Here is a 72,089-nt window from a genome sequence, read left to right on the forward strand (position 1 = left end):
AGAGTGCACTTTAGAGTGGTCAATTAACCAGGATAGCATACCCCTGTAAAAACCCAGGTGGAGGCAGGGAGGACCTGCAGAGTCCACACAGGAAACACCCCAGTCCAGAACTGAATTGACAGGAGCTGTAAGACTGCAGTGCTAACCACTAAACCACTTTTCTGCCCTATTGAAGTACCTCTCACAGGGAATAATGCAACTTGCAGTAGATACGCCTAGTATGAAGAAGTGCATTTATTCACCATTCACATTTACCACATGCCTTGCTCAAAGGGAAGATGAATAACACCATATAAATCTATATAAAATACAGGATATAAAGATACCATATTATGGTATATCAGATTATGGCCATTTAAAAGGGAGCATAAAATGCTTGAGAATGTAAATTGACTGTGATGGGGGAGCTCAATTATGCATATGGGTAGTCAGTGGCAATACTCTTGCTTTATACAGTCTTTTGCTGAATACAGCCAGCATAAGAATCAACTATATTTTGCTTCATCTATAAAATGCAAAAAGAACTGTCAGTCTCTTATTACATACAATGATGTGTGTGAATGCTAGCAATTGCTCTGGGTCAGTGCAGTGGTGAATAAATTATTTTGCTTAAATAGCAGTGGGCCCTCTGCAAAATTGCATTAAAGGGGGAAATAAATGGCAGTTTTAATATCTGGTAAAAAGTAGGGCAGAAAAATGGACAGAAAAGGTTGCATTTTAGACATTGCTCAATTAAAAAGCGATGTTTTGTAGGATTACTGTCTGCTCTTTTTACTACTAAGATCTTTTGGGGGCTTAATGTGTATTTCATACTGTATATATATATATTTTATAAACAGACCCATTCTGGAATACCAGTTGTGTATTTTTTTAGATTATAGTTTACTTCAACAAACCCACTGAAACCACAGGCGTTGCTGTGTAGCTAGGAGTCGAGAGATCCTTAATCCCACTTCAGGTGGCGCCTTAGCTCAGGTTCGAACCCATAAAGCCTTAAGTTAAACCTTAACCTGTACCACTCAATAACCCATCAATTTCTTTTTGCAATAATGTGAATGTTATTTATTTATACTTTTGAAATAAGGCTACAGACAGATATACAGTAAAAAAACTAAAAACATAAAATGTACTATAATAGAAAGAGTTCTAATACAGGTTCTTTTGGAATTCCAACAAGTTACAGTTGCAGAACACATTAAAACTCCTGTCCAGATAGGTGAGAAAGCTGTTCTAAACAGAAGAAAATATAGGAAATGAATTCCAGTGGACCTGTGGAAGTCAGAAATCTGCACATTTATGCAGAGTTTTACTAAAAATACAATAAATGAGATTACTGGACAAATAGGATACCCACTTGGGTGATCTGATAAACGGCCAAAGAGGCCATGTGTATACATGCTGTTGGTTTTGTATTTGCAGATGCTCCAGAGGCTACTGTTGCAACAAATTGCCTGGCATGGATCATGGATCTGTGGGGAATGAAGGCTATTTAGCAGTGTGATGTGATTGGTGGATTTGGAAAAAGTTCCAGTTGTAAAGGTCAACTTGAAAAATGGAGCAGTTTTCTTTGATGACCTTGGAATAGAAATGCTGTAAGGGAAAGGACAGGTGAAATGCAGCTCAAGGTGTGGGAATTAACAGGAATCTCTCCTGGTCATGACTACACTGATCTTTCTTTTTGTATTCCTTCACAGAGATTCAAAAACCCCTCCTCCAGAAATCCAAAATTAATGAGCTTAAAATGAGTTTCACTCATGAATTTATTTTAACATGTCTCTGGTCTATCTGTTTTTCCCTGGAATTTGTCTCCATGTCTCTGGAAATCCATGTATAACCTCCCTCTTTTGCATTCTTTTGCTTCTTTTGTTTTACATACCCTCATGTTCCTGCTCTCTTCTTCATCATTCCATGTATTTGAAGAAGGCTCCACAGCTGAAACAGTGTGCATTTAACCTCTGCTTGTTCCTTCACAGCTTGCACTCTGACACAGCTCCCCACTCTAACATTTTCTAATTTAGCTCTTAATATTTTTTTCCATAACCCTACATGGAATGGATGTAACATTGGTTGACCTTCAATTCCCTGGTTCACATTTGTCCCTTTTCTTACAGATGAGCGTAACATTTGCAATTTTCCAATCAGAAGAAACATGCCCTGTCTTAATAGCATGTTGAAATATCCTAGTCTAGGGTACTCGAGAATGGAGCTGCTGTGCAAAAGCCTTTGACATCTTGAGCACAATTAAGAGTTACAATAAAGGAGTATCAACAATTTATTCAAGGCTTTCGCTAATCTTTCCTGCTGTTGCAATAACTGACAGTTATTAATAGAGCTTACATTTAATGAGAAGATTCTAAGCCTGCTTTTAACAATCTACAATTCACATGCAGTAGATCAGAAACCTCCAAAGAGTGAAGGCAGCAGCCACATCTCAAGCTGAACCATACATAAGCAGCCAATACAAGGTGTTGCAGTAGCCAATCCATTATTTGGACCCCAGACAGGACTTCAGTCCATTGCAGGGCACACATAGACACAGACACATAGATGCATGCAAGAGGCAATTTCTCCTAGGCCAATTAACTTACCAGTATGTCTTGGACTGTGGGAGAAAACCAGAGCACCTGCTCTAAGACCACACAATCATGCTATCTCTCATCAGAGATAGCACCCCAGGTCCAGAATTGAACCCAAGGCCCCACTACAACAAGCCAGTAATGCTAACCATTGTGCCACTGTGCCAACTCCAATTCACTACATTTATTTATCAAATCAAATAGGTGCATTGTCTATTGATTCTTGTAATTAACATCCCTGTGTTCCGCTCTAACATCCATGAAGTTAAAAGGCTATTTTGTACTACAAAATCACCAAAATTGAAATAGATCATCAATACGGAACTAAAGGATTGTGCATAAAGAAAAACATTAAATGAAATAACCAAAACAAAGCAAAAAACCCACTAGTTTTAAATAACCGAGTCCTGTGCCCTGTAATTTTTATTTTACAGACAAGCACATTTTTTTGTGATCACGAGATCAATATATATACAATATGGATTTAAGCTTTGGGTAATTCCATGAATACATTTGATCATATTAGAGAAAAGACATATTTTGTTTTCAACCCAGTCATTTCAGGTGGACAGAAGTACTGGAACACATTTCAGAATGTACAGGTCACTATTTGGTTGCATACTGTATCTTTTTGAGACGATAGCTACATGAAATCTGGATATCATCGAGCTCAACAAACTTTTGGTTTAAACATTTGAGGATGCTGTGCTGCAGCCACTTTGAGTTCTTGCGTATTCTTGGGGTGATCTATGGGAGTTGACCGGTTCGGATCAATTGATTTTTGTAAATCAATTTGATTTCCAAGGCTCATTAATATGACATTCTTGTCGGGTCTGTTCAGTATCCCTGTTCCGCAAGGCAGGTTGATGTTCATCATCTCTGCTATTCTTAATAGAGGCTGGCGCCTGCAAGGCGAGAACTGCCAGCCTTGGTGAGAGAGATGCCCTCCCTGCAGCGTAGGTGTCAAGTTCAAGTTCAAGTTTACTGTCATTATACTCATACACAGGTATATGGTATAACTAAATGCTATTTAGCTAGCTCTCAGATGATAAGTAGTACAAAAAAACAATAATACAATTGTATAATAAAAGAAAGACAGAGACAACAGGCAGTGTGCAAAAACAACAACAGGCAATGTGAAAAACAACAAAAGGTAACAGGTAATGTACAAAACAACATCAGATGTGCAAAAACATGCATCAACAGAATGAAATAAAAGGATAGAAAATTATGGGGAGTGAGCTTTTTGACATGTAAGGTAGAGGTAGATTTCAATGTGTGTTTGAGTTTTTGGTAAGAAAGAAGGCACTGTGAGGTTCAGATCATAGGTGAGAGAGGCTGGGAGTTTAATAGTTTGATAGTGCAGGGGTAAAAACTGTCTCTGAGTCTGGTAGTCCAGGCCCGAATGCTCCGGTATCGTTTTCCAGAGGGTCATAAAGTCTGTAGCTGGGGTGTGTGGGGTCTTTGATGATGCTTAGAGCTTTCCTCAAGCACCGTCTGTCATAAATGTCCTGTATAGATGGGAGGGCAACCCCAGTGATAGACTGGGCAGTTTTCATTACCCGCTGTAGGGCTTTGCGGTCAGTAATACTGCTGTTGCCAGTGCCTCTTTTGTGGCTTGCTAGTGTGTAGATAGTCTGTGGAGAGACAGAATTGCTTCCCCCCTTTACAGTTTTAAAACATAAAACATCTGCAAAAAATTCTGCTCTGAAGATTTTTTTTCAGTCATTTGTTTCCAGCGTACTGCAGTGCACTGTCACATGCAACATGAAGGAGCAGATCTGACAATGCTGTTTAAGGCTCTGTGATAACACACTGAAATATTCAGCAGAACGTCAGAGCAGCGTTCAGCTCTTGTATAATTGTTTTAAAATGCACACCAAGCCTGGAAAAGTGTATGAATAAGTCTAAGTATCTTTATTTTTGGAGTGCCCCCACAGTAGGTTGATTTAGGAAGATACTGACATAAATTGACATAATGGAAAATAATTTGCGACCTTCATTATAAGGATGAATTACCTGCATAAAATACTGTTTTTACATTACAGACCTGCGTAGGGTTTTGTAGTTTAGACATGGTTTATAAAAGCAATATAGGATAATAATATCTTCTTGGCCCGCGAGACCAGTTTATATCTAGTACTGTAGATATGCAATCAATCTGAACTGCAAGTGTAAATCAGTGATCTTGCAGTGCAATATGTGATCCTTGCATGCACGTTTAAAAAACAAAACCTGCCTCAGTTAACTAAAAGGTTCTTTGCATTTATGTACAGTATATTAACATACATGTACATGATAAGAATAGTATTTGGCAAAAAAAACAAACAAAATGTAATATTTTTAAGTGTAACTAAAAAAAAAAATGTAATCAAGTATTTAAAAGAAAAATGCCACACAACATACAGTATATTGGAGGAAATACAGTAGTTACACATCAAGAAGGTGCCCCAGTATGAAATGTGACCATGATGTTAAGGCACTATTATATACCAAATCAGTTCAAATTCAAATCAGCTGAGGATAAGGATACTTTTCAGACTGTTAATTTACTGTGTCCATCCATAAAGCAGATGACAGAATTGAATCAAATAATTGTAGACCAATATGTTTTATCTCTACTATGTGTAACACTGTATAAATAAACTAGACGATAATCTGTATGGAAATTTGATCATAGGGGCAATCATCATGGTTTTACAAAATGTCATTTAATTTTTTTTAAATGCAAACATTAAAGGTAGTACATGTGTTTTAACTGGGAGCTGTTTAAGGAATAAAAAAACATAGAGTGCAGATAAGGGTGAATGCTCCAGTTGAACTGATGTAATTAGTGGAGTACCACAGGTATCTGTATTAGGACCACTACTCAGTGATCTAGATCTTGGTATAATTGGTAAGCTATTGAGGCTTGTAGATGATACCTAAAATATAATTGACAAAAACTATAGAAAAAAGGCAATACAAAATTAAAGTGGACAAAGACCTAGAACATAAATGTAGACAACTAACTTAGCACTTTAATTGTTCAACCAGTAAAGACTTTCATACCAGAACCAGAGGATGAAACTGGAAGCACACTTAAGATAGGAGCTGTTTTTACACAAAGCATTGTGGGAATGTGGGACAATCGATTCAGACATGTTAATGATGCAGTCGCCCTGGCCTCTTTCAAGAAATTACTAGATAAGATTGTCAATTAGTTACTGACAATCAAATAGGCTAGATGCCCTGAATGCCCTTCTCCTGTCTGTAACCATTCTTATGCTCTTATAGTTTTATTCTGAGCAGGTACTGATGCTCCAGGAGAAACAAGACTGAAACCTATGTATATGGACAGGTCAAAATAATCTCAGCTTTTATGCTTAATGAATTTCTGATGGAGATTTGACTGAAGTTCTGAAAGTCCTGAAAGGGATTACAAATGTGGTACAGACACCAGCACATTTGAGATAATAGTGGTTTAATGGTCTAGTGAAAAAATAACTTGATTTCCTTATAAAATATCCAGTCAATATTGCTTTATAAATGTTAGGTGCTTCTAGGAGATATTCACAAAAAGGTGGAGCATACTCAAATGTTTATATCAATTAACAAATGATAATGTGCAATTTAAAAGGCAAATTCTCACTCTGATGACAGCAATAGCCATTATTTTTATAAACATTTACAAATGTTTGAAACAAAACACAAAGTATTATCAATGTGGTCATCAAAATATTTCAAAAGCTGAATTGATAAGGTTTCTGATTGAGATACCTTTAAGAACCTTATGTCTGTAAGCTTTACATTTGTATACTTATCAGACAACAGAATGGGAGAAGCAACATTCAAATAAAGCACTAGTTAGAGAAACAGGTATGTACAGTAAATAAAATATTTGGAGAGTGTCAGAAAAGGACAACTAAAGAAGGCAGTCAAGTCTTTCATTTGGTGTTAATTGTTTAATATCTTTCGGTGTGCTCTCAGAGCATTTTTAGTTTAGCTTGATTATTGATTATTGATGAAAATTCTTGATTGTTGATTTTTAAAAGCAGTTCCTCGATAACAGGTAAGACATACTGTAGAGCACATTAAAGAAGCTTTGCAAAACATGGATCTTTGTCACCCTTCAGTGAAACACAAGAAAAAATCAATGAAGATATAAATTCTCAAAAAGGTAGAAATGATTTTTTTTAATTATTAGAAGACAGGATACGATATGTTAATAGCATATTCAAATTCTATTCCAGACTTCCAGATGATCTGGGATAACTGGGGAATGAAATTTTGCTGGAAAATATTATCCTTTAAGAAGTGAATGATTTAGAAAAATATACTGTATATCTGAAATATATATATTAGAATTATTGCTGACACAATAAAAGTGTTAAATTTAAGGCAATGCAATAGAAATCAAGAAGTATAAATCTACATAGTCAGAATCCATCAAGCCCAATCGAGCCCAGGATTCATGACAATTGCTGTGAGGCTGTAGCATTTACTGTACATCAGTATGCAGCAATGCAATCAATGTCCAAATGCGCTCTGACCCTGCGCTCTGACCCCAAGCTTCTCTCCCTGTCTGTGTGTCTCATGGAGAGCAGGTTGGGGTATGTGAAAAGACAAATTACAAGAAATTGTAAATGGCCAATAAAGTGATCTTAAATATCTCTTAATCTCTTAAATCGTAAATGTACAGAATTAAAAAGAGGTTATAAAATACATTGATTGTATTTTGTATGCAAGCTTCTAAGTGATCATGGGAAAACAGATATGAATAAAGTCCCATGCATTTCATGGTTGGTGTTTGGTACAACTTTAAAATTGCTGTGTCCTTCAATATTTTTAGTTCAGTATATTGCCATAGAGGCTATTATAAATTATGACTATTAAGCCCTTACAGGGGACTACAATACATATTCCTCCCAGGAGTGTTCTCACCAGTAACACACACATCTGTGGCTCTATGCTGATTGTGCTTTCAGCAGGTTCCTCTGGAGCACCAGTGACTGTGATAAATTGCTGAGATATATGTGATCTATGTTCCCTATGGCTGAGATGAAAGCAGATCCAGTGAACTGTGCTCTGAGGTGACAAGCCAAGTCTTCAGACTGGTTGCACATCATAACATGTGCTCGGTGATTGTCTTTCAGTCTTGCAGCTTAGCTTAAGAGGTTGAAAGCTGTCCAATGGACCTGATGACAGGTGCCTGTCTCCTGGAATTTCTGCAGTGAAATCGCTTTAAAACAGCATGAGAAGGTTCACCTTTTAACAATGCTTTCTTGCCTCTAACTACAGGAGGGAGGACAAAACTATGGAAATTCCTAGGTTATATTTTGAAGTAAATACAGTAAATCAGAAAACTGATTTTTTTATACGTTTTTCATAATCATTTCAATACTAATTACCAATATGTTTTGGCTTAGAAAGACATAACACTTTAATGTGTGAGTGTTTAAAGCAACACGACAGATCCAAGAGATCCCGAACTGCATGTGCATCGGTTGTGGAAATGGCCAAATTCTGTAATGTGTCAAGAAGAATAGTGTCAAAAAATCATGACGGCATACACCAAACAAGGGAAAACAGTACCAGGAAAGAGTGGTCGCAACTCAGAACTCACAGACAGGGATAGACGAACAGTTAATAAGAAAAATCACAAAAGACTGAATTTAATATGATACCCCCCAATAAAACAATACACTATCTATTAAATATAAGTGTATAAATCTGATACAGATATATACAGTATATATCATACATTTCTATGCATATCTGTTTGTTCCTTATGTGCTGTACCATAAAGAGCTTCCAAGCACTATTGTTTGTGCTTAACGTTTTAGTTATACAGTATAACTGAAGATCCTGAGTAACCTAAAGTGAAATTTCACACAAGATAAACAACACCACCTTAAGCTGTTAACAAAAGAGTTGCCTTATTTTTCAGGAAACCTAAAATATACAATCATGTAACATTGATATTTGTTCATGCAAACTAATTTACATACAATAAGTATAAATATTCTCATAGTAGGTAGCTACGTCAGCATGTGTAGGCAGCAAAAGAAACAAGTAAAGGTTTGTTTCACGCTGAAAGGAAAAGAAAAGAGACAGAACGTTTCGGCGTGAAGAAGGTTCCGCAAAATAAAAAAAACAGTTTGAAACAGTGGTGCAGTGGATTGCATGACTGCCTCACAGTTCTGGGGCCCTGGGTTCAATTTCTGGGTGCTAACTGCTTGGAGTTTGTATGTTCCCCCTGTGTTCATTCGGATTTCCTCTGGGTGCTCTGGTTTCCTCCCAAAGTCCAAAGACCTACTGGTAGGTTAATTGGCTTCTGGGAAAATTAGCCCTGGTGTGAATGTGCGTGTTTCTGTGTTTGTTTTGTGTTTGTGCCTGCCCTGCCATGAACTGGCATCCCATCCAGTGTATATCCCGCCTTATGCTTGATGCTTACCAAGATAGATCATTAGAAAATGGATGGGATTTGAAGAATATTTTGTTTATCCTTTTCAAAGACAAAAATTATGTACACTGCTTTCAGGTTAAATATTGGCTAATTTCAGTCTGTTATTTGTAAATGTGCTATCGATGAAACAGCCATAATCAATTTGTCACAATTAAGCCTAATTGCTTCACCTGAAAACGATCTGAGATTAGTTACAAAGGCTGACTGCCACTACAAAGAAGGTAAAACCAATCCAGAGGAAAGTTTTAATATAACCTGTATTTCAGTTAAACCCTGATTTAAAAGGTTCATAAGATACAATGAAAATAAAACCTCAGTTAATCTTTTGTTTTCACATTTATTGATCTAATCTGAGTTAGTGGTTAATCCACATTGGTGCAGTCAGCCCACACAGATCCTTAATATCTTAGAAACTGTAAAGTGGGAAGGTGTTTTTTTTGTTTCACTTTAATATATTTAATCAGAGCTTCCAGTCTACTATATCTATATTCCTTATCGTTATGTCTGAAACCGGGATCAGAGGTTAAGATGCTCCTGGTAATGTGGAATTTAGAATTCTGATTACATTTAATGCCACACTTGAAAAATCTCTTCATAAGTGCAGTGGCCGGTTGGGTTATGCATAACGCAGAGGCAGGCTAGTCCAAACAGCAAAGAGCTAAATGATTTGAGGGGAGCCTATCGACAGAGGAGTCCTCAGGGGAAACACACTGATAGATGTTCCAATAAGAGAGAAAGCCTTCCAAGCGTGAAGGAGGCCATTAATAACGCAATAGTTTCTGTGCTGTCGTCTCTGAAACCCACTAGTGAACAAGGCTCGATATGTTTTTTTTTTGAAAACTTAAGAATATTCTCTCTGTAAAACATTCATGATGAGGTAGTAGAAGTTAACACTGGAAAGCCACATAAATCTGAGGAGATCATGAGGTTGAAGGTAAAGATAAGAGGTATTATGATCCACAAGCTAAGGTGTTCTCAGGAGAGGAGATGTACAGTATTATTGCATAAAATATATATAATCCAGCAGTAGAAGAACAAAAGAAAGAAGCAAAATACATACCTTATGGAATAGGACCTCAAAATATAAAGTAATATTTGAATTAGTTTCTTTTCTGATGAGATGTTGTTCTTGGAAGCTTGCTATAACTAGAGAGAAATACCTACAGTATACAGTATATTACAATGCTGTACACGTACAATAACTACTGATATCATATTATTCCATTTGATGAAATAAAAGTGTAATTTTAAGTTGATAGAATTTTTAATTTTACACTTAGGTTTGGCTCTGACTTATGCAGCCAGCAAATACCTTGCATTCTTTATGTGACCTTTATTCATTTCTATTCTCTATATATTAACTTTCTTCTTTTGCTTGACTCAGTTTTCATGTGCCGGTGTAGTGCTGTGACCTTCCTTATCCTCTTTAAGATGTGTTGTGAACCAAGACATATGTTTGTCTATATGTCTGTCCAATCAAATCAGCTTTTGATCACAATGATTAAGATACTGATCAGTGGCAGTGAACTGAGCAGTTCTGTTCTACTGTACTACAGTAAGTTATCAGTATACTGGCTCCCACTCAGGTTTCGGTGTTACTTGTAAAGTCTAAATGCTGATATGTAGTAGAAGGTAATTTAGAAGCAATCTATTTATTTAGTCTGTTTCTTTTAATCTGATGCTATTTAAGGTTATTTAACAGTGATATTTTAGCTACATCATGAGCACTTTTCTCTGACTCATGTATTACATTTGCCAATGTAATATATGCCTTTCCTACAGATGACAAAGCACTGAATTGTATCATGTCCTTTACTTCACAAAGTATACACCCTCTACATTTCCTTATTTAACTTCCCACTTGTTGCCCTATTACACATGTTTTGCATGATTTTCTGTTTAGTCTTTTCTTCCAATCTTGGTATGTGTCAAATCCAACTAGCTAGTCCATAGAAATACTCTCAGAAAAGACTTCAGAATGCTCACCGAGAGAGGAAATGAGATCTGGAAGAATATCAGCATTGCATTTTTCAGAACACGAGTCTTGCAAAGTGCAAAGCTAATTTGCTTTCCCTGCCCACATCCTAGCAATTATCTTTGAACAGCCTTTTCAGAAGATAATTTCGCTGGCAACATTAGCTAGTTTAGCAAATACCAATCTGAAGAGAAAGAGCAGAAGAGAATATGTAAGCAGTAAAAATGCAACAAATATGACAAAAATGTACAGTAGATGATATTCTAGCAAGTATAATTTTCCCAGAGGGCCACAGCAGACTACAGAAATATTTTGTTTGGAGCCACAAACTGTATTTATGACTAAGCTGCACACTGTGCTCCATTGTCCCCCAGTATGTTTTGTTTGCAGTATGTCCAAAAGTTCCTTTTTAAGTGTGTTAAGCTATGCATATATGATTCTGATGGTCTCACCATAAGCAACAGAAATAATATTTCAAAGACAACAATGTTTTTTTTTCACCTGGTGTAGGAATTTAGATACTGTATAATGGTGAAAGTGTATAACAATGATTTCAGTTGAGGTGAAGACTACATCTCCATTCATTGGCTAATAGATGAGTTTTCACACTGTGTGACACAGTGTTGTGCCCTTTCACTCCCTACCCATTATCTGAAATACCCCAATTGTTTTAAAGGGGCTAATACAACCCTCATATAAATCAAAATCAACCCTGATTCTTAGCTGTGGGTAGCCATTGTTTTAGATTTTGTGTTCTTTGATGTCAAGGCTGAAATCCTGAGGTCTGACACATCTATTATTTTCTGGTTGAATCCTAACAATAAAATGTTTTATAAGTATTAAGGTTTGAATTAGATTGAATAGCATGACGTTTCTAAAGTGAAAACGAATGGTAAAGCTCTGATGAAAGTGAAATTTTCATTAAAATCTTAAATAAAACCAGGAATTCAGCGGTGAAGTGTTTTCATGTGCCAAGGTCTCCAAACAACGAGTCTGAGGATTGGATCATCCATTCTATATACTGTATATTATATTGCGTTACATATGTGTATACTGTATACATTATATAACTAGAGAACTGTAAACTAAAGATGCTGTGATTGTTAGGACCAGGACATACATTATACAGGTAATAACCTCAGACAAAAGTGCATTTTGAATATCTGGCAGAACTTACGAGTGTATTTTGTTTTTCAAATAAAGTTTTTAAATTACCTCTACATCCTGGAGCATGGTAACAAATTAAAAATTCATAGTTCAATTGAAAGTCGAAGTGCTCTGATTGACTATTACAAAGAGCACAACTCAAAATCAAAGTCCTGGGTTGGAAAATATACCAGTAACACTGTGAGTGCAAACTAAAAATGATTTTATTTTAATTTTATTTTATATTTACAATAACAGCTTATTATATTACACCCATGAAGCTATAATACTATCATACTATCTACTATATAATACTTCCAGACAGAATAAGCATACTCTATGGCCAATGGCCCTGGATTTTTCATTACTGAAAATAACAATCAAGTTTCACTTTCAGGTGCAATTGAAAAGAGGCCATCTGGCCTATCTTCCTTGTGTAACAGAACTAAATGTGTGTGTGGCTATTTCAAAAGGTGATGTGTCCCTTGAAATCTAGACAGTGTAGAAATCTCCTGCGGCAGGAAAACCTGTTGCTCAGCTGGAGACTAGGAGCGGCTCTGTGTATCCAAGTGGACTTACAGTAGAGCTGCATCCTTCACATTAGCTTGCTAGTTCAGAAACTCATCAATATTTCATCTGGCTGTTTCCTGAAAGAGCCTCCTGACCAGATCCAAACACCCTCAACTCTTTGTGCAAAAACGTGCTTTGGACGTAATTTAAAATTTGAAAAACTGGACCTTAGGATGGTGTCAAACAAATCACCAGATTTGTCTGTATTACATACTGTAAATTGTGAATTGTATGAGATCATTGTCTCTGTCTCTGGTTTCCTCTTACATTCCAAAGAGATGTTTTAGTAAGCTAACTTGGTAGTCTCCTTATCTGTGTACATGTCTAGCAATGGAAGGGCATCCTATACAGACTGCTGCTGCTTGCACCCTGTATCTGCCAGGTTTGGATTCTGCTCATTGTGAGCCTGCTAAGGATGATGTAGCTGAAGTAGTAAGGATGGACAGGTGGATTTTAAGAGATTTTGATTGAAAGTAGGAGGAAACCAGAAACAGAGACAATGATCTCATACTATATGTTAGCAAATGTACACACTATACTATTTACGTCTTCACCATCCATTTGTTTTTCTTATTACAAGAGAAAACTTTCTGGGCCTGCACATGTAGGGAGTTCTAATACAATGGGCCATAAGATAATTTTCCTAAATAAACAGCATCAAAGATAAAAAAAAGCCCCAGAGGCAGAACACACAAGCTTGTTGCATGAATTACAACACTACAGTGCTGCACTTAGGTCACAGAGGTGAAATAACAAGATTCCTTTGGGTATGGTAGAAGAGACATACAGTATGGCTGTCTACTCTGAAAGAAAAGGTATATCATCAGATCAAGGAATACTAAAAGATACTGTTGGTCTAAAATAGTGATTTCACATTCTATTTAACATTTATGTCCACTGTGATTTGTAATTTAAAACAAATGGTGTAGTACATTTTAAAATGTTAATTATGAAGTGCAAATGTTTTAAAAAGTCAGATTAATATACAGTACGTACACATCAGAAATGATACTTATTTCTGTGCTTATTGATTTAAACAAAACATATTTGTGTATTGTACACACTATTTAGTACGGTATGTTCAGTAGTTCTGACAAACCTTAACTGAGAAAGAGAAGAGATGTGATTCAAATAGTGAGCTTTATTGGGGTAACTCATGAAACACAGAAGTGATCATCAAGAACAGAGGATGATAATGACATCCCTACTGTACACAGGTAGGCGGAAGAGTGTGACCTCCTCTCAAACTTTTGTGTTAAACTCCACGAGATGAAATATAAACAGCTGCCCTTTTTGTTTTGTTTTTTTTCTCTTCCAGCCCCTTTTATGCATTTTATACATTGGTATATAAAAGTATAATGGCAACTAATCATAGATGGATAACCTCATCATTTCATTCTACAGCTATTCTGTAAGAATAAGCGTTCTTGATTATTCCTGAACAAATGTACTGAAACAAATGTACACTGATTTTTGAGCTACCCAGCTGTGAAATAATCGACCGTTAGAATGCAGATGTGCAGTGTAATGTCCTTAAATAAACTGAGACCTTTCATACATACAGTATTAAATATACAGTAATGTTCCTATTTTCTGCCTCCGGGTTTCTTTTGCCTTTACACAGGAATTGATCATTTTGGAAATATTCTAAGGTTAACATATTAATAATGATTAATTGTAGGACACCAGAAACTGTGTACTGAAGTATAACTTTACCTACGTGGATTTCTCTTACAGTTTGACAATATTCTTTTTATTGTCCAATCCATTACACTAAACAGAAAGTGTTAAACCCATTTTGCAACCTGCAGTCTAGATGTAGTAAGTGCAAAATAACAAATTACCCTTATGATTGAATACCTGATCTTATGCGTTACCTAGCAACTGGACACACCATTTTTATGAAGAGAACATACTCACATAAAGAAGCCATGACAGCTTAATCATAGATAAGTTCCTTAAGTTTTTATTGTGGGTGCAGATCATGAATAAATTATGTTTGTCTTCATAAACAATTCCATGCTTAAGGGATTATTTTTAGAAAATGTTTCAGCTCTTGACAGTAAATTTAAATATCACCAAAAATTGATAGTATTGCTTTAATGGCGGCAAATAACCAATATAGTAAATTGCTGTTGAACAGTTCGATTTTGCTCTTCATACTGTATTCTTGGTATGTTAAGTACAGAATACATTGGAGTCAATATAGTAATGAAGGAAAACTAACTGTGAAACTTTTAATATTATATGAGGGGAGGTCTTAATCCCCTCTTGATAAACATTTTGTTTGTGTCCACAACCTCTATCAAGACTAATAATCATATTAACAATACACCTGCAAAAAGAAAATTATTTATTGTGCCAACTGTAGAATTTCCAAAATGTTAACTTCTTTTTGTGGCATTAAATGACCAAAGATTTAATACCATCGACTGAGTATATAAGGGAAGAATAAACAAAGCCACGGTTTGTTAAAATCAATTGTAAATTACACTCTAGTTACAAAAAATATTTATGTTCTGATTTATGTTGATGTTTTGAAGTCAATGGACACTGAAATGTATTTCAAATTATTTGAAAAAGTCTGCATGCATACGTGTGTATTGTTCACAAACACTCCTTGGAGGGTATTTCATTTGATATGACTTGTTACAATGGCTATGTAACCACAGAGCTATGAAATGTTAAATGAGATTTGGATAGCCCAGCTGACTTGCACATTTATCGTGAATAGTAAGATCTCTGAGTAAAGGGGAAAAAAGTGTTCAGTAATGGTGCTGACGATGATGATTGTGGCATGGAGATAAGAATATCTCCATGAAATGAATCAAGTTTGCTTTTTAAGGTCTTCATAGTCACCGCAGGAACTGACACATTCAGATTTTCCCTGTTTGATTCCTGGTAAATTTAGACAGAAATTTTCAAAGTTTAGCAGAATATACTGTTTACAATATTTAGTTTGAAGGTCGCCACCTTATAAACATTCCAACATTTTATTCAAACTATTATGGAAGTCTACATTATAATTAAGAAGTGATACTTTTTAAAATATTTAAAAGTAAGCACCAGTCAAACTGAGTTGCTAAGCTCAGTCTTTGGTTTATTTTTTGACATGGGACAATTTAGCCCTTGTTGGTACAGAGTGTGAGACAAACATATCACCATATGTTTCTCGATGTCTGTTATCTTCAGTTTATAAAAGGTGTGAAAAATGGGAAGTACTCATACATGTCATTATTTTATATGTACAGTACATAGTTACATGAGTGGTATAATAATTGGCTATAGTAATAAATTCTTTGCAGAAATACACATCCATTAAACACCAGGATGGTGAAAAAAATAAACAATGATATACTAAATCCTTAGATCTGAAATCCTTCAAGATAAAAGTAATATATTGACGATACTATATGAGCCAGTGTAATCCAGCTCATAATTTGGCATTGTGAAAGAAAGTTATTTTCTTTGGTTAAAACAGAAATTGTATATCAAATGTATGAATTACTCAAAAAGTAAAGGTATTATATGTTGAATATGCCAATATGGAAGGGATCAGAACCATATGGGCATCTGCAATGGCAAGTCACCTGACATTTGTCATACAGCTCTGAATACAGAAAGTTAACCTCAACAGGGAAAACAAATGTCAAACTGGTTTATATCGCACATGGTATTATTCACATGGAGTTCTCGTGTTAATGTTGAGCTTAAACATTTTGATTCTGGAATGTTTAAATGTATTATAGATGCAAATACCATCACACACTGCTTCATGATTTATTAACTATGAATTTCTTCTTTGTCTGTTCTTCTGAATCCTTTTATTATTATCTGTGTTGCTAATGAAGTTAGAAGATAGTAATGATATTTTTTCTTTTGGTTCTTATTTGTAGAATCACAGTGTACACTGTGTGGTGAGCCCGAAGGTGAGTGTGCTTTGCATTTCTCTCTTTTTTCATCATTGGCATCTCATGATTTCAGTAGTTTTTATCACCTAGAATGTGTTGAACAGAAAGGCAACTGCACACCCGACAAGATGAAAATTCCTGTTACTAAGCTGAAGTCCATTCCATCAGTTAATATTTCCAATCATTCATTTAAAAGAAAAGAAACTTGTCCCAGAGAAAATGCATTCACCAACCATTAATACAGTATGAGTGCTTGTTATTGAAGTGCATGTTTTATAAATATGGAGATTAAACTAATCAGCATTTATGATATTCAGAAATAGAATCAGGAATCTTCATTGCAAGAGCACAAATGTCTATGATATATTTTTTATTATTATTCATTTTTGGTATTTTGTTTAGTTAATTTTAGGAAGCAGTTCACTAAAGTCCTTCTCTCAGAAATATTCATTGTAGGTTGAAGATATTTCTTTCTTACTGTATGAGACTAAAATATGGGACTTCTTTCACCCTTAAATAATGGTTTACTACAGTGATGTTTTCTTAGTGTTGTTAAGTATCTGGTTTAAGTCTAACATGCACTAAATGGTATATGAGGTTTTTGCAGAACTGGGCCTCCTACTCTCTTTTAATGTTTTGAGAATTCAAATTTTGTTGTCTAAATAAATGGCCATTATGAGTCTAATGTCTTTCATTGCATTCAGAATTGATTTACTGTGGACTTTATATAGGAGAAAGTCCAGCCGGTTACATATACTCTGGTTTGGAATATATGGTCTTATGTGCTGCACTAAGTGATTATACAGAATGTTAGTGTATAAAACATCCAAACATTAAAAAAACACTATTGATGCATGTACTATATTGGATGCATACAGGATCTTGGGTTTGGGATTTCTATTCCATGGTAAAGGGTACCACCTACTGGTCCGCATACAACACCTCAAACCAACAGCCATGGTTTTCATTAGAGCTTTTTCATCTAGGATTGTCAACTCTTTTGCACTCAATTTAGGTTTGCACAATTGAACCTGACCAAGTGAGCCAGATGCAGGTAAATACGAGTGCTTCAACAACAAGACTGGGTTTATTGTTCCAAGAGTGTTGGTCTCAGTTTTCATTCACTTTGAGTTCTTTCTGTTTCTTAGAGTAGTGCATTCTTTTAAGCTTGGGAATATACCTGGCCACTCTTCTATGATATGATTCCAGAGCACCAATATCTTGAACCAAGAACCAAATTATACATAATATTCTAAATGAGGTTGTATTTGTGTATTGTACAGGCTGCCATCCATCATTATAATAGATACCACTGCCCAGACTGTCACATACAGTATGGGCCCGCCCATCGATCTCTGTGTGGCATTGTGATTGAGTAGTCTCAGATCATGGTCTATCCTTAACAGTATTTGTCAGTAACATCTAGCCCTCTAAGAAAAAATGGGCTTTGAACACCCCAGACATTGAGCAACTGTGCAATATACTGATGGCACAAAAGCACTTTCTCTCGATAATGGGACAGTGGGATAAGTGGTTCCTTTTGGTGTTTTCCTTTATTGATTTTCACCAGGCTCGACATTCAACAGGAAAAATAATTTCATCACCTGTGCCCGATTAACTCACTAATCAGTTGACTTAGAGCTCATGCAAAACTTTAAGTCATTGTCAATCACGAATGATCTTTTAATTAAAGTGATGCCAAAAAATTAATCAATTTCCAAAATCCTTATACTTCAGATTTTGAAAAACATGCAGTATGCATGCATTACGTTGAATACCTATCATCTGCAATTCACACTTTTATGAGAAACTTTGTCAAAATATGTGTAATTCTGAATATACCATATCATAACATATACAATCTGATTATCATACATATACAATTCTGTTTCCATTTGGATGACCTTCAAGGTTTGTTTTAATTATTTTTACAAACTTACATAAGCTCAGTGTGCTTTTCTAGAACATGAATTGAATAGAACCCATTCTATGCTTTAGGGATAGTACATTCTAGAACAAGAAATCAGCCTGGATATAAAGCAGTTTGTATTTTTCATGTTTTGTCTTTTCCCCTCTTCATATTTCTTTTGTGTCCTTCATCAGCTCTATTTTACTGGTTTAAAGTCATTTTCTCTGATCTTTAGTAAACAGACTGCAGTTCGACTCTTTCTGCCCTTACTCACCACACTTGTTTTCCTCCCACTAAGACTACGGCACATGCTGTAGTTACATTGTGTTACGGAATACTTTTTAAATTCTTTTATCATGATAATCACTACACTAAAACCTACTACACTACAAAACCTTAGTGAGTGTTGTTGGTACACTAGAACATAGCTATGAGAAAGGATTGTTACGACCCCACCTTATTTTTTTAGGTCAGGGGACAAAGGAGCCGTGAACATAAAATGTTAATGTTTCTTTATTAGCCCTATACAATTTCTTGCATTAGGAATTTGTCTTTTTGCATACCCCAGCTTTTCTCCATGAGACACAGACACACAGACAAGGAGAGAAGCTTGGGGTCAGAGCGCAGGGTCAGCCATTGTACAGCGCCCCTGGAGCAGTTAGGGTTAAGGGCCTTGCTCAGGGGCCCAACGAAGTAGGATTCCTCTGCCGGCTGCGGGATTTGAACCAGCAACCTTCCAGGCGCAGATCCTTATCCACAGAGCTACCGCTCTGCCCCATCATAAATTGACTACTGTTAAAGAATAACAGTAGTCGATTTAAACACTGGGACCTGTTCCCCGGGGACCGATATAGGGCGACAGAACAACTGGGGGTGACACAGGTATTGGTTCGTTTCTGTCATGTGTACCAAAACAATACAATAGCGAGTCCCTCAAAAGAAAAGAAACAAAACTAACTACCCTGCCATAACGGGGAAAACAAACCTGACTAACACCAGCCTGGAAAATAAAAGTGGCAGAGCCAAAGAAAGGTCTTCCTCAACCTAAACTCACTGTTCTACCCTACACTTTCTCACATAATTTACAATAGAGGGACACCACTAAACTGATTAACAGAAGGACAGACCATAGAAACACGTCGCCTAATGAAAGTCCACACTCACGGACACAATGCAGACTATACGTGAGTGAACAAATGAACTCAAACTCCACACAAGTCCGAGAGAGAGAGAGAGAGAGAGAGAGAGAAAAGAAACTCCGCTTCTAAATGGTTGTCAAAGTGAGAGACAAGTTCACTGTGGAGGAAATTGGAATTTATTTTGAGTTGAGAGGCGGGGCCAGCAGCTCAACATCCAATAAAACGGGAAGTGTCTTCTACCCAGATTAATCCAATTAACCAATCAGAAAAAAAAAACAAACACGGCCAACCTAGGGCCATGACAGAATGTAAAAGTTATCTAGAAATTTGTATCTGATAATGACCATCATGGTCTTCATGCCACATACATCCTAATCTATTTATGCCCACTGACTCAATGGCTTCTATTGATAATGAATACAATCATCATGTTGTAGCAGAACCAATATAATATGACTAAGACTTATTGGTCTGTAAGTAATTGTGTCTTTTTATAGTTGACATTTTATGGATGTCTAGAGAATTTGAACACTTTCCAGTTTATAAGTATTATTCTATCTTGATTTATTGTGGGAAACATTTTTATTAATGGCCTTTGAATAACATCGCTGGGATACAATGATCATTTCATGCTTTAGCCATTTCCCTTTCATCATCTAAAACTTTCCCATTATTTCTGATGCTTTTCCCTTTAATGTTCTTCTTCTGTTCTAAACCCGAAAAACATACTGTATTTATTTTATTCTCCATTGCAGTATTCTGTTCTATCTGTCTCTTACCCCTTCCCTTTCTTTAACTGGATTCCGTTACTGGCAAGGTAAAGTCTCAGGGGAGATTTGCTTTGTGTATCAGCCTTTTTCCATGTAATGCAAGATGAGATACAGATTCAGTAGAGGGCTTAGCCTCACATTTCTTAACAAAGCAAATGCCAAAGTTTCTTTATTGCACACACATTTAGATTGTTTATTATCCTTTCCCCAGGCAGATCAGAGCATGCTCTTAATTAACACAACATGAACTGTAATACAAGAAAGAGACTAAACAAAACAGAACGACCATCCTCAAGATCAGCGCTGAAAGTCTGGTACATTCTGTGCCTCAGGGGGAAGAACATGCAGTATTAAAGGAAAGTTGATTAAAAAAAGAATACAAAATATACATTTTGTGTGCTTAAATACAAAGTAGATCGTGTGGAAATTGGATTAAAGACAATTCAATCCAAATTAAATTAATTTTTAAATAAAAAATAATTAAATCAAAGAAATTAAATCAAAGACGAGTGTAATGTTAACAGAACACTAACATGTGACAGGTGTTTTTTGCAATATACTGTACTATATGCTGCAGTATTTGTCCCCATTTTTCAAAAAGAGTACTACAGTACTGCCCTAGTATAAAGGAGTTGTAAGGGTTCATTTAGGTGAGTTTGCTGTGTTTTGCATTATTTTTCATATTAAATACAGACAGATAGTATCTGTTTTATGCAGTCCCCATCAAGAAGTGTTTACTATAGTGTTGCACGGTATGCAGTGCAGAATATATCAAAGAGGAGCAAGCCTGCAAATTTTTGACAATACCTTTTGGTGATGAATATGAAAACTGTTACAGTTTATTTTTGAAAAAAAAAGTATATGTCTTATTAAAATTGTCCAGCCAACATAGGGTTGCCACCCTGGCCCCATAATCCCTGGAAACCTTGAGACAGAACATGATTTTAATGCTCCGAAAATTAACATGCAAACGGAGCACTAAATCTTTACTATTATTGCTAAATTGCCATGTGGATAAAATAGTCCTTGAGGAATGTAAAGAACATACAATGGGTATAGAGTGAATTTTCTCTATTTCACTTGATATCTTGGAGTTATCCATTCTTAAAAAACTGTGACTTGTTCAAATCTTTTCCTAATTGATACTGGCTTCCTACCTACAGTAACTTGTTTACATAGCTGTGCAAATTAGGACAATACTATTCAGACAATGTAAATGGAAGGTATCAAATGATTATTGCTGTGAATTAAAAAGAAAAACCTAATTGAGATGCTGTATGATAAAAAGAATTCATACAAAAATGTGTATGACAGTATTTTCAGGCCCCACAGCGTAATTAAGCTGCAATAACATTAAGTAAGTGTTTATCATGCACTGTTTGTCTACTGAAGTTAATTTGGTTCATTATATGGGAAATTTAAAAATCCTGCTGTTTCTCAAAGCCTGGGAATTGTGGTTCCAAGTAGCAACTCCAAAACGATGATTTGTGATTTCATTTTCCAGCATATACAGGCATACCAAGACCATGAGATTATTTTCTTTTCAGACATCAAAACAATATAGTATTGTGTAACAGATATGCAATTGTATCTTTTCCAACCGATGCTGGAGTGTCACTCAGTCTGAAAGAGTTTCATAATGAGTCAGGTCACAACAGGGAATATTAGAAAAACAACTGAAAATCCTGAAACAAGTAGATGCTGTTATATGCCAAAAGGTAAAAATAAAAAAAACAACAAGAAGTACATCATGTTTGCTGTGAATCTTCAAGTCTGGCAGTCTGTAATGTTTTTTGGTTTGTTTCTTTTTGCTTTAGGGCCTAGAATTGACCACTAATTGTTCCTTCACAAGTTGCATGTTGACGCAGCTCCCCACTCAATCGTGGATCATGGATTAGTATTGTGTAAAGAAAACTAGGACATAATATTAAAGCTAACTTCAATGCCAGTGTTATCACAAGAAGAATAATGCTTGTTTGATTTTACAATTTTTTATGTCAGTAGAAGGGGCAGTGTAGGAGTTTCCCTATGACAAGTTGTCAGATCTGTCACTAGAATTATTTTGACAACTTGTTCTGAGTACTTATAGTCCTGTTATGGCAGAGTTTAAAAAGGGACTAAATGTCTATGTAGGTAGCTACAGTATAAAGAGGTTTTAAATTAAGACAGTGTGAATTTTTTACACATCACATCTAAGAGTAAAGTGGGATATTTTACATTTTTAACAATAGACTGAATGAAATGTAGCTCATGTGGAGCTCTCTATACTTCATTCAGCACTGTATTTCACAGATTTTTTAAACTATTTTTTTTTTAATTTTACTGCTAGTAAGGTAGTTTAGGTTTATATACAGCCGTCATCAGCTTCAGTCCTAACAACAGTAAAGTAGCCAACCATACACTTCACTTACCCCATATAAGGCTGACTTAATTCACTTCACTTATTCCAGAAAATGAAATTCCTAGAAAATGAATGTCCCCAAACTTGCCGAAAATGTCCTGAAGATCAATGAACAAAGACATTGATTGACAGAGTACCACAGTTATCTACTCTACACAATGCGTGGAAGTAACAGGAACATTTCGGCCAGCTAGCACTTTGGCATTGCATCTATAACAAAGAGTGTCCATTAATCAGCTTGCTCTACATTGTAGCGCCTAAACCTTTTTAGTACTGTCACTATGGAAGACATCAGCAAAATGGATAGGTCATAAAACAATTAAAATGGTATGTAGATAAATACTAAATATAATTACTATTAGCGAGCTATTTTTATGAAGCAAAGTTTTTTTTTCCCACAAACTAATTTTCAGTCCAAGGCTTGAATTACATTTTGATGATGAAATATACTAAATACTTATACTAAACTATACTAAATACTAAAATATACTTTGAAGGGTATTATCAAAACAGATCCACTTCACAATAAGGCATTTGGACTATCATTCTGAGATGTTAGTCTCCTGCTATTATTAACCCTTTTATGGTAGTGTTGATCTGGATGTTGATGACTAAGCTTTGAAAGTTTGAAGTACTGATTGCATTGACTTTTTTTTTCTTATTTTCATATTGCTCCTAGTGTACACTGATGAGCTCCTGAATTAAAATTAAGTTTGGCATTCTTCTGCAATGATATGCTGTTGCTTTCCACAATTCAGACTGTTTCTTCTGAAAAGCGGTTTAAGCAAATCAATCTAAGTTTGCAGCCAACTGCAGCCGTAGTACGCACGGTATGCTCACCCCACACCAGCTATCAGTGGGTGGGGAGGAGAACAGAGTGAAGAAGACAATTTAGAGATGCAGAATTATTAGGAGGCCATGACTGGTAAAGGCCAGGGGGAAATTTGGCCAGGACACGAGACTAACATCTACTCTCTTCGAGAGATGCCCTGGGATTTTTAATGAGAGTCAAGACCTCGGTTTTACATCTCATCCGAAGGACGGTGCCCTTTTACAGTATAGTGTCCCCATCACTATACTGGGGCATTAGGACCCACAATGGCCTCAGGGTGAGCGCCCCCTGTTGGCCCCACTAATATCTCTTCTAACAGCAACCATAGCTTCCCAAGAGGTCTCCCATCCAGGTACTGACCAGACTCACACCTGCTGAGCTTTAGTGGGCTGCCAGCTGTGAGTTACATGGTGATATGGCTGCTGGCGTACAAGTAGGTGTAGGTGGTGAATTCTAATCTCTCACTTCTGTATAAATGCTTCCCTGTCATGGGCAACAACGTCCAACATGGGTCTTTTTCAGCCTGCTCCCTCCACCCCATCTTAACACTTGCAGTAGCCTCCCTTGTTCATTCTGCTCAAGTGAGGCAGGTTCTGACAGTCCTGTCTTTATAGCCAGGCAAGTTAAAGCCAAACACTAAAATATGAACTACACTATCACTTTATGTTTGTTGTTTCATCTTGGCATTTTTATAATGTATCCAAACCACACAAATTAAACAATAACAAAATCTACAGTAGGATTTCAATCCGTCAAGATTTTATATTTGCCAAATATGTTTTAATTGTAGGTTAGGAATATGTCAATGTGAGCTTAGCTGGTAAAGAAAGATTCTTGTTATGTACAGTAATTACAATGTAATCAACACTTACACAACACTGAAGATGACTAAAGTCCTCTTAGAGCTAACGTATAGCAGTAGTGATTCCAATACCCTGCTGAACCCTTTCCATCTTTATAACCAAGGAAAATATATGCAAAATATATTTTCAGATATTACACATTTGTGAGACATTTAGACTCTAGTCTCTAATTTAGTCTAATCTTTTTCGAATGTGTATGGCTTAGAAATCTCAAGAAACCTATCACCACAGGGACAGCTTTCAAAGTGCTGTTTATGTAACTTTTTTAATGATACAAAAAATGGAGAATATTTTCCAGGTCTCATTATTGTTCTGACTCTATGTAATGACCTGGCTTTCTCTGTTTTATTAGCTTTTAGGTTAACCGTCTGATACTTAATTGTTTAAGTACCAGTTGATGATAGGTTGATGTTTTCTTTAACTCTGGGCCTCACTAGGGCCTATTAGACAAGCAAAAGAACTAACATTATTAGAAATAAATCTAAATCAAATTTATCCTATATATAGACAGAACACAGGACTTTAAATCGGCTACATGGATTTTTAATTTCACTAATGTACAGCATCTTGTGTGGAGGGGGCTTCCAGACATCAGTCCTGGATTGAAGGCAGGGGTCAGCTGTAGTTGTCTTCAAAATCATTGAAATCAATAAAAGCAAAAACTCACTGACTGTACTTTTACATTTACAAACCATTCTTTTCTTAAAAGATTTCCCTATTACATTTCAATTGAAGTATTTTATACAGTAAGTAAAATCACACAATATTTTATAAATGTACAATTTAATCATAACCCGAATGTAGTCTAGCCTACATGTTTCTCATAATCCTAATTTTTTACTCTCTCATTTAACTAAAAATATAAATATTGATCAGATATCTAAAATTTTATGTATACACCTTAATATAATTTTTAGAATATCTTATTGCTTGATTATTTACCTTAGATTCTGGTTTCTTTTAGTGGCAACATTTAGCCATTTTAAATTGTAAATTGATCCCTGTTACATATTTTTCATTCAGAGCTTTTCATTCAGGAGTATTTACACTGCACCTGAAATGTAACTGAAATGAAAAATATTTATTTTCGATTACAAAAGCCATTGTCACATTCATGTTGATAGAGGTGGTGGAGTGGGGTGAAAGTTGTGAGTCATACTTTCTATCTGCTTCCATCTTTAAAACTGTTGATATGCTGCTAACATAATAGGAACATCAAAAATATAACTGTGAATAGACATAATATTATCTAAATAATTAATTAATAATATTATTATTATAATAACAAAATATTATCAATTAAATGACACCAACGTTTTATTGAAAAGATGTGCCATAGCTAAATTCGTGATGCTGATTGACATTTGTCCACATATTGTACAGTAGGTGTTTAGGAAACATGAAAATCTCAGGCTTTTAATTAATTAATTGCTTACACTTATATAGTGCTCTGCTGGACACTCCACTCAAAGCGTTTTACAGGTAATGGGGACTCTCCTCCACCACCACCAATGTGCAGCATCCACCTGGATGATGCGAGGGCAGCCATAGATAAGATAAGATAAGATGCGCCAGTATGCTCACCACACACCAGCTATCAGTATTAGTGGAGAGGAGAAAAGAGTAATGAAGCCAATAGATGGGGATTATTAGGAGGCCACGATTGGTAAGAGCAAATGGGAAATTTGGCTAGGACACCAGGGTTACACCCCTACTCTATTCGAGAAACACCCTGGGATTTGTAATGACCTGACTTTTACATCTCATCCGTAGGACGGTGCCTTTTTAAAGTGTAGTGTCCCCATCACTATATTGGGGCATTAGGACCCACATAGACCACAGGGTGAGCACCCCCTGCTGGCCCCACTAACACCTCTTCCTGCAGCAACCATAGCTTCCCAGGAGGTCTCCCATCCAGGTACTGACCAGGCTCACACCTGCTGAGCTTCAGTGGGCTGCCAGCTGTGAGTTGCATGGTGATATGGCCGCTGGCATACAAGCAATACAAGCTGTACATTGGTACAGCCTAAAGGAAGAGCAGCAGGTGAATTCACAGATCTTGATCAATGTATCATTGAGGCTGTCAGCCATCCTTATACTAGACACTAGGTACTACTCCCCCTACCAACAAAATTGGCCTCCCCAGCAACCATTGAGGTGTGATTTCTAAGACTGTGGCCTATCATTGAAATAATGTTTAGTTGTAACATCTTGCCGGGTTAGTTATTTCTGATTGCTAACACCCCAGACAGTGGGAAAAATGTTCAATTCCTGACATACCGATTCCCCAAAGGTTCTGTTCTCTTGGTTAGAGGTGTAGAGGTGTATGCTGCATGTCTTCCTTTCTGTGTATTTTTGCCTTGATTTTCACCAGGCTTGACATTCAGCAGGGTATGTCACATAATCACTTACTGTGTCCAATCCAAATGTCCAATCATTTATCAGTAATGACGTGATTTATTCCTTATGCCGCTTTCAAAGTCACATGTATTATGGTCACTCATGAATGGCTGAAAAGACACCCAAAACATTTAATTAATATCTAAAATGCAGATACTGTTAATTATTTGAAAAAACATACTTAGAGTGTTGTTTCTGTTGATGCTGTGTATTTTTCAATCATCTATTCTCTGCTGTAAAATTAGATATATTAAGCAATTTTAGCATGCATTAATATACTGTAATGAATAACGTTAATGACAAAAGGTCATAACTTCACAAAACAAGAACACCAGAATACCAACCAGGAGCCAGTAACTCCTATTACAGATTGGCTGCCTGAAAATCTCTAGAGAAGCATTTGCTGATCCTACTGGATAAGTGAAACTTTACATTTGCTGCTGCTACAAACATGCCATTAATCAGAGATATGGCTGTTCGAGCAGCAGTTGTGGGAGCCTTTTTTTCTGCTGCATGGACATATTCTGTAGTTCAATAAAAGAAAAATAAGGAAACAAAGTTTACATTTCTGAAGTGGCCTATTTCGCAACATTGTTTAGCCTTTTTTCTTTTCATTTTTCTTTTTTAATTTCCTACACTTAAAGCATTACGGTCTTCCTGTGTCTTTGAAACATGTTGTAAATATCAATATAAAAATTGTCTGAGTGGACTGTATGAGTCAGCAGGAAACCTTAGGAATGAAAAGGACAGATGCTCTAAGTTAACCCAGCTTGTCTTGAGGAAGACTGGTCTAATCTTTACATTCTCGCAGGCCATTTCTCTGCAAAGAGTTTTACAGTATCACAGAGCCTGTCTTGGAATACAAAAGATCTGTCAGGCAGTAGTTGAAAAATGTAATAGTAGTTGATGAACTTAATAGATAAAACAGGATTTGGCACTATTTATTTAGCAATTGTCATTTCAATAATGTGTATACTGTATTAGTACAAATGTATTACATGCTTCACATTTTCCTTCTGATAGTTATATAGTATTATGAAGGAGGGAAAACAGCAGACCTTAATAGTCTGCAAGGTACCAGGGCTTCAGCACATAAATAACACATACAGTACTGTACAACACTGTTTTTAAAAGTACATCTATAAAATTCAGTCCATTTTATTTATAAACTAAAATATTACATTTTCAGCTACATCGATTTTTACTTATTAGCATATCCAAACATAATGCAGCTGTCAGCTTGACCCATATGACTTCCATGCCAACTATAAATATCAATCTTCTGCTTAAGTATTTACATTAGGCTTTGCACAAGAGGAAGCTATTAGTTACTAGTGTCTGTATCCACTCCACTGTATACTGTACATGGTGTTGGGTTACACATGCATAAGACCCTTGTATGACTGCTATTTACTTAAATGTGTACAAATTACCAATAAAAATATTATAGAGATGTGATGGTTTGAATTTATTAGGTTTCAGCCTACGATAGATAAAAAAAATGGCAAACATTAACAAATCCAAAGTGTACACTATCCAATTTTATTACTGAAACAATAACAAGATGTGCAAAGGAAAATAATACAAGAGTAAAAACATGTAAATCAAAACTGTCTCATCATGCACTCGGGGAATACTTCATCTCATATATTGTATACTTTATTATTCAGAGACAAGTAAATAATTAGCTATTTTCATGAACTACACTTTATTATATATCTTTAAAATAATAGTTTAATTCTCAACATTTAGAGTATGAACATTGAATCTATACTCATCCACGTTATATGCTGGCTAGGTGGCTCAGGGGAGGTTTGAAAGTGGAGGTCTCTATCTCCTGTGAATACCAGGTCAGAGCTGTAGTCTTCTTCCTCTGGCTCTGTGTCAAGGATGCCTTGTGATGCAGAGAATAGCAAAGAGTTCCTTGCCAGTTTCACGCTGAGCTCGGCTGTCCTAGAATATGTCCACAAGGTCTCATTCAGGTTCGTCCACGAGTGCGGTGTACTGTACCGTAGGTGGGGAGAAACAGAATATCCGCTCACCCTGGTAGTAGTTGAATACACATTGATATTAATGTCGAAATTAATTTTTTTGGGGGGGGGTTCAATTGCAATTGGAGAGCTCGTCATCAAACTTCCTCTTGGTGCAGAGGAAGTCTCAGGCAGACTTTTATCCTACATATGGACTCACTCTCTCAGTGTTTTCTGTACTTACTGTCAGTTCATTTCTTTGAAACTCACACAATGGTGGTCAGAGTTACATGGTTAATTAGCTTATCAGAATGCCTGTTTTCAAGCGAGAAACAGAGGTCCAATGTTGTATGACACCTTTTAATTTCGCTTATCACACTTGGTGATTGACTGTTGCATCATCAGGTGTAGTGGTCTACCCTACCAAGCAGGTTCCACATTGGTTGGTTATTTTAAATTATTGACTGATAACCACCAGCCAGAGCTCCACTCTGGATGACAAAGAGTCGGTAAGGTGTTGGAGCCAATTTATGACATTCTGGTCCATATTAGAGAGGACATGCTGTTTATCAGAGAGTTTAAACTCAGCAGCATTCCTAAAGGTTTGAACCGGAGAAGCTAAGTAGTGCCAAGTTTATTGTCTGATCAAAGCAAGAGGAAGGTTTTTTCAAATCTTTCTAGAACACTGAATTCAAATCGATAATAAGGAATGCTGCCACAATATTAAGAATTATTTCAAGAATGTGATTGCATCTTGCTTGGTCATCACAGTGGTGCAGTTGTTAGCGTTACTGCCCGACAGCTCTGGGGCCCTGGGCTCAATTCCTGAAGTGCTGTTAATATTTCATATGAGTTAATACTGCATGTTCTCCCTGTGTTCATGTGGGTTTCCTCCGTTTACTCCAGTGTCCTCCTACAGCCCCAAGACATATGGGTACAGTAAGTTAATTGGCTTTTTGGAAAATTGGCCCTGGTGTTAGTGTGTTCATGTTTGTGTCTGCGTGTGCCCTGCAGTGAATTGGCGTCTTGTTAGGGGTGTGTCCTGCCCTGTTCCTGTTGCTTGCTTGGACGGGCTCCAGCTTCCCCATCATCCTGTACTGGATAAAGCAGTTAGAAAATGGATAGATGGATTTACCATTTTATGTATGCTATAGAACACTGTTTGCATAAGTGCTTTGATGGGGGTTTCTTATCCCTTCAACAGTCACTCAGTGGTACAGAATTTACAAAGAAATCATCATGCAAGCACTTTCAGCTGATCCTTCACAGATCAAAAGCTGAGAAAATAAGGATTTCATGTTTCCCATACAAGACAGTGAACATGTCTCACATTTGCACAGAACAAGAGTGCTGGTGTGATACAGGTTTCTATGGCCCTTAGCAGGACAAAGTGAATTTTTATATTGGTTGGATGAGCTAATGTAATCAAATGTGTTCTATGATTTTTTGGCTGTGTGATTATAAAAACAGTTTGTGTTTTTCCACCTTGTGTTGGACGCTTCAGTCTGATGATGTATCTGGATAAAGCTCTTGATCACTAAACAATGCAGTGTATGGAGAAAACTGGAAAAATGAAGGAAAAGAAAGGAACAAAAGAATGACTTGTAAAATTGCTACTATAGTCATGTTCAATGAATTGGACTGAATGGAAAAATATAATCTAAACATAGGAAGCAGTATTCTGCTTCCTAATCAAATCTTAATTCCTTTAATTTTCTTCTTAATCATACCCAAAATATATTAAGGCATAACAACTTCCAATTTTCACTGTTAAAAGCGGTTTTCGGTTTTGGAACACCATTGTGCCACAGGATATGGAATACGAAAAATTAAGGGTTAATTTAATTTGATTTAAAATGATTTGTTGAAGTAGTAGAATTGTTCTACTTTTTGCCAACAAAATGTAATATCTAATAGATTCAGGCAGTTCAGTGAATTGGATTAAGCAAATAAGCTATTAAAAGCACAAGCCGTTTACCAGCTAGTGTACTGTTCCAGCATCTTGTCATAAAGTAAGCAGTGTTTCCCTTCTGCTGTCATTACACTAAAATAAAGGACAGATTATTGTGAAAGACATAATACCAAAATATAATAGTGCAAAAATAGAACCATAATTCCAATTATTATCATTTGAAATTGCCACCTGCCCGATTCACTCAGGAGACTTGTGAATAAATGTCCATAAAGAACCATGTTTTGAACAGACACAATACTAAAACAGGGACTTGGTAATACAGTATATCTTATGACATTAACTGAGTGTTTAAATTGAACTACAGTAGTTCAGTGTCCATAATTAATTAGGGAACTTAGTGTAGATATTCGAGTAACTTATATACTGTATCAACTAAAAGAGACATTAATTAGTCATCTTGCTTACATATTGAAATATAAAACAAATATTTTAAATTTAAAGTTGTATAATTATATATACAGTACATGAAATTGTCAGGAACAGAATAAAGGAGTTTCAGAATACAATATGTGAGACTCCACTTTTACATCTCGAGTTGAGCTTTAATAGCTCCATACTCTTTTCTTATTTTCAGAGAAATAGTTGTATTAGTCTTTTGCAAGGGATTGTTGCTGCATGTGTTGGTACATTTAGTAGCACACTTTTTGTGTTTTTTTCTCTTCAAACTGCTTGGTTTCATTGACCTAATTGACAGTCGGTACTAATTTTTATAACAAATCTGAATACAAACGATATGTACTGTGCTGTTTAAAGAATCTCTGAAGAAAGAACAGGAAGTTATCCCTCATGTACAGTAGATATCAGTTGAAAGCAAGATGTCTTGTGCAATGAGAACCTCCAGACTTCCTATTGATGCATTGAGTCCTTTATGGGAGCTATCTGAGTGATGTACCTTGCTCATGGATGTACTGTAGCAGCATCTTTCCTGGGATTTAATCACATTACCCTCCAGCCTGGGATCCAGAGCCTGAATAAGTAGTCCACACTGCCACCTTTTTCATTCTTGTAAGGGAATGGATCAGTCACAGCCTGAGCATCACCAGAGTTCTCTTTCCCATACAGAATGCTTCGGTTTCCGTGCCAATCAGAATTTGGCCTTGTTCACTGTTTACAACCCTAGTTGAATGTACTGAGTAATGGGTTAGGTTAGGGTTAAACAAGTAATTCCTTGGGAATGCTAAACTGCTTAATTACCAGATTAAAATATCTATATACATTACAGGTATCTCTGCCTTAACGCGATAGATGAGCTCCGCGCATTATGCAAAATCGCGCATTAAAAATAAGAGGGCTTATGGGAAAAATAGGGTTAGGGGCAGACCACTCAAAACCTAACCAAATACCTAAACTTTACCAAGTTTATTAGTTATCCTAATCAAAAATGTTTACACAGTTTAAACATGTTAAATTTCTAGTGTAGCATTTATGGAACGGTTCACGCAGGCAACAATGAGACATTAACATAGCACAAGCATTCTTTACTACAGGCCTCCATCAGCCTGTTACCAGGCAACAGATATAATAACCCCTTCGAACAAACCGTAAACACGCAAGGGCACCAAAAGGAATACGTATACAACTTTATGGTGGTCACGGGTCTTGGGAAGAAAACAGGGGTAAACTTCAACCAACCAAGTACAATTTCCTAAAAAAACACTATTTACATAGCTAAGGTTAGCTAGCGGTCAGCCTGCGGGCCCTAAGACCATCTCCTGACTCTCTGTGGTTATTTAAAATCCCAGGGCGTTTCTTGAAAAGAGTAGGAGTGTAACAGCAATTTACAGCAATGCAGAAGATTTAGCGAAAATAACATGAGAATTGAGGAGCACTTCTCAATTAGCACTTCCAAAACAAAGCACGTGAGACAAGTGAGCATCACATGTATTCCTCTGCAGACCGTCGTGTTCAGTTGTGTTCCTCAACGTAAACATGTCGGGGTTTCGCCTTATAAAGACATCTGTCCCCTGTTTACCAATTGCGTTTTGGAAACTTGTGTAATAGCAGAAATCAGTGTATATATATGATGTTATTATCCTTCCAAAAGAGTGGAATTTTGTGTTGGCATCACCATACAAAACTACAAAAAACAAATAACACTCAGCATAAAATAAATGTGTTAGAAACAAACAATAGTCCTAGCCATTCAACACTATATATTGTATATAAACACTTGCTTATAAACCTTATGTGAAGTTGAATTCTAATTTAACGGCAATATGTAAAAATATAAATTGTTTTACACAGTGAATGACGATTGTCTGGAACAACCTGGCAATATACTGTATGTCATTGAAGCTATTTTTCTTTAAACCTTCTTGAAACACTTGGATAAGATAGGCAAAACAATAAGAACAAGTAATAGGTTTATTCCATGCTGAAAAGAGAAGAAAGAAAACACAATGTTTCAGCTGTGGAGCCTTCTTCGGGTGTAAGAAAGATAGGGCAGTCAACAAAGATAATATAGCGTGGGAGAACAAAGGCCAGGAGAGAGGAGGAGGCGGGAGCAGGGGAGAGGCAGAGTGGCAGAGTGCGAGGTCGAGAGAGGTTAGGAGAGGTGTGAAAGAAACCCTACTTTGAGAATGCAGACGGAGAGATCAGCCTGATCATGGCCGTCAGTGGTGAAATGAGAAACTATGGGCTTGGAGAAATCTTTGATCTTCACAGCCCTAACATGTTCTCTGAAGCGATCTCTGAGTCTCCTTCCTGTTTCCCCAATGTAGATGGCTGGGCATTTACTGCAAGAGATATAGTAAATGAGGTTGCTGGAGGTACAAGATGTCATCTGAGTGATCCGGAATTATCCCAAGGGGCCTTGAATGAGTATGGAGTTAGATGTGTACTTGCAGGTGGTGCAGCGAGCTCTGCTGCAGGGGGAAGTGCCTGGTGTGGATGATTGCTGAGGGCGGTCAAGGGAGCTGCGAACAAGAAGGTTATGCAGATTAGGTGATCGGTGATATGAGATGATAGGGCAGTCAGGAAAGGGCTCCAATGGAGGGATCGTCCTGTAGGATAGGAATGTTGTCATTAATGGTCCTGGGTATAGTGTTAGGGTGGTAGGGAAGCATCAAAGCAATGCGGTTGATAGACCGGGAGTTCCTTATCGAGTTGATGGTCCAAGGGTTTTTTTTTGGCTTGGGTGAGGGCCCTGTCAATAACATGGATAGGGTATCCTCTGTTGATGAAAAAAGAGTGCATTTTGAGTGTTTGGTTCTGGAAATCAATGTCATCACTACAGAGTCGTTGTAGCCGAAGGAACTGTGAAAAAGGGAGAGAGTTTTTTGTGCGTTTGGGGTGAAATGAGCTATACAGGAGATAGCTGTTGTGAATCTGTGGGTTTGTAATAGACCGAAGTAGAGAGTCAGGGATTGTTAATGTGTAGGTTTATCTCTAGAAACGAAAGAGTAGCGGAGAATATGTTAACTGTATATTTGAGGGATGGGTGGAAGTTGGTGAAGTGATGCAGAAAGTGCTCTAGTTGGTCATTGAAGCATGTGGCGGCACCGACACAGTCATCAATGTATCGCTTGTAGAGGTCTGGGATAAAGCCTGTTTAGGAAGCGAAGAAGTCTTATTCTACCAGACCGACAAAAATATTGGCATAGCTGGGTCCCATTCTGGTGCCCATGGCGACTTGCTGGTAAAAAAGGTTATTGAAAGAGAAAGCATTAAGTGTGAGAACCAATTTTGCAAGGCGTACAAGGGTGTGGGTGGGTGGATCAAGCACTGTGCGTTTCTCCAGCGTGTGCTTGAGGGCTGTAAGACTGTCATTGTGGGGAATGACAGTGTAGAGAGATGTGTTGTCCATGGTGAAAATGTAGGATTCTGGGCCCTGAAACTGGAAATCATTAAAAAGTTGGTGGGCATGGCTGGCGTCCTCGATATATGAAGGAAGACATTCAACCAGCGGTCTCATAAGGCTGTCAAGATGTGAGTAGTTGGACAGTTGCATGCTGAGACGATGGGGCATCCAGGGGTGTCGGGTTTGTGGATTTTGGGGAGGAGGTAATATTGGGATGAGCTGGTTTGCTTCCTGGAGGAGCTCCCAGGAAGCGAACAAAACAATAAGATACTTGCCAGTATGCCAAAAATACAAATGGGTCAGATTGTCTCCTGTCATTTATAACCTTCCTATGCTAAACAGAATTGGTTTCAATGTAGTATTAAAAATGTCACACCTAATTATGATTGTACCTTTTAAATTACTATTCCTTTTATTAAATATAATTTGGGTTTACCTGCTGCTGGCTTTTAGTTTGAGAAATTACCCATCAGAATGCAAATGACACCATTAAAATTCAGAAGGAATTAAATAAATATGCCAAGAAGCATATCAAATTAGCCTAGCATGACTTTTGTGTAATTCACATTTTTAAAATAGTGGGTCGTTGATAATTCACTGGTTTGAAAGTTTAATGTTTATATGAAGTAAGAAACAAAAACACTATTCTGCTTTTTTTATACTTGGAAATGAAAATAGTCAGCAAAAAGTAAGCTGAAAATACTGAATATTCCAGCAAAACAGGAGAACAGGAGGTCCCAACACACAGGTTCAGGGGTGGTGACTGGCATGTGGCATATCGCCTACTGTAAGAGCTGCTCAGAAATGATAGTTTTAGATCAGACCGACTGCATGTCAGTCTACCATTGATGGTTCATAACAGGTCATTAAAGAGTCTATTTGACAGACTGAATGTCAAAATATTTGAAGGTATAACTCAAGGGATTTCTTAAAATGAAAGAGCTTTGATAACTCAATGTGGGATTTCCATCTACTCAGCTCTTTAAAGCAAAATGTGTTATAAAGCATATTAAATACACTTAGGATGGCATCAAAATGGCAAACCCTTAAAAGGTAGGTCATGTTCTTTCTCAGATTTACAAAAAATAATCAATTTTGTTTCCATACTTGATTACTACTATTTCTACATGTTGGAATGCTCCAGACTTGATACAATGTGCTAATTGAAAATCTGACAAAAAATCAGTAACATTAAAGAAAAATATTCCATGGAGAATGCAATATACTGTAGCTCCATAATGAACCGGAGTGGAAAAGATTTTTTAAATATGGAATAATGGCAGTTTCTTCCAGAAGTACAGTATATACAGTGCCTTACAAAAGTATTCACCACCTTCCAATGATGTCACATTTTGTTGAACTACAACTTATATGTTGTATAAGCATTTTTAAATGAATATTTTTAATCTACCAATATTTTGTGAATTCACTGCAAACTGTAACTGGAAAATTCATAGAAGAAGACAGAAGCAAGGGGAACTGTTTCTTAAAAATGTGGAAAATGTAACGGATGTACCTTGAACTTTCATAGCTAGTGGGCATTTCTACTGACATATTCAACATCTGTCACTCCAGTTTCCAGCTGGGGTGGGGGGGGGGCATGGAATGTGTGTCTCCTCGCAGACAGCTGTGCAGAGCTATTCAAGTTGGCATAAGAGAGGAAAGAAAACAAAGGGATATAATCAGCCACTGATGCAAAGAGTAATGCTATTGTGAGAAGGAAGCAGAGTATAATCAGGCCTCCTTGGGAAGCAATTTAAAGACAATTTAGCGTTATATAAACCACTAACTCCTCTCGCTGGTTATCAGTATTGCAGTGCCCATGCTATCACCACATCCCTGGAAAAAATGGATTTAAAAATGTTTTGAAGACTTCTAGTCAAAACATTTGTTACAGAAATAAAAGTCAAAAATAAACAAATGAAGATTTCTACCAGAGTGTGTGCATCTAATTTTTTTCATTCTAGAATAAAAAAATATAATAAAAAAAAGATTAGGAAAGGCAATATAATTTAGCAAATACTGTAGCTAAAATGATGTGTATGTTTCTACATTTAATCAGTTTGCTGTTGAGGATTTCCATTCTCTATACAGATAATATGTTGCATCGGATTAAAAACAGACCTGGATATTTTCTTCCTATCATACAGCATGACAGTTAAGAATGAGATAACAGGGATGTAAGTAAAGTAGTGAGACTTGTAATTACAATGCAATTAAAGTGGCCACAGTCTGTACATTTATAATCTACCCATCCCAAATCTCTGTGGCATTTAACAGAATACAAGGGCACAATTTCTCTTTTCATAATCAGTTCCCTTTTTGCTGAATGAAGGTGAAACATTTTTGGAGATACAGTGCTTGTTGATAAAATGTCTTATTGTGCATACATCTTTTAAAACCTTTAATATTGTTTGGATTTAGGTATTGTGAGGAGAAAAAAGCAATGCAATCATAAATGGTGCTTGTTAAATTTGGAATTCCCTGTGCTGCCTTAGGCATTGTAGATTGTGCTAAGGGGGAGTTTCCCAGGAATGTGGAAACTGTTTATAATGATAAGCGCTATGCATTTGTCCAGAGGCAACAGAAATGGAGACCTCTCATTGAGAGAAATACTGCATGTGAGAAAACACATCAATAAAAACCAAATTCTTTTCTATTTTATTCGCTCATCATAAGGAAGGTGAAATGCAATATGATAGGATCCCAACACTGTCTAAACTCCAAACTCAAATATATAATCTTCTTTTATTTGACTGTGGTTTATCATTAAGGTGTATTCTAAATACTACAGTAGCAAAACCTTGTAGTCACACAAATCAGGGAGAAATATGCATTTATGTTCCAGAATTAATATTGTATATTGGATTACAGATGACAGCTGGAGATATGACTCCATACCTTGGTGAGCTACAGTATCTGTTTAACATTACAGATGTCAGGATAGTCATTGTGATAGAATCCATTAGATAATAGCCCAAAAACACAGGAAAGATTTTTTATCAGACACCTTCATGTTAAATCCAAAGAAACTAGAAAGTTTTTCTATGCAGATCTGCTTGTATTTACCCAAATGTTTGCTGTTTCCCTTGTTTTTTCTTTGAAGACTGTCAGTTTCAAATGTAATCAAGCTATACTGCCCATATGTGTGCATGTGTGATATATATGTAAATTAAACCCATTTGTCACTTTAGTTCCAAAATGTTACAGCTGCTATTGTCTCTATGGGAACACAGATTCAGTTAGCAACCTAATTTCAGGTTTCTTCACCACTGTGAGTTGTTTGATATTGAAAAATGCCTGTTCAGTATGTCTAGTTATTCTTTAGACCAGCCCTTTAGATATAGTGTATCTATTACTTGTGATATGTACTTCATTTCTAACACTACAGCTTAAGTACTTGGAAACTACTTTTTCCAGAAATTGTACAACCTTTCAGCACAGATCTGTATATCAGAAAAATGCTACATTTCAGAGGTTAACATAAGTTTACATGAAACAGCTGGAGATAGAGTATCTATCTGTTCCCTGTAAGGAACAATAGCTCTCTTCACTCATACAGACAAACAGCACTAGGGAAATTGCAGTCTGCAGTAAATCTTCACAATGTGTTTACTACATATTCATGCCCCTTTATTTGTCTTTTCCATATACTTTTACCATATTGTCTTATTTCCATTTCTCTCCTATAGTAAACTAGTGTAAGCAAAGATGTGTGTAAGCAAAATTAAAATTCATACATTCATATTCATACATGTATATTATAAAACATAATGAGGACAATATTCTCAGTTAGGGGCCAAATTTTAAAACCTGTTGTGGACCTGAGGGCATCAGCTAAGAACACTCTTTATTTCCACCTAGCTTCTCTCTGATAAAGGTAATCAGAGGACATGGTCAGCAGCTGTTCCCTGTCATTTTCTATTGGTTTGTTCTCCCCAATCTGCCCACGAGAGATCAGATAGGAGAAGGCACCAGTGTTCGTGGTCAAACCCAATGACCCAGAAGACACTAGCTGAAAAAGACTGAAGGCTCAGTCGGAAACATGAGCTCACAATTACAAATGAAAAGAAAGCCAATCTGCTGTGTACTATATATATCATTTTTATTTGGTTTCCTTGAACCTTATCAATCTTAGGATTGAAGAAAGAAATCTGTCTCAACAGCATGGCCAGGCAGTAGCTGTGGGAACTCCCAGATCACAGAGTGTTACAGTCCTCGAGCTGTGTGTGGCACTGGGTCTGTTCCTTGGAAACCAACCAGTGCCTGATGGATGGAACTGCCCCCAATGATTGGCTGACATTCTTCAGCTGTCCAAAGTCTTTTCCCTCTTAGTAAGAAATTCAACAGTGTTTTCGATGTGATGCAAGACAAATGTGTCTATTGTCCAAGCCAATAATAATGATAATCATAATCATAATCATAATAATAATAATAAATGTAGTACCACTAGTAAAATATAAACTGAATACAGCAAACATAAGTTATTTTGATTTTATGACTGTGGTGTTATCTTACCTGTTCCTTTGTGCTGTACATTTTTAAAGCTTCTTTGAAATATGAGCAAAAGAAATATACAGTCGACAGACACAGGTATTTTAGAGGGATTCAGGTTTATTTTATTGGAGAGGAATCACATTGACTGTTTAAATATTCAGCTGGATAAAGCAATTACATTAATAAGGCAGTTTGTGCTGGGCATCCTATTATTTGTATTCGTTCTTTACCTCTCCAGTACAGTAGAATTTGATCAATGGTTTACATGTAATGAGCTTCTTGCCCATTAATCACTAAAGTCAGATAAGCCTGGCTTTTAGTTTTCTCTAGCTCCCTGCTAGACTGAATGCCACAAACATAGGGTTTCTGGAGATAGATATTGAGCTATTGTGTGGGGCTCAGCGCATTTGCTTTTTCACAGTAGACATACCCAAAGGTAAATACACTATCAATTTAATAGATCATTTTACCAATGGAACTCTTTAAAGAAGGAAGCATGTATTAAAATGAATAAAGTGCTACAAATTAAAACTTCGGTCAATGTGATGCAATGCTGCATAAAGGACTTTTTCTTTACATCTAACTTTGTGCGAAACTAAAACCCAGTTCAAATTGGTAAGACTTTCTATGTGTTACTAAAATATTAATCCCTTTCACCCCACCAAACCCCTTTCTAAAAAATAAAGGACCACAGTCATCCTCTGAAAATCTAATTTGTACTATAATCATTTGCACACAATACTAGGAAATGATACTTTTTTTAACATAAGAACACAACTAGAGCGAAAGCCTTTCTTGAAGCTTTACTTAACATAGTTCCCATCATGCTGATGTTTGGAAAAAAGATCTTCTGAAGGACTGTAGTAAACATTAAAGTGAAATAAAATATACATGAAAAAGAACAAACAAATAAATACCAAGACAGTATTTCTTTGTGTTTGTTCCCCACTTCACTGTGATAACTCCCATAGTGCCTAACCAGTGCTACTGCTGCCGCCTAGTCAATTATTATTACAGGCTCCTGGCTGGTGCCAGCTGTACTGCGTGCCAAAACTTTTTTTATGATCTATTCTTTCACTTCTGTTCATCAGCCACATTGGGTCTGTCAAAATGTTGCTGGCGAGACTTGGTTTTTAAGTTTCTGTTTCTTTCTTTGTCTTCGTCAAAAACAATGGAAACAGCAAACAGAAAAGGGTGCCCATTGTTCGATCTCACCATCCAGCAATGAGTAGACTATATTGCAGAGAGACATGTTGAAAAACAGATTACCTCCATCTCTATCATAACAAAGTAGAAATTAAATGTTAATACACTAAACCCTCAGTTTAATGGACCTAGCTTTAACAGACAAAAATGAGGGATTGTGTTTGTAAAATCAGAAGTATTGAGCTTTCCCTACAATAACAAATTCCGGGAAAGTGGTGATTAGTCCAGACAATACTCTTGGTTAATTCTTAAAAATAAGTCAATGAAACTTAAGCATAAATGGGTTATAAAATACATTTAATGTAAAACAGTTAAATTATATGTACTGAGTAGCAATTGTATCACAGTCTGATATTGTTTAAAAGAGTTTGTAACAGTGCAATACTTTACACAGACATGTGACAAATGTGTGAAATTTCAGTACAATGAAAAAAATAATAAAATAAGTGTCACAGCAAGGGCAGGAGGGATGTCCAAGTGAGTTCTTTTAAAACAGAATGATAGCTCAGCCACAATTGCACTTAGGTGCAAAGGTGATGATTTATTAGGACAGTATTCCCCACAAACTAACAAACAATTATACATAGCAAAAAAGCAAAAACAAATCATAAACCCTTCCTCTAAAAATTAAAGCCCAAGAGTCCTACCACACTAAGGTCCTATCAACGCCCCTCTAGCCTACCTCTTAAATAGGTACCGTATAGCCCTGCCCCCTCGGACTGTACCACTGTTACATAACAATTATTGAGCTGCATTTCCCAAGATAAACTTATTTCCAACCATAGCAATCCATTCATTCCTTTAAACAATAGCATATACAGAATGTACAAAAAAATGCCAATCCTGAACACAACAGTTTGCTCATTTTTAACTATCTGTAAAAATGGTACCTCCTTTACCGGAAGATGTGCGCATGCACCACTTAGCGTTGACGCTACAAAGCCGAGCTGAAAACAGGTAACTGGTTTGGACCAATGAGGCCGCCATACCCGTAAGTCAGAGTGAAATATGGAAAAAAGATGGACAAACGGAGCGCTCTCTCACACAGCTAAGTACAAATAAACAGAAAACATAACGTTAGACCTTCAGAGTTTGTGTCTCTACAGATAACAGGAACTGATTTCGAAATAAAATGTTTTGCGTGTATGAAATGGGTATCTGTTAGCCAAGCCCCGAGTGTGCACCCTCATGCGCTATCTAGCCGACAGGAAAGTGGATGCATGAACGTGTGTAACGTAAGTGGGATAAAGTGGGATAATGTTTGTCGTGTACCTTACCGTCTGTGGACGGTGACAGAGATACCTCTGTCACAATAATAATTTTGTTTTGTGCAAGATACTGTACCTTACATCTAAGGTACCATATACATAACAAATGGGTCTAAAAGGCATGAAAATTAATGGTGACCTAGAGAGAGAAGAAACTTGGGATAGGGATAGGCATGTACTGTATGTACTGTATATATTCTTACCATATACAGTAATAGTGTGTTAGGGCTGTTCATTCATAAATGCATATGTATACTATACTATGCCTATAATGTATATGTGTGCATACTGTTCATAATGTGAAACTATGTTGTACAGACAGAAACATGTTTTTATTAATTTTAAGTAAAGCACAACAATTCAATGCAACATTTCTTGTTTAACAAATGCCATTTAGTCACTGATCGTAATACTTGTAAAAAAGTACATTAAAACATTTTTCTATGAGTTTGAAAATTACAAGGGTGTAACATTCAGACATTGTAATATGTACAATGAAAGCTAAGACCTGTAAACAGAATATGTTACAAGTAAGAAAAAAGACATACTGAAGGGCAGGAATACAATTTGGAAAATACGATAGCTCTGACTTTAGTGTTAGTTCAGTAATGAATAAATCTGAGCAGACTAGGATGGGACTCATTTGAGCTTCATCACACTTGGATACAGTCAGATCTAATGAATTTACACTGGGGGAGATCACACTATTGCTGTATAGTACAATGGTATGACAACATCTAGAAAATATCGACTTAATGTCTGTTCACATTACAGAGGAAGGTATTACAGCACCAGAGAGTACAAAGATGGGAATCAAGAGGGATATCAGGTCTGGAGGGGTTGTTGTATTTTGGTAGATTAAATGTTTTGAATCGTATCCTGGAACAACAACAAAAAAAAACAATTAACTACCTTTACAAATTTTACTTTAAAAAAACAAACTTGATCAACCCTTTCCTTTAAACTCCACACAGAACAATACTAAAGGGCATAAACAGAAATTAAGTGTGATTAAAACTGACGATCAGTCTTTTTAGACTGAAAGGTTGCAGATGTATGGAACAAATATCCAAGATTCAGACTTCCTATCAATCCTGGTTAACCAGTGGTGTTCATGAAGAGTCTTAATGAGGTTTTTGTTTGCTACTGACAAAGAAAGTGACTGATATGCTGCACTGAAGAGTATGACTTTCTTGTGCTTTTAAAAACGAATTGTCTAAATTCCTCACTTTTGTGCAGCTGTCCCTCTGTAATCTCGGGTTTGAGCCTGGGCATCTTCACTAGCTGACTGTGACTGGGATTCCCCAAGTGGCAGGTCATTGTGACTGGGTGACCATGGCAGGTAGGGATGGGATCAATTAGCCAGGATCTCTCAGTTGTGTCTCAGTGGCGCAGAGACCCCTGCAAACTCCCGTGTGGTTATTGCCAGGCAGGACAGTCAGTGATGGAGGTGCCTCTCTGAAGCTCTGTTATGGTGCTGAGGTCGCAGGGGAAGGTCAGGAAATACTCTCCGCACTTCATTTTTCTCCTCTGTGTACAGTCACAGGTGAGGTTTCATAGCTGCAAGCCGAGTAGTGAGAAACACAAAACTGGTGATTTCAAATTTGGTGGTTATAACAAAAAACCCCAATAAAAATAGAGTCATGCGCCTTTGAGTTTAAACTTTTTTTTTAATTAAACAATGGCTGTCAACTCCTTCTGTGGTTAAAATGTAAGATAAATTCAATTATCCCAAAATAGTACATAGTTATTCTCTAAAAAAGATAGTCGTTCTTACAAAAGATTTCTTAGTGCTTAATCAACATTTTCATTTCCAACTCTTCATCCCGTATGCTAGTGTTTCAAAGACCATCTTTTAGCACAATCCCGCATTCTGGTTTAAAATCCTAGTTTGACAAATCCAAAATTGAATTTAATTAATAATTCCTGACACTTTCATAGTATAAAATCCTAGTAAATGTGTCAGCTAAACAATGAATTTGAAACTAAAACTCCGATATTTTGTCTGCAAGTGGAAGAAGTGACACCATTAGTATATTAATATGCGCCACAACCCTTTCGAAAGGTGACAGGATTGTGCGACCGCAGTTCAATATCTGTGTAAAATTTCATTGGATTTAAATAACACAGAGTCCTTGAAAATGTGTCACATTCCATAACGGTAAGCTCTACCACCTGGCAAACTAAGCCCAACTCATTTGAAAACTCATTAAGATTTAACTTATCATTTTTATTTTATCAAGGATAGTTCACTTGGAATGTCACATCTGGTTACTATTTCTGTGTGTCCACAGTTTCTCAGACTATTAAAGTGGAGGACAAAGAGATTAAGAGGTAAGGACACCAAGAAATCAAGACTTGGCTGGTTCTCATGAAAACCTTTTGTACACTTTTGTACACATTACCGCACATTTAAAAAAGACACTTAGATTATCTAGTTTATACAGATTTTGTGAAAACAATCATTCTCATTAATAATAATGGATTTCTGTTTTTTTAATCCCAAAGTATGCCAAATCACTTTTCATGTACTATAGGTAAGGAGAAGATTCACTTAATCGACACGGTGAACGAGGTGGTGCTATGGTACATAATGCAGTCATTATTTACCAACAGCCCTACAACAGAACAGATCAGATGATCAGAATAAGCCAGTAATTACTTCACCTATTGAAATAGGGTGGAAATGCTAGGGAGGCAAAGCACATCCAAAATTGAATTTAATAATTCTTTACGCTTACATAGCACTATTCCAGACACTGCACTCAAAGCGCTTTACAAGTAATGGGGACTCTCCTCCACCACCAATGTGTAGCAGTTACCTGGATGATGCGACTACAGCCGTAGTGCTCACCCCACACCAGCTATCAGTGGGTGGGGAGGAGAACAGAGTGAAGAAGACAATTCAGAGATGCAGAATTATTAGGAGGCCATGACTGGTAAAGGCCTGGGGGAAATTTGGCCAGGACACGAGAGTAACATCTACTTTCTTCAAGAGACACCCTGGGATTTTTAATGACCACAGAGAGTCAAGACCTCGGTTTTACATCTCATCCGAAGGACGGCGCCTTTCTGCAGTATAGTGTCCCCATCCCTATAATGGGGCAATAGGGCCCACACAGACCACAGGGTGAGCGCCCCCTACTGGCCTCACTAACACCTCTTCCAGCAGCAACCTTAGTTTTTCTCAGGAGGTCTCTCATCCAGGTACTGACCAGGCTCACACCTGCTTAGCTTCAGTGGGGCTGCCAGCTGTGTTCTGGCACGCCAGATTAACACCTTTACTGTAATGACATGCCAGTGCCATGGGATCTTTATTGATTGGGTAGACAGGAATGCAGATCAATGCCATATCCAAAGGACGGTGCCTACTGCACCTGTGTCAGACAAAGGGGGGCAAAATTGTACTGTATTGCTTTCCTATGTTTTTAATTTGGAAATTTTGGCAATCAAGGGATATTTAAACACACAAATTATGTTAGGTGTTCCCAATATATTCAAATATTGTTACATTTCCACAGTTAATTTAATTCAATCCATTTAATTAAAAATACATTTATGGTGGCTAAAGCATATACAGTATGACAGGTGTGCAAAATGTTCCCATGCTGTATGTGTAGGATTTATTATAACTATACAAATAATGAGGGATTTCAAATACAGACAGTCCACAAAAGATATTGTTTATTCTGGTAAATAGCAATAGTCAAAAGTTTGCAGTGATCTGGAACATACTGCCAGCACCCTACCAGTCTTTGTAGTTTCTGAGGTAGATTGTTTCTTTTGTTTTCATTTCAAATAAATCAGGAGGATGACATGCACTATATTGAGCTTCTGATGGATACCCAGTGCGTAGTGTGCTGTATTTTTCTACATAACAGTTTTTCAGAAAATAAAATCAGGTAGCCATGTTAATGACTGCACCATATCCAAATTAAACTTGTCAGTAATGAATCAAACACTGATATCAATCATTTTTTGCCTATATTCTGATTTATGTGCAGATGGCATGTATGGAAGCATCGTTAAGGAAATTATCTTCCGCCATTAATCTGTAATTTTCTTTATTAAGAAAATTCAATTTCATTTCCATTCACTCACTCACAGAAGTACCGTTAACATGATGTCAACATAAAAACATCACCTTTTGATGCAACAGTAATTTTCTCATAGCAAATTCCTGTTCTGCAGGAAGAGCGGATTTGAACAACAATTTGCACTGGGGGACACAGAGGGGAAAAAAAGGAGAATATAGAGAAATGAAAAAAAAACAATACTTAAGAGCCAGCCAAAACTTCTACCAAGGTGACTGTTGATATCTTTTTTTTTTTGCTTTGTGTATTTGTTCACCTTCACTAGAGAAACTGAAAACAATATGCAAATCTTTAAATTACTTCAGATTGCTACTAACAACTAGTTGCATGGAATTTGGTTCAGTGAGGTCATGCAATTGAACACATACAGTACAGATATACAGTATAATATAAAAACAATAACCATGCATCCTCCCAAGACATTCACAATCCATCCTAAACACACACCAGTAATAAAATAAATAACAGTGAGATGAATAACAGTGGGGCCTGATGGACTAAGAGTGAGCCGTGCGAAATGATCAAAAGTTAAAGTGCGGAGTTTATGCAAGTTGCAGCCGCCGGGCTGGTGCTGTTACAGAACCTAGTAGTCCTTGTCTTTACATCTTAAGCAATACAACCTGGGAGCTTGTGAACCATTCATTGGCAGTGTCACATCCGTTAGCTGAAAGGGGAATCCTGTTTATTCACCGTATGACCATCAATCCCGTAAGTCTAGAAAAACATCTGGGGAGACTGATGTCTAACCCCTCGAGTTAAGTGGACAAGCACCATCTGCCTTCTAAGGTCAAGGAATAAGAGCGGATTTAACAGCTAGGAAAGGTGTGTGTGAGTGAGCAGCTCTCATTCATTAGACTGCCTTAGTCCCATGTAGAGTGTGGCTGTGAGCAAAATGGTATTTATCTGGAGAAAATAGAAATAGAAATGTACTCCTGGGGGGAGCTGAGGGAGAAAGAGGGAGGGAGCATAAACATTCCAGTTCCCTCACACCTGAAGAAAGATTCACAGCTGTGTTTTTTGTCTTTCTGCTTTCAGTGTGGAATTAACCTCTAATTGTTCCATTGTCATTTTTTGGAAAGAACTAAATGCACTATAATAAATGTACTGTAATAGCGTCCTTGGGTGCCAAAAAGGAAGTGACTATTGAACATTGCATCCTTGATTAAAAGCATTTATAAAAACAGCACCACCTCCTACAATATATTTGGGTGATTATTGATTATGGTTGCTCTTCCATTCTTATGTTTGATGAAGCGTTTGAAGTTTTTCTTTTTTTCAGCAAAATATTTACTTTATTTTCTAAATGTAAACGTGAACTGTTAAAGACATACTGTAGCTGGAGAAGAGAACCAAATATCATTGGAGTATTTTCAAAATACTTCTACATGACAGCTTTCAAAGTGTTTTTCTCCTGTGTCTAAAATGCTCCAAATTTTCTACCTCCAAATAAGAGGCCATTTACAGTAAGTTCCTAAAAAACAATTTCAAATGAAAATCACATACAGATGCAGCTACTCAAAATGCTCAATGTGTATTACACATGTTGCGGTGCATTGAAAGGTACTGTAGCGCCCCACACCTTTTCATTTTTTCAAGTAATCTGATGCAGGACTGCACTACTCTCTAAAACTGCCAGATGGCACAGTAAATCCTTAATGAACAGTTATGTCTAACACTGTTAAACTTACTTTAATAATAAAAATAATAATAATAAAAATTAGATGTTAACCCATTAGTACTTTTCTGCACAAGTCATACTGTACAAAATATAACAGATTTTTTTCATTAAATGCAGAATTATTAGTAATTGTATATAAACATTAATTAGAAAACATAATTATATATTAGGTTTTGATTGTAAAATATATTATACATAGTGGATGGATTTAAAAAATATCATATTTACTGTAAAAGTAAATACATTTCAGTTTTTCACACCTACTGTATGTGGTCTGTACATTTTTACAGCAAAGATCTTTGCAGATTCTCCTGTAAGAATTTCGCATCACTTGAAAAAAAAAATCCGACTAAAAGGTAAAACAAAAACCTAGAAACCTTAGAAGTCAGCTTTAGATATATTGATGGTTCATTTTCATTTGTGTTGTATTTGATGTATGGCTGTAAGAACTGTGCTTTTTTTCCCTCATGTTCTATGAGGTTGCCATAGCTACAGTATGTGCACATTGACTAACAGCTATAAATGGTGCCTTCAAGCTAATGCAGTTCCAATGAAGCATTCAAGGGATGTGATATGTCTTTACTGATCAACAATAGTCGTTAATTTACAGCCGAAAGACAACTGGGGTTTGGTAGGCATATGACCTTCATGATGTTTGACACCAGCATTAAAAATGTGTCTGGTAATCATTTCTGAGCATACAGTACATACACACTTACTGTTCCAACTACTTAAAACAGATTCCTGTTTGACAAGAAAGAAGTGAACGTTGCTTTTGCAAGTGAGTGTGACGACTTGAAAGTTACAGATTTGAACTTAGTCCAAAACTTTGTTCTGGAGACAGCTGAAAATTGCAAGCAGGTCAATATTCGGAAACTGCACACAGTTTCACATGCTTATATTAGTACAGACAACAGTGGCGAACAAAATAAAAATCCTAAATCCTAATTTCTGCTGGAATTCTCTGCCACTCAAATATTAAACGCACAAAAGAATATGCATTTTGAAAATAGATAAAACACTAGGATTTTTTTAAATTTTTTTTAATTTCCAAAACAGGATTTGCTTTGCCAGTTAATGCTGTTGTATATTACAGCTTTACAGGATTTCAAAGGTTACATTACAAAAAAATATTGATTTTAGGAGCCGTTCATTAATTTAAATATAGTAAGTACAGTATATTGCTTTATGTTTCTAAAGTATTGGCCACTTGCAGACACCATGTTAAAATCTTTATCATGTCAAACGAATAAATAGAAATTAAATTATATTTTTAAATTATTTATAATAATAATTATAATAAATGATTAAATAAGTCTTTTAAAATCAGCATTTTTTTCTTTAAGAAAAAATGAATTTAGATTTGCTCTGATGTGCATTTTGGTTCAAGGCAGACACCAGAAAAGAAAGAGGTTGTCATTCCAGGTGTCAGCTTGTAGATAACAACTTTGCGTAATGAAAGTCATATTTAATGTTTTAATTATCTGATTATCTTACATGTAGGTGGTAGACACATCATGTAACATCATGTAACATCATGTAATGATTTCATTTGTTTATTTTTTGATTTTGCACAATAAAAAAAAAGAAAAAAGGCAAAGCTTGTTATTAATTTTTCAATCAGAGAGGAAATACTGCAAAACAAAATCTTCCTTGACAGCTGCAAAGACCACTCAAGCCACATATATGTTCTCCCATGAGAAATAGTGAGATGGTTTTCTTTACATCAGTACTACACTGCTTGTCCAGTAGGCAATAAGTTAGTGAAAGCAATGGAGTACACTGGGATGTTTGAGGAAGTTACTAATCAGACGGAGCTCCTTGGTGCACAGCTTGGTTACAGAAGTTTAGTAACAAAGTACTGAAGAGGTAACAAAAGAGATAAAGTCCAATTGTCACAGACAGATTTCACAGAATTCAAAAACAAGAAAAAAGAAATGTGAATTTTACTAAAGTGAATAAAAATTGTTATATAATAAAATTACACAAAAATCACTTTTTTATGTTTATGATTATTTAAAATATTCAGTTATAGAAACAAAGCTAAAAACATTCTGTCTCAATAGTCAATGTGAGGAAAAAACCTCTGGTGCTAATGACTATGGCCTGGGATTTATGAAGATTTTCTTAGGATCTGCAAAAATGCTGCTTTTGTATCATTATGCCTTGACAATGTGTCTTCGGGACTCAGTACTGCAGTAGGTGGGAGTGGGAGCTGAAATCAAAGGTGAATGCAGATTTTTGGCAGTAACCAGTTCTAATTTTATTCGTGTTTGGATAAACCACAACAAGGCTTGCACAGATTTGCATTATGTAACATGTACTCAAATTCTCTCTCATTGCCATGGTTGTGAAGAGTATAACAACTCAGGCTCTACAGACATTATAATATCAAAAATCTCCCTTGTCTAGGCAATTGGATTTTAGTGTTGAATATCTTATGGATAATTATATCTGTATTATTCATATTTTTAATACTACTAATAATCCTGTAACACTACAGGATCTGAAGTGTACTGACTAGCAAAAACCTATGCTGGAAATACAGGAAGAGAAATCAATGGTTCAAATCTATACCATTCCACATTGAAAGCATTCACAAAAGAGAAAGGAGAGTTTGCATAACTAAAACGTTTTGTTTTCTGACTATCTGATATCTAATTTCTGAAAATCTCATTCTAATCTCTATATTAATACAACAGTAATTAACAAGGAATACTGTACCTTTCACAAGTGTAATGACCTATTTTCTGTGATATTTTTGATGTGTACCACAGGGGAGGGTATGAGTATTTGTTGAATCTGCTCGTTTTACTGAAAATAAAATCAGGAAAACCATTTGTATATCTAGGCTTTTAGTTGCATTGCATATTCAGACTTCATCCTTTCACAAAAAAAGCTGTTTTCCCTGGATAGCCAGAGGTGGCGTGGTGATCAATAAAAGTGTTTGCTTTATTTTTAATGATATGATTCATATTCTCAGAGGCCTGCCTGTTGCTTGCTTCCCACTAGAATTCATTGGCAAGCATTTGTAGAAAAACAGCAGAGAACAGGAGGGCTGTTAAAGCCAAGTTATATAACTGCTTTTGACACAAAAGGGGGGCATACTACAGTTGGCTGTATGGTGAGAAATATTAACATGGGCACTCTCAAATCTGCTATTTGCATTGAAACCTGTTTCCCCTATTTAAAAGGACAAGTGACAAATGTGTCATACTGGTGAACTAGTCCCCTGCAAAAATAAAAGCCTGTGTTTCAAACTTGTCATTTCTTCATATGTTTTCTCATTATGTAATGTCTTATACGATCCATATCCTGTTGTCCAGTCAACTGCATTAACTGCATTATCACTGGAGCTGAATGTGATATTTCTTTTGCACGTTAGGGACAATATGTTTCTGTGTAACGTGTTTTTTTTTTTATAATGTTCTGTCCTACACATTTCCTTGAATTCTGGTTAAAAATCCCAGATTATTAATCTTCTCAAAAGACAAACTGAAAAGCTCAAAGGTGAACCAGGATTTGACACTGGGAATTATGGATGTATTATATGAGGTGATTCATACTGTACATGTATGTAATGCATTACAAATTCAAAGTATCAGGTATGGTAAGGGTAGACTTTAATACAAGAGTCTAAATTGGTAGGCACAGGAAATTCCTGTTTAACCCTATCCATACCATCATAGGCCCATCTGACTATGAGTGTCATTTCACTTCTAATGCTACACTTCTCATTCCTAAAAACAAAATCGTTTCTCAAAATATCACAAATATTTTCCATTTTCCTCTTAACACAACCATTCTTTTTTTACAACAGAGAAACTATTTGTAATATGCAAAGAAATCAATAGTATAATGCAGACAACAACACTTTAGACAGAAACTGCACAACGGGGATATTTTCAATATTTTGACCAGCAAAATCAAAACATAACACTACGAACCATATATCATAACAAACAGGACATGACGTCAAGCACAAATATACAGATAATTTGCCAAGGGACAGAGAATTCACAATGAATTTACTGTTCAACTCAAGGTACTGTACATATAAAACATTACATTACACCAGTCATATACTGTAGATGTGTTGCACATGCTTACAGGCAGTTATAAACCAAATTATTCAGGATTCTAGCAAAGCAAAGTATGTGTGGCTGTGCAGGATAAAAACCTGTTACTGAAATGGCTGGGAATTATTTTAATAGATCTAGGGCATCTTCCAGATGGAAGAAACTGAAAAGGCAGGATGTGACCAATCAGCACCTGTCCTTGTGGTCTGTTCAAAATACAGTTCTGAGAGATAGACGATTACAGTGTATAATCCCAGATACTCTCCTAATAACTTTCTTGAGCCAACATTTTTATGTGCATTGAGGGTTAAAACCCATTTTTTCAAGGTTGTTTCTATAGAAAAGGACATTGTAGCATTGTTATGTTTAACAGTTGTTACGTGTACTATTTGTAGAACTCAAAATTGTCATGAATGAGTCTTCCAAACCCTTGGTGACTACTTTAGTGGATCAGAGTGGGCATGATGAACATTGTGGAAGGCTAATTTTAAGCAGATATTTGAATAGGTCTGATGTGATAATGGCAACGTTTTAAAAAAGGAAGAGACGCATGTAAAAGTAAAAATAACTAATTAAAATAATTATAATGATGATTGAAACACATCCTAACAGTTACAATATAGTGTTTTTCCATTTTGGGACTGCAGATATTATAGCAGGTTGTGAGCACATTAATTTAACTTCTTAAACGAGAGATGAATCTTTCAACAGCTCATAAATAAAAACAGTGAATGAGGACACAATGTCTTTTGCCCAATAACTGATTGTAAGAAAATCTTCTACTAGGCAGATCTACTCCATAATTATTGCTTATGGCCATATGCTTGAAAATGGCGCAATGTTTTTAGGTTTGCCAGGTTACAACCAATGAGGATCTTAATGTCATAGCCACTGCCTAAAGCCAACAAAGAGAAGTCGGGTTAATTTTTCCTAAATATAAAGAAAAAAAAACCCAAAGAAAATCTATCCACCCTCTTTGGAGCACTAACTACTGTATATGTACAAACCTTATGCCCACTATAAGGTCTCACAAATCCTTCTTAATGAAGACAACAAATCTCTGCTACACCCTATAAAATCAGAGAGGACCCAGCTAATTCCTTACAATTACCTGTCAATTACCCCATTGCTTCTCTGGAACTGTGGTCCTCAGTCTTTCCTGCACAGGTGAAACTACAATACACATCATTTAAAGAGACAGGGGTTATAGAGTGTAGAGGCTTCTCAAGACTCTAGGCCAGGTGTTTCCAGTCCTGGTCCTGGTGACCCACATACTGTACCTATTGGTTTTCATTCCATCGCACCTTAATTAGATAATTGAAGCCTCATTTGATCGAAGAAGTTGCTTCATTGGAATATTTGCATTACATTGTATTTCTAGTCACAAGTAAGTAGAAGTGTATTCTTCCTATTTATTGTTGTTGTCATTCTGTAAAGCGCTTTGAGAACCCACCTTTAAAGGTGCTTTATAAAATAAAGTTTATTATTATTATTATAATCTTAATGTTATTAAATCAATGAAGAATTTGATTGAGTAACTGAGGGCTCAGCTTCCAGTATACTCCCTCTATATCTCTATCCCATTTTCCATCACAGCTATTACACAGTACATTTTCTAGATGTAAAATATGGCTGATTATGCTACAACAGCCCTTCATGTCTTTGTGATATTCTGCTTTATTTTGTGGTCTCCACTATATCTAGATATACATAGTTATTTTTATCATCTTAAAGCATTTTGCTATGTAATACATTTTTTAAGTTACATGCATTCTAAAAGATAACGTTTTTTTTTTGCGCTGAATCAAGATTTTCTGTAGACCATTTTAATGAGCATCACTGAGAGTAACACTAATTAGATCAATCCATGCTGGATTTCAAGTGTAATGGTATGGGCAGGAGTTTCTAGTGGCTACAAAACTCCACTTGTAGTGATTGATGATAGTGGATCAGGACCTGGGACCTCAATTGCTGCTCTTCCTGTGAGCTCTTGCTAACATAAATCCAGCAGGACAGTGCACACCCTCAATCTGCACCTGTAAAATCTGCTTTCTTGCTAGAAGAGAATGTGGCAGTTATGCCATAGATGTCCTGCTTCCAAATATGATCCCATTTGCACATTTGTGAGATGAACTGACTCGCATAATGTGTGTTATCAAGGGCTCAGAGACCAGTGCACAGGCACATGCTTGGAACATGAGAGGAATGACAATAACCACTACCAGGTGTGAAGCATGAGTCACAAAGTACAGCTTCTGTTGCTTTCAACTTTGGCCAGACACACTATTAGCTTCTAACTTTCACAGTAGACCCCCCACTGATCAACGCTGTTGATGACAAATATTAATCAGTAAAATCTCTGTCGGCACAGTTCAATAAAATGTCCTTGCAATTGCTACTAAACATTTTGTCATTTTCCTCATAACCTGTGATTGTGAATTTGTTGTACTTACAGTATAAGTAATGTTTCTGATTTATGCTCATTATATTTAGATGCATATATAGATTAGTGCCTAAAGTTGGGTCATATTGGTATATATAATTTCATATCTACAAATTATCTGCTACTCTTACCACATTTACTGAGCTATAAGTTTTCTTCATATTTTTTTTCTCTATCAGGTGATGCAGTTAAATTTGCTTGGGTAAATCAGGAATTATTTTTTTTGGAAGCTAAATTAATATATTACTAATAGATCAGGTTGGTTCACATTTACACAAAAAAATGAAAATCAATTTTTATTTAACACCAGGTTCTCATCCTTGAAGTTAATAACCTTTATTAAGAAACGGGTGCTACTCAACAAAAAAGTTAAAACACAAATCCTCTCCAGGGAAACAAAATTTGGACAATCCCCAAAAACTAAAACATGGCACATACATTAGGTTTCATATCATGTACAGTAATTCATACCTCTGCAGCTGAAATGTGACTGTGGGCGTGTGGATTGTCGCCGACAAGTGTAGATGAAGTCGATTTTAAAGTCTTGCAGGCTGTGACACCCTGAAATGAGGTCTGCAAAGTCTACATTTAGGAAGACAACCACGACAGGCACGTCTTTTTTAAGATACTTACAAAATATGAGTCACTTTTTTTCTAAGGGAACCACAGACAAGAAAATAATTAGGCATTTAATGTATACCCACTAGCTTTTGTTCACCTCTGGGGGTTATTAAAATACTTTGCGTAACTGTTACATAGAAAAAGAAAATGAAATTGAAATGAAAGTCATACTGTACAAATGAAATATTAAATTGAAAGCCTTCAATTCTGTGTAATCTGGACAATTAGTTCCAGAGCAGCAAATTCTAAACTTACCTTGCTGTCATTGTTGCAAAATGAGAAATACCTACTCATAATTATAAATCTTAAATATGTTGATGGGAATGACTGTCATTGGACATTTGGCCCATCTTGCTTTTTTGGTAGTTTAGAAGCTACAGTACAGTAACTGAATCTAAAATTTGGTTCAAACTGTTATCTAAGGTACCTAGAGTTTTGGGCCTCAACTATCTAGCTGGAATGCTTGTTCCAGATACCATCAATTAAAGAATGTATGACCTCAGTGTCAAATACCAGTGGGGCTGGAGAGAAAGGTTGAGAGAGAGAGATTTCGAGTTCTGTTAACTCCAAATCGTAAGGCAGTACCGTGGTCAGGAAGGAGGGCAGAGGTCTGTAATCCAGAGAGCAGAGTCCAAAAGCCAAATCCGATCCGTGAGGCAGGTCCGTAGTCGGTGGGGAGGCAAAATCCATTAACCAAGAGCCCAGAGAGATTTCGAAGTCCAATTCATAAGGCAGGTCCGTAGTCGATGGGAAGGCAAAATCCGTAATCCAAAAGGTAGTGAGACAAACAGGCGGCGAAAGGTATAGCCCAGGTGAGTAGAACTCAATAGTGAGCATGGAGAGGTGAGGTAGAAAGGTTTAAGTTGAACAAAAGAGGATAGTAATAATAGATTAATTGCAGTGAAGAGAGCACACTGGAATGTGGCAGCGAGTGTGTGGATGTGTGCAAACTCTGACACTCAATGAATTCCCCCTCATTTTTCAATTGTGACCCCATGTGCTTCTGGATTGTGTGGTAGTAATATATCAATCTGTTCCATTCTAGGCTAAAGAGGTTTAGCTCCCTCATTTATGAACCATTTTTGTTGCCTGCCATGTCAGTGAAGAGTATCAGTCTTCTGTGAGGGACCTCATCAAGCACTATCTAGAAATATAAATATATCACGTTGTACGTTTTAGTGTTACCCAATGTCATTGTTACTTGTATGAAGAATTCTAACAATTTATTTACAGTAGACAAGACCATGTATTTCTAGACCCATGTTGGTTGTCTCTTAAAATGTTATTTTTTAAGTATTCTTGTTACATACTGTATTAGTTATATAGTTTCCCATTTTTAATTCTGTCAGTAACAGAAGTAAAGCTGATTGGTCTGTAGTCTCTTGATTCAAGTCTGTCCCACTTTTGTGGACTGGTATTATAATTGCAATTGTCCAATCCGTGGGTGCTGCTCACCCCTTGATGTCCTTAAGTATGAGTAGAAAAAAATGTCAGGGCCCGGTGACTCTTTTGTTTATAATCACCCTAGCCCCTCTGGAACCTCAGCATGAATTACTACTGCTCCTTTACTGTTGTAGTGCTGGTAAAGGTGCTTCACATCAGTTTTTGCAATATTCTTTTCTGACTCCTTGGCAATTGAAATGTGCCTTTTCTGCTTCTGCCTGTAGCTCTTTTTTATATCTCTGAATCAAGGACCCTTTTACTCAGTCTGTGGAGTGCTCTTTTCCTTATGGTGTTATGAAAGCACAGGAGGAGCTCAAATTGTAATCTCGAACTTCAGCTTCCATAATTGTAATGTTCTATACTTCCGTATTGGCTTGCTGTCCACAACTACACACATCTATTCTAGCACCCCTTCCTTTACCCCACTTCTGTACCCCTGCTGCAGCCTCCCTGGTTCATTGCTTGTGAGAGAAGGAGTTGTGACAACTTTGACATTTGGACCGGCTGTCATTTCCGCAGCCAGGCAAGGTGTTGCCAAAGTATATTAGTACGTTATCCCTCATTTCATCATAATTAGAATTTGACAAACTACTGAAATATTTTTCTTAATATCTCCATTATGCCATTTAGGCTATATTTTCCTAGATTTAAACTTAACTATTTTAGTAATTAATTTATTTTTTGCTATGCACACTGTTCTGTTGAAATATAACCATTTGTCTTGTATTGGCTCTGTATCCATCTGTTCCCAGTTCACTGCCTCATTCTTTCACTCTTCTTTTTTTTCTAGAATTGTAATCCCTAATTTTAGATTCACATTGTTAAGTTTTAAAGCATACATCAAAATCTAACACATTATGGTCACAAATCCTTATTGGGTCTATTACATATATTCCTTTAATTGTATGAATTGGTTGGTTGAAATGATTTAGGCAATCAAAGCATCTTGTCCATTTGATGTTTTTACAAAATATTAAGATGCAAATAATAATAATAATTTCTACCATCTCATTTCCACATTTCCTGTCTTCCTCATAAAATATGTCAATTAATATGCTGAACATTCAAATCTTTTAGCAATATAATGTCCTAGCAATATAATAATAAAATGCTGTTTGAATAATGTCACCGTTGGTACAGTATATACATTCCTGACCTGCACCTTTATCTACATTAGGTTTTCTACAGCATATACCTGCCTTTTGAATTTCTTTTTATGCAGTTTTAACCCATAGAGATTCTAAAGTGTCCATAAACCCTTCAGTTCTCTAGCTTTGGATTTTACTGTATGTAAAAGAAATATTCTCCTGGGATAGTTGGAGTCTCCTAATGAGACATACAGACTTAGGGACACTATTCTGTTTGATAATGAAGCGCTTTTTGGGTGAAACTAATGTCATTATTAAAAGTAAAAAATGTGTCTTCTTGTTGCACTGATTTGAATGAATACTCAGGTGATTAGAAACAGTTGTTTTAAAGACACCTTGTCATGCACCTTATCTTGTGACACCTACTGTACAGTACATAGTAAAGTTGGTGGGTGCTATTTCAGACCAGTGATTTTTTTAGGTGCTGTAAATAGAATTGAGTACAACTACGAGATAAAAAAAAGATTCAAGAAAAATAGACCATTTCTTTGCAAGATTATTTGTTGAATGTTCAATTGAGCCATCAGTATTCTGCTAGATTTGCAAAGATCTTAATGACAATGTAGTGCCACATCTGCATGTGAAAGTCTGAGTTGCAAGCATATGGAGTTGGAAGAGGGAATGTTACGACCCCAAGTGTCTAGGGTAGAGTGTAACATGGGTAACATGTAGAGTGGTGCCAAAGAAAAGAAAATAACAAACAAAATGGAGCTGGCTAGGACAGTGAGGGAAAGCTAATCTGACTACAAAAGAAAACCCGAAACACAAGGTCTTCGGCGTCTTCAACACCCTAGCTAACCTGCACTGACTACCCAAAACCATACAAGACAAATGGCACTCACCCGTACTAAACTAGTGTACTAATACAAAATCAACTAAGTGTGTAAGTGTACCCAACAACCTAAACTAACCTTATATACAAAAGTTCACACAAAAACACAAGTGAACCAGGAATACAAATAAGGGAAAACAAGAGTAATCAACAGGAGCAGGGTACAAAAGAACACAAAAGTTGAACATGTAACACTGGGGCAAGGTAATGACAAAACAAGGATGAACACACAAACAAACGAAAATACAAAGAAACTAACAAAAAAAACAACAAAACAACAGAGCCGAAGCTATACGAAAATACACACACACAAAGCAAAACAAACCAACAAACAAAGCCGAAGCAATAACCAGAAGCGAAGTGAAGCGATAACCAAAACCAAACGGGACCAAAGTCAAACAAAAGGCCTCTCCTTGCTGAAAACCTCCATGTTATATAGTGAATAAAATGAGTTCTGATTGGCTGAGGGCTGATTGATGATGACATCATATTGAAACAGTGGTGTGATGGTTGGCCAATGGGGAAATGAGAACAATCAAGGGTCAGCAGTGTGGACATAACAGAAAAAACACACACAGAACACACACTGGGACGTAACAGGGAAGAATGTAGAGGGTAGAAATAAACACTTCCTTCTGCACCAGAATTTCCAAACCAATACCCCAGTGTGATGACCAGAGATTCTTTACTGGAGGAGGTTCTGTCCTTTGCGTGAGACATTACCACTTCGGCCCTGGTTACTACTGTAGGTCATTAGAGATCCAATCACGTTGTAGTAAGATATAAAGATAAACTAGTGTGCAAATGAGAGTATTAGGAATAACTCCAGCGACCTGGCTAAATTCCGCTCTGAGCCTGCAAAGTCAGGCCACGCTAAACCTTCTCCTTAACTCAGCTACAGATGTAATTTCTTACTTCTCCACCTGTGTAGTGGGGCTGCTGGGGAGTGATTGCTGCCATCCAGGTGGACACTGCACTTTAGTGCTAAATTAAGTCATCCCACTCCTCTGCATAAAATGCTTTGTGATCCCATGGGATGTAAAATGCTACATAATTGCAATAAATACTTATGACTGATTAATTTAATGGCTATATCTACTTCCGTTTCTTTATTAAAAATACAAATAATAATAATAGCTTACACTTATATAGCGCTTTTCTGGACACTCCACTCAAAGCGCTTTACAGGTAATGGGGATCCCCTCCACCACCACCACTGTGCAGCCATAGTGCACCAGAACACTCACCACACATCAGCTATGAGTGGGGAGGAGAGCAGAGTAATGAAGCCAATTCATAGATGGAGATTATTAGGAGGCCATGATCGATAAGGGCCAATGGGAAATTTGGCCAGGATGCCGGGGTTACACCCCTACTCTTTTCAAGAAACACCCTGGGATTTTTAATGACCACAGAGAGTCAGGACCTCGGTTTTACATCTCATAAAAGGACGGCGCCTGTTTTACAGTATAGTGTCCCTGTCACTATACTGGGGTATTAGGACCCACATGGACCGCAGGGTGAGCACCCCCTGCTGGCCCCACTAACACCTCTTCCAGCAGCAACCTTAGTTTTTCCCCAGGTGGTCTCCTATCCAAGTACTGGCCAGGCTTACACCTGCTTAGCTTCAGTGGGTTGCCAGTTGTGAGTTGCAGGGTGATATGGCTGCCGTTTTTCACCGAAGTGTCTCATACAGCATTTTTCCATGAGGCAAATGAAACATGAAACAATTTGACTATCATTGTTAAATGTACTTTCATAGTATTTGCCTATTGAATTGAAATTGCTGTTTTTATTTGCTGTTTATTTTGCATTATATTTAATAAGAAAGAGCAATATGTGTAATTCATGCACTTTCATAATCCAAAATGTGGCAAATCTGCAGCTTGTCTGTTTTGCAGAAGCAAATCCTTTCTACAATATAGATTATTGTGATGAATGCTGTTTTGATGGTAGTCTGCCACGCAACCCTTATTAGTTTATTGAAAGAACAAAAATAATTACATTGGTTATGGAAGACAGAGATTTTAGAAGAATAAGGCGAAAATTAAGTCTTTTCATTAGAATGGCAGTGAAATCCATCATAAATGTATAATTAATGCATTAGAATTCATTAAGATGTGTATTAAGTAGTGCACAGTACAGGTTGATTTACATTTCCACCTCTTATGGTAAAAATCTAACCAGAATATACAGTAAGAAAAGGAACATAATTATGCATTAAATTAATCGGAAACTGAAATATTCATTCATGACATGTTTCATAAATTCTTTGCTAATTCAAGCTAAACAATATTAATTCATCATGACCATGCACTTCCTTTAATGCTTGTTTGGGTTAATGCAGGGAATTTCATTAATTGACCGTGACTGAAGGCTGTGCTGTCTTGTAGATTGCTGTGCCAATTATTTGCAAGGAGCAAATAATGTCTTAATTGGGGCATAGTTCAATTGTTCAATTCAATCAGGTTCAATTGATTACGTTTTTTGTAAATACAAAACAAATTGTTTTTATTGGAATTTTTTTTTGTAAATAAAATTTAAAAAAAGAGCCAGGAAGATCATTTTAGTTTTGTGGGAATGGAACTGTGGCGCAGTGATTCGTATTGCTGCCCCACAGCACTGGGGCCCTAGGTTCAGCTCCAGACCTGGAGTGCTGTTTGCATGGATTCTGTATGTTCTCCCCATGGTGACGTGTGTTTTCTCCGGATGCTCCAATTTCTTCCCAGCGTCCAAATACATACTAGTAGGTGAATTGATTTCTGGGGAAAAAAATGGCCCTAGTGTGTATGTGCATGTCTATTTCTGTGTGTGCCCTGCGATGGACTGGCATTCCATTTAGGGTGTATCATGGCTTGCCCGGATAGGCTCTGGCTCCCCCATGACGGAAGTAGGTGAAGGGGTTAGAAAATTGATGGTTAGATTTAAGCCTTGGGTGTTCAAATGAAATTTCAGAATTGTACAAATTTAGAGGCAGCACAGTGACACAGATGTTTGCATCGCTGTAATGCAGTGCTGGGGCTCTGAGTTCAATTCCTGGGGTGCTATCTGCATGGAGTTTGCATATTTACCCCATGTTTGTGTGGGTTTTGTCCAGGTGCTCTGGTTTCCCCCTTACAGTCCAGAAACATACTAATAAGTTAATTTACTTTTGGGAAATTGTTCCCTAGTGTGAGTGTGCATTTTATTTCCTGTTCAGGGTGTATCCTGCTTTGTGCCCGTTGCTTGCTAGGATAGACTCTAGCTCCCCTGCCACCCTGTATTGGATAAAAGCACCTAGAGAATCGATGGATGAATGAATGAAAAGTATGATAAAGTAAAGTGTACAGTCCCACAAACACTTGTGACATTAATGTTGAGAATTATTGATAGTCTTTCATGGTGTAGCAGTTGTTGACATCAATACAAACTTGCATAAGACAGAAAATCAGTGTCAGCAGAAGAAATAACCAATACATATACTGTACAGTGCATTGCAAAAATAATGAGACCCTTACTATGGACACAAAATTAGATTATATTCAAGAGCTTAATGCTCAAATTGAATCCTAAGGGTTAGGTATGTTACGATACATAAACAAAAATTAAGAGACAAAGAAATGAAATATGTTCCATGAGTAATATACTTCATAAGTATTCAGACCCTTGAATACAATATTTGGTGGAAGCTCCTTTGGCAGTAATTCCAGTCACAACTGTTTTTGAATAAGTAAGAATTATGCACAATGGCTTGGTGCAATTTTTAGCCCATTCTTCTTGGCAGATTTTCTCAGTCTCACCCACAGATTCTCAATTGTATTTCAGTCAGGACTTGAACTGGGCCAGTCAAGGACTTTCTCTTTCTTAATCTTAAGCCACTCCAGTGTAGCTTTGGCTTTGTGGTTTTGGTCAGTGCCCAGTTGAAAGTCTTTAAGTGATCAAAATAACACTTGGAATACTGTGCTTTCTGTTCTGTTGCTCCTGTGGATCAGATCTACATCAGTCAGCAAATTCTGTTTTAAAACCTACTGTACCTTTATACTATAGCTTTCAGAGCTTTTTATTGTCCTTAATACTTAATTTAATGTTTCAATTTGTGTATCTGTCTTTCTTGTTGATTGTAAAGCACTGTAAGATGATATGTCATGAAAGGTGCTACATAAATAAAGATTATTGTTACTGTTATAATTAGAATACTTCTGTGCATGAGTGCATTTACAATAAGGTAGAAGTGAATATGCTGGCCATTTTAATAAGGCTTGTTTATCAGAATCAGAATAACAGGAAGTACTTTATTTATTTTGCTTTTACAAATCAAGAGGGGAATGCCAAAAAGAAGTGAAAAATATTTGTGACATTTTGTGTACTGCTTGACTTAATTTTTCTAACAAAGAAATGGCTACTATGTCAGTGAATAGAATTCCAATTGAGAGCAGTAAAGTTTATCTGAACACTAAAGATATCACGTCCCCCCCCATCACACAGAGAAGGCGATTAAAACAATGAAAGGGGAATGGGGGTAGATTGACATTGTGAGGTAATGAATATGCTGTACTTAAATAAGAGGTTTTGTCACTTGGAAAAAGCTTCCCTGCTATGCGGTTGAACATGATACCGTGGCTTCTTTCAAGAAATGACTGAATGAGATCCTGAAATATATTAGCTACTAATAATCAATCATCACCAACAAAGAATAAAGTATAGCACTGTTTGAGAAGAAAAGAGAGCTATTTTACATTGGTTAAGAGTGCGATTGCAGAGACGGTGAAAGGTTCCCTGAGTCTGTTTCCATTCCATCTGGGAGTAGTGTAAATTCACAATGCAGGGGGTGGCCAATACACACCATCACACTCTTGGTCTTCTTTGCAACTCTCTGTTAGTAGAGGTCATTTAGGTTTATTTGATTTTGCCCCAATGATTTTGCTCCTTGTCCTCCCTTTTTTTCCAGCATTATATAATTTATGGATGTTGCCAAACCAACAAATAAGACAATATGTTAAAACGTGTTCAGTAAATGATTCGTAGAAAAGCTTTAAAATAGTTCTGTCTGACATTACATACAGTACAACTAAGATGCAGAGATAAATCATTGTGCCTTAAACCAAAACCTCTGAGAGACCAAAGTTGGTGGAAACAATCTGGCTTGCAGATGTAATCTAGGGGTCTATAACCTGGCAACTATCTTAAGTCTCTGCACTATCATTCACATTGAAGATGATTATCACTGTCATGCTTTTTACTTCTTGGCTATAAAAAAGTATCTGGAAAAATTCTGTTTGATTTAGAGATTTCCCTATAGACAAGGCAAAGAGGATACTAGAATGCCTAACCAATCCAATAGAACTCTAACCCCTGACTTCTAATTATTGATGAATTTTTACCAGCTCCACCTCATAAGGATGAAGGGTCCCGTTCTAACGTATATAACATCGTCTGCACAAGTTAAATAACTTAGTGTGCAGTTAATTCTTTCATAGAAGATTATAACACTGTGTAAGTTGTGCGTTTAATTCTACTTTGATGTTGTGCCAGTTTACGTCTAATGTGTGAGCATTACTGAACTTTTTTTAACAAATAAGTGACTAGTCTTCCATCTCTTGTTATACAGTATATCTACTGCTCTATTGAACTTCCTTTGTTATTATTTACAGAGTGTATTAATTTTTTCAGAAATGCAGTCAAGCTTGAGTACTACAATGTAGAAATGTGTTTGGATGACTTTTCATTTATACAGGAGGGAATTTTAATTTCAATGCTAAAATTCAAAAAGGAGCTAATATTCAAATACGGGCAATGTAATTAGTGGAGTAGCGCAGGGATTTGTATTAAGATCACTGCTGTTTCTAAATGATCTACAGTGCTAGAAACTAGAAGTTTGAGCAGAATTTAAGACCAGGTAATTTTTTTCTTAAAAATAAAGATATTTTAGGAAAACTAAATATTTAGAAAATATATGTTTAGGTTTCCAATATATGCTGCAGATTCCAAAATTGTTTTTTTTTCCTTTTGGACAAATATTATGAAGAATTAAAACATTCCAGGATGCTGGACATTAAGAACCCGAGGCACCAAATAGTGAATATGCAAATCTGCATTTAAATGACATAATGAGGATTTTAATTGACTTTAATAGAAGACTAACAGATGTTCTTCTCACACAAAGCTGGTAATTCAGCAACACTAATCAAGTAATTTTAATATATCTTCCATGTACTAGGATGATATATTAAAATTACATTATTATTACATTATGTTTGACATTTAACAAGGTTTGTCCCACAGCTGTATATTTAATAACTAAGTCATTTCATATACAGTCATGGGACAAACAATGTAAGACTTATACAACTAGAATTATACCACTTGTGGCATCTGATTAAATTTATCTATTATATATTTATCAAATATGTATCAGACCTGTATGTTGCCACTGACTCTCTTATAAAAAATATTTTTGCTTCCCTTACAAATATTTGTGAATTTTTCTATTGTCTAATATTTCTAATGTATTTCATAATTTATTTTGACAGTGTACATAATTACTGTAATATGGTGAATAATCCAAAGTAAAAAAAAATACTTGTAAAAAATCACACAGTCAAGAAGTCACACAATAACATCGAACTTTCTAAACATCTACAGTAAAGTTCAATGTGTGGGACTTTGATTCATGCGATGTTTTAATAATTGGTTATTTCCTGTTGCAGGGATTTCAGAAGCAGATGAAAACATTATTTTCTTTTTGTTTACAATTGTGAAACACTGTCTCTTATGTCCTCTGAAGTAAGCCTTTGTTTTTTATAGCAAAAAAATGACTACCATATTTTAAGGTTTAGCACATGTTTTTCATCCTTACTGTGAAAACCTCTGGCTAATGCAAAAGCTCTCTGCATTGGAACACGTGTCATCCGTGGTTCACCCAGGATCATAAAGGAACATGGTTTCTGAGAAGGATTTCACAAGTTACTAGTCAATATAAATTGTCAAGAATCATGCATCAGAGGCATTTTTGTTGGTAAAAAAATATTTTGATAAACTAAGTTTTTGTTTACCAGGTACAACACCAGATAAGGTTTGAAAGAGTTATAGGAAAAGCCTAAATTAAATCACTAAGAACCTCCCAGTACCGGCACCAGTAATTGCTATTTACTTATACATAGTACCTTCAATTGCATAGAACAGTGTGGATTATATTTCAGAATACAGGAGTCAATCAAAAATTTAAAAGCTAGAAGTTTCTTATGAGTGTATGGGACACTGATATGAATAATAACATTTAAAACAGATTTCATTTTTATTCTGGTATTTTTGTATTAAAATCAGTTAATCAATTTCCCTTCGGGACCAATAAAGCATTATCTATCTATCTATTATACTGTTTTCCTCCTAAGGACTACTTTCTACCATGTGAATAGGAAAATGAATCAACATGAGTGATAACTATATTGATTACAGTATATTCAGTTTCTCTTTTTGTGCTTCCCACCACATTATCTTAACTGTAAATCCATTAATTGACCATTCAATCTTTAATTTGCTATACAGTAGTTCCCTCCATATCAGTTTGCCACAGAGGGTTTTACAGTAGTATATAGCAGCTAACAATACAACAACAGTTCACTATGTGGGCGTGGGGGAGAAGGTAACAAAAGATGCCATAAGGAGAAAATAAACCCCTGGGCGTCCCAGGTTGTCCCCCTCTAGGCAATGAGTCATACATTGATCACTGAAGGTTATGAACAGTCTCTGTGAAGTCAAGGGTTGGAAGTTTGATATTTCAGGTCTGTTGTCATGGTTATGTGAATGAAAGTGGAGGTTTTCTGGATTTGCCATCCTGGGTCCAGATTCTGATATTGCAATGCATGACAATGCATCCAGGCAGTGGGAAAATAAATAAGGAAAATGTGTGTGACAGTAATTGGGTAGAAGATCACTGCTAAAGGTGAATAAAATTATGTAACACATTCTGAACATGGCAAGCCCTATTATAGGCTAAGAAAAACAGAGACTAAAGAAATAGGTTTTGGGACTTTACTTAAAGACTGAGACCTAAAGAGTGTTTTTTACTGTTTTTTGGGAGGTAATTCCACAATTTAGGAGCCCTGAAGCTAATGGCGCTTCCACCAATGGTTATTTTGGAGATTCTCAGTACTGCAATACAGTTCATCCCTGAAGTGGTAAACTGCATTAGTGGAGAGCTGACAATGGTCCATACTGCAGTGAGTGTTTAGAAATCGAGCAGTGTGTGCATTGTGTGTGGGAGTACTGAATCCCTTTTCACAGCATACACGTTTTAAATGAATTCTGAACTCTGGTACATGTATTAACCATTCCAGCTACAGCAGCATTTCTAGCATTTTACAGTGTTGTATAGATGTCTGATTTTTGGTTTAAACGTAATACAATAATTTATTTATACTGAATTATTTGCTTGATCTTTAAAGGTCTTTGCCCTATAATTGTAAGATTCTTTATTCAAATCTGCTTTATTCAGTTTCATGTATTTTGCATTTAAGCTAAAACCTACAGTAGATCTCCAGTACCAAAGACATGACTGTTTTGCTTTTCAACTATAATGACTGTTCTTGCTCTGTTCTATAGCTGGAAGGTCACGGCCTTTCATTTTTTTTCTCTATGTAGGTTCAGATTACATAACTAAGCATCCCATGTGTAAAACCACTTAAAGCAGTTACAGATGCAGCCATTCAAAGTGCGCGTCACAGACACGTACCGCAGGTGACGTCGCTCAGTATGACGCAAGATGACGCGTGGCACCGCAGTACGTGATTGGTTGACCGACAGGGGCACTCGTGGTCCGTTGGTCTGTCGTAGAAAGACTTACAGTAAAAACGTCTTTGCTGTGCCCGTTGTAGATATTGAATTTTACCACTGAAGGGAAATCTTAGTAGCTGAGCATAAAAAGAATAGGAGCATACTGTAACGCGTGTGAAGGCCATAAACGATATTAATTTTGGAACATAAACATACAGTATATACTGTAGCTGGTCTTGGTACTTTAAAGAAAAAAATACACACCAGTATTCCATTTCTCCCTAAACATTTTAAGCTTTGAAGTCTTTAACTAACATGATACCGGAGTCAACAAGCATACTTTTAGAATTTGATTAAAAGGGAATATAATATGGAATCGCGTATCTAAAGAATTTAATAACGGTATTCGTGTGCTGCGACAGGGCTGTGTAGGGCTTTTTCGCCTGCCTGTTCATGCGAGCTGTCTTCTAGCCGACTGGTCTAGGTGCGTGACTAGCAACTGGGAGGTTGTGTGATCGAATCCAGCTGGTGCCGGACTTTTCTTTTAACAAACATTTCTTCGAAAAAATAGAATAGCGATATTATGGACAATAAATTGACTTTTATATTTCAAAATATCGCAACATGAACGATATTTGCGATATTTTGAACATATCTTCCCTTCTGACAGCGGTTCCTCCTTCTATTGTGTGTGTGTGTGCAACAGAGTAAATTTTTATAGAGAAATGGAGGCTGGACAGTATGCGTTACAATATAAACATTTATATTGATTTAAATCGTGTTCTGATTTAAATCGCAAACGCGTGTTTAATTATGTGTTTTTTAATCATAATCAGGCTAATGCATTTCTACATTTTCTGTATGAACCAGCTTAGAGGTTCATACAGAAAGACAGCTTGTGTTTAAATTGAGTGTAAGGTAATTTATGCTTCTAAAGTCATGGTCAGCATTTATTATTGTACTGTGCTGTAAACTTTTTCTGTGCCTAGTCACATTATTTTATAGCGTTTTTATTGCGTTATTAAATCCGGTGGCGCTGTGTGTTACAGTAGTTTCCTGACTCCCATGTCACATGGTCTGTGATTGAATCCCATAGAACTATGACTTTATTTTTTAACAAACATTTCTTTGAAAAAATGAAACGTTTCCCTTGGTCAGAGATTAAATAAAACCTCACTCGCACCAAACAAATTTATATTTCTAAATATCACAAAATACGTTCATTGTCTTCCAATCGAGTCGAGTTGACATTGGAAGCCTGCCACACCCGGACTGTTAAACCAACGCATTAGCACGTCAAAGCCCATCGAGGGTATTGAGCCAGTATTGGCTTTAGTATTCCCCCCTCTCCCCTCAATTCAATTCAATTCAAGGTGTTTTATTTGCATGACAGATGGGTACAAGCAGTGTTGGGTATGTATATTGTAACGCTTACGGCAGACAGGCACTGTGTAAGAGCCGGCGCACCAGAGCAGCGCACCGAGGGAGCGTCTGCATTTCTAACTTAGTTTTTAAAATTAGTCAAGCAATATGAAGCATCTCCTTTTACTTAGTGCCTGAGCATAAAAAGAATAGGAGCATACTGCAACGCGTGTGAAGTCCATAAACGATATTAATTTTGGAACTTAAACATACAGTATATGGCTGGTCTCGGTACTTTAAAGAAAACATACACACCAGTATTCCATTTCTCCTAAACATTTTAAGCATCGAAGTCTTTAACTAACGCGATACCGGAGTCAACAAGCATACTTTTAGAATTTGATTAAAAGGGAATATAATATGGAATCGCGTATCTCAAGAAATTAATAACGATATAATTATATTCATGTTGCAAAAGAACTGCAACGGACATAAAAACTCCCTTGCTTTTAACAGAGCGTTCCATAATTTCTAACTACGAAAATGCCAGGTGAAAGGATTTGTAAACATATTTTGTTAAAGCAAGTCAGAACCCATTCAGAGCCTACATTACATTTTAGCGTTTCATTCTGAGCAGAAGACCCTCACACCTGAAGAAGGGGGAGGTGTTTTTCGCTGGAAATCTCGCCTGCTTCTACTTTACAACCGGAGTGCTGGCTGTGACGAATTAAACCGGTATTACAGGTTACAATCACAGACCATGTGACATGGGAGTCAGGAAACTAACACAGCGCCACCAGATTTGATAACGCTATGAAAACGCTATAAAATAATGTGACTAGGCACAGAACAAGTTTACAGCACAGTACAAAAATGCTGACCATGACTTTAGAAGCATAAATTGCCTTACACTCAATTTAAACACAAGCTGTCTTTAGCCCTCTAAGGTGGTTCATACAGAAATGTAGAGATCCAGGCTCAGAACACACAGCTTCATTAGCGAATACATATGCAGGACAACTAGAGAAGACGTTTTACAGAGGATGGATTTTTAGAAACATCCCATCAGTGACATCACTGAAGTCAACTCCTAGGTACTGTAACTGTCGTGTGGATAGTTTCACAAGAATCAGACAAAGGTTTAAGCATCGCTTGTTCTAGATAAAACTGCAAAAAAAAACAACAACCCATAATGTACTTCTTTGCGGTTCTGTTTGCCCAAATCATATATTCACAACGTGAAATCTAGAAAATAATATTACGTAACCAAAATCCGCAATATGGAAACAGAACCTGTGTAATTGTTGATAGATGATGTACTCGTAACATTTTTTCAAGACGAACTACAACATTTAAAAAATGACTTGTATGTACTTGATATCTCTAATCAATCCACGGGTCCCAGCACGAAACGAAAGTAAAACGCATACCGTTTCGCGCTTCTTATTAGTTGCTCAAAAGTAATTTGACCGTATGAAATGCATAATATAAACCTAGAAACATATACGTGAGTAGTACTTAAGCACTGTAGTATCGGTGTTAAGACATACCTCTCAAATACTGTAAATCAAGTTAAAAATATCTCAAGATTCTGGTCATAATGAAACCATGTTTCGTGTATGTTTTCTTTAAAGTACCGAGACCAGCCATATACTGTATGTTTATGTTCCAAAATTAATATCGTTTATGGCCTTCACACGCGTTGCAGTATGCTCCTATTGTTTTTATGCTCAGCTACTAAGATTTCCCTTCAGTGGTAAAATTAGATATGAATATTCAATACTTAAACGGGCACAGTTAAGACATTAAATATACATATACATACTGTATACAGTACAGTTTGCATACGGTAATATGTTTATGTCCCTAAATCAATCTCTTATGAGCATGTGAAAGGCATGGTGAATCACTGTACTTTGCATGATTGGAAAAAAATGCGTGATTGCGAAATGCTGTGGCGTTACTTTTACAAAGACGGTCAATGAAAAAAAGAATGTGGACCAGGGCAATACTTTGAGTTTACAGCTTGTCCAAGGTCATTTATTATTAATACTATTATTAATATCTTCGTTAAAGACTTTGATGGCTACAGCTCAAACATGAGAGGTTGAGCTTTATTAGCTCCACCTTGCGGAAATTCCGGATACTATTATTTTGCTAGCGGTATTTACCGGTAACTCGCGGTATTTACCGGTAGCTTGCGGTAGACTGCGTACAGCGTACCGGAAAATAATGCGGTATCGCCCGCGCATTTTGAATGGCTGCATCTGTAAATGACTAGACAATGTGAAAATCACAATGCATATGCGCAGATTTGTTTTAACACACAAAGAAAGTAATTAATATTGCAATACATGGTTATTAATTGATGTTTGGGTGAGAGAACAACAAGTTAATATCACACCGCCATTCCTAATCACAATCATTATGGATATTAGCTACTGTATATTTATTAAACACAAAACCCCCCCTTTGAATTCATCTCAAGCATCCCTCCTCCACCTGACCTTCACCTTGCAGCTACCCCTTGGTTAACTCCTCCCTGAATGGGGCTCCCACCTCCTCATCCTATGGCCAGAAGGCAACCCATTAACCATGCGGTTTAAGACAAATCCATCCCAACAAATAATTGCAATATTCACAAAACATCATATTCTTGGATGTCGCTGTCCCCAGTGAAAATAGATACAGTATATGAAAGATCACTCGATGAGTGGCAGTAAGAACAGAAAACCTTATACCATCTCGCATTTATACTGTATATGAAAGTTTTTAAAATGTATCATTTTTGACCACACTTAGAATACGCATTTTAGTAGAATGGACTTCCAAAGGCTCAGGCCCTAAGTCACATGAAAATATTATGATGTCCCAGAGTATTGGGCATTGTCGTAATATACTGTACAGTAGGTTTTTAAAAGTAAATTGTCACTGATGTCGGAAAGGACAAACCGTGGAGAGGCAGGAGAGCGGAAAAAGACCCTATGCGTAGCGGCAGAACGGGGGATTAGCCCGGGCTCAGCAGTTCAGGAGTCGAATAGAAACCAATGCCCTCAGGCAGCGGACGTGGGGCGACCTGGATGCTAGGCGGGTCTCAGGAAATCCAAACGTCAATGCTGAGCGCAGGAGAATAAGTGACCAGGAAATATATAGCCCCAGAGAGAGAGACACCGGAAGGACAGCAAAGCACAGGAAACAAGGGACAGGACAGAGTAGGAGCGCCCTCTGGCTGCATAGGGTGTGACACAAATGGAGTCATTACTAGAGTCACCTCAAACTCATTAACTCACACCACACACTTCTAATTACTCATACTGTAGGTTCCTTCAGCTTTCATACACAGGGACCTTCCACAGTACCACACAGAGTTTTTCCACAGTCTCACGCAGGGCTTTTCCTCAGTCCCACACAGGGTTCCTCCTTAGTCCCACAAAGAGGTCTTCCTCAGTACAACACAGGGATCTTCCATAGTCTCTCTGTTTTCTTCCACAGTCTCACACGGCTTTGTTCCTCAGCCCCACAGAAGGATCTTCCTCAGTCTCACACTATTTTCTTCCTCAGTCTCACATAGGGTTCTTACCCAGTGCCACACAGGGATCTTTTCCCCACAGCTTTCTGGAGTATGTATTTTAGGCCAGAGGAGTCATTTTGTCTGCACCCTGCCATCGTCACAGCAGCAAAGGTACTGCTGTTGAGCAAAAAACATTAGTATTAAGACAGGATCTTAATACTTAATAGAATGGAGTTTTAAACAAAGATTTCGAAGGAAGGCAAACCCCTAGTCTCACACACTTCTACCTACTGTATGAATAAATATCAGCCTTCTTGGTTACTCTCTCAAGTTTTGCTTTTCATATCCCTAACTCCATCCCATCTTCATCCCTGCAGCAGCCCCCTGACTCATCCTTCATTAAATGGTGGGGAGTGGTTTCCTCATCTAGGGGAGTTACGCCAAGAAAGCACACTACACAAATCTACTTCTT

This window comes from Atractosteus spatula, chromosome 2, assembly GCF_055471065.1.
Source record: "Atractosteus spatula isolate fAtrSpa1 chromosome 2, fAtrSpa1.hap1, whole genome shotgun sequence".
Classification (NCBI taxonomy): domain Eukaryota; kingdom Metazoa; phylum Chordata; class Actinopteri; order Semionotiformes; family Lepisosteidae; genus Atractosteus; species Atractosteus spatula.